The sequence below is a fragment of the Crassostrea angulata genome, chromosome 6 (assembly GCF_025612915.1).
Source record: "Crassostrea angulata isolate pt1a10 chromosome 6, ASM2561291v2, whole genome shotgun sequence".
NCBI classification, from domain to species: domain Eukaryota; kingdom Metazoa; phylum Mollusca; class Bivalvia; order Ostreida; family Ostreidae; genus Magallana; species Magallana angulata.
Window position 1 is genome coordinate 15,472,251 of NC_069116.1, and position 65,425 is coordinate 15,537,675.

The window sequence follows — 65,425 nt, forward strand, 5'->3', positions numbered from 1 at the left end:
ACAAAAATATCTCACATATAGTGTGTTAAAATTTCAATCATCTGCGATAAATAGTTGCTGAGAAATTTTAAGCGAAAATTTGTAAGGAAATTTAGGCTAAAAGTAAACAAGGTCGTCATTTAACATTTTGACGTCTGATTGGTACAAAAATATATTCCACGATATGGCATGCCTAAACAAATAGTGTGTTAAAATTTCAAGCATCTGCGATAAATATTTGCTGAGAAAAATGCGACAGAAACTTTTGTTACGGACGGACAGACAGACGGACAGACAGACACACGAAAGTGTTACAGTATACCCCTTCTCCTTTGGAGCGGGGTTATAATTATAGTATAATGTACATATTTAACAAACATAACCATGATAACAAATATATATTTCCCTCCGTTTATATCAGATGAAGTAATTTGTTATGATAAAAGAATGAAAGCTGCTGAGATAGAATACACACCATGATGCATTTGTTGACAATATACATGCATCTCCCTATCTATCATACTATGATATAATGATAGAGTCCATTCTCAGAGGTCTGTTTTGCCGATATGAATGACGTCACGCCACAAAACAAGTCATACTAGGAATTGTTGCATACAGAAGAATAGTACTTTAATACAAAATATATGCAACCACGGAAGTTAGAAGTAACTATATACATTTCTCTTATATCTTTTGTGTATATTCAGATTACTATGCTGCGCTCGCCCCAAGGGTCGCAACGTAAAACATATTATTACTAAAACTCATTGAACTAAAATAAAAGAACTGGAACTGGTATAAAGATGTCAGCCCAGTTTGTTTTGAATGGGCATTTATTTTTATCGATGAAAATATGTCAATGTGCCTCCACAGACACGCGGGTTCTAAGTATAGCCTGGAATTATCTTCTTATAAAAAAAATCCCATGCCGACTGATAAAAATAGGGTACCCTGTTTTGAGGCAAGGTTTTCTAAATTTACGTGCAAAATTCAACCTTTTTCTCAACAAACGGTTGTAGAGAGGACACCAATGAAACCCCTTCATATTTAATCTTTAAATAAAGTCTGTCGCTGCGCAGTTTGACAGCTGTTTTGGCTGATGAAAAAGTCATTGTCCTGTTCTTGTATGCATAATTTGCATACAAAACATGTAGAATATCATAGTCATTGCTTTAATATCTTTTTGCAACAGTTTTGATCAGTTTCGGGCAGAAACAAACCAGTTCAAATGTTTACATTCTTTTCCTCAAATGTAAAAAAAACGTGTATAAAAATGGCAACAGGGCTTACTCTCCTTGTTGATCACACATTTGAGAGAATTTGTAGCTAGTTCGTTTAATTCTTGAATTGCTCTGGTAGAACACATGAACTTTACGACCACTGAATAATTCAACAAGAGGGCGTAATTTCCACAAATACGCGTAAACTGGTTCATTCGCATATCTTTTCTACTTTCAACATGGCGCTAAATACGAAGTTACAAAGTTTTGTGGTGATGATTTGCCTGATGATAAGTTGTTCAACTCAATTGTTTATAGATTTAATTGAACAAAAACATAAACACAAGCTTGACACTATCTTGATTATAATTTGTACAGTGTACGTATATCAATTTAACTCTGGTGATGGTTTATGCGTATAATTTATTCAATTTAATCAGCTTAAATCTCATATTAACTAATTTAATTATTTTTGAGGCATGATATTGCCAGTGTATAATGATACATATATTTTATTATAGATTTCGGATCCTGACTCTCTAATTAGTAGAATTAATAATAATGAGGTTATTTTGCAAAGTGGTAGATAAATCTGCGCGAGAGAGAATCCTACAGGACGAATGTCTCGTTTCCTATGGACTTTACAGATGACGGAAATTGTCTCTTTTGGTCTGTTAATCTTGCACTCTATGGAAGTCAATATCACTGCCAAGAGCTTAGAAATATTGCAATAAATGAGATTGGAAAAAATTGAGGCTTATTTAGGAAATTTCTTTTTTCATATAAATGTTAATTCAATGTCCGATTCAGATATTCAACAGGAATTAAATACTCATAGACAACTAGGTACATTTGCTGGACAAGAATTAATATTGGCTTTATCTAGACGATAAGGAATAAATGGTTTTGTTACTGTTGGTGGTGATGTTGACAACCAAGACATAGTTACGTTAGAACATGACTTCAGCAACTCAGTTTCTAGGATTCATTTAGTTTGAAAATGAGCAGGGGGACATTATGAAACCGTTACTTAGGCTATTCCTTACCATCATAAAATATTTGTGCCTTCACCTGCAAAAAGTTGTTTTCAATGAATTTAAGACCCCTCAGAAGCAAAAAAATTGATTTAGATTCTTTGGAATAAACAGAGAAGAGACTAATCAAACAACGGAATTGCCAAGACAGACTATCTAGATTGAAGCAAAATTCAACAATATATAAAAGATAGGGAGCAGGAAGCAGAAATTTATTGTTTGCTGTGTGCTGCATTGATGCTCAAACCAAAGTTTTGTAGGAATATTAAATACTTAGATTTTTTAAGTTCAAAAACTATCGAGCACAAATCAAGCTTTTCTTGAATACATTAATGATTATTACTTGAGTAGAAAGAAAAAATTGAAAATTGGTTAAGTGTTTTAGAACTGGTGAATATTCTAACGTAAATACAAACATGTTTTTAGAAAGCTTTCATTATCAGTGGATTACTTAGTACTTTGAAGGGAAATCGTAGAATAGATTTTCATTTTGAAACACTATTACAGATAGAGAACAACATGTATTTCAAGCGTCTGGCCGCTAACAAATTAAGCATCCCTTCAAATGAAAATATTAAGACAGCTGAAAGACACAGGTGTAGTTTGTTTTGAAATTTCAGATTCCTCAGTTTCTCAATATACAGTTACTGTTAATTTTTTAAAAAATATGTTCTGAACAGGCACGTAGCATCGTTTTGGAAAGGGGGGGGGGCCAGACTCATCCAAAAAATCTTGACAAGCAAAAAGAAAAAAAAAAATTCCCAAAATCTTCAAAATCCTAATCCATGAGGGGGGGGGGGGGGGCGTAGTTTATAACTACAATTTCACTCCTCATTTCTTTCTTTTCATATCAATTTTTTACATGCTCCCAAAAAAGGGGGGGGGGCAACTCCATGTTAATTCATTTTTTTATTTGTTAATTTTAAAAAATTTGTTGCTGCGAGAAAAAGTGGGGGGGGGGGGGGGGGGGGGGGGCTGCGTGCCTGCTGAAAAACATTGTTACTCTAAGTGGTAAGAATGTGTGTCTAAAGGTGTAGATTTGTATTTGTGTCGGTATATTCTTGGTTGTACATGCAACTGTTTTGACTACGGTGAAGGAAACATATTTTAACATATTAATAAGGTCTAGTCATTACTCTTTTGGGAATATTCATATATTGATAAGTCAAAAAATTGTATCCATACCAGCAAAAAAGCCACAACTCCATCACAAGAAAGTCTAATACTTGAGAAACTCACAGTATAGGAAAATTAGGTGTAAAAAAATGCTGAATAAAAATAGGTTCAGGTCAATCACAACCCATCTGATAACCTAATAACAGCATTATATCACACCATTTCTGTCAAAAATGGATGTAAAAAACTTCCATACTTTTCAAAGAGTTTAAGAAAACAAAAAAAAAATGTCATCAGCAGCTAAAAAATGTTAAAGCCTCGGTTTAGGTCCACAAATAAAAATCCTGGGAGAAAAATTTAAAAAATTAAACCACTGAGCAAGCCATCTCAACAAGAAGAAGACCAATTAGGCTATAAGAAAATATTAATCGAGAGATTCAGCAAAGAAAGAAACTAGTGACTCACAAGGTCAAAGGCCAGGCACTAATTGAATTAGCGCGCTTGCGCAACAGATTTTGTTTGTAAAATGCATAACCTATCATATGATTTTTTTATCATCGGGTTTCACTATACCAGAATGATAAGTGAACAACGATGGTATATGTAGTTGATGCATTATCCTGATATCAATGAGTTGGGTTTAAATGAGGCACTTGATGTCTTTTTCAATAGATAACTACATGTATTAGAAACATTGAGTGTGTGAGAATATAGAGATGATAAATGAATAAGAGAAGAATGTAAAACCCTTTTGATACTGTGAATTTTGTTTGTTTGGTGGGTATAATACAATTTTTTCCGTTTTTGATATCAAACTTCATGTTTTCATGTAAAGCTAAACACTAGAAATCAGGGGGAGGGAGGGGAGCACAGCCACTAGCTAATGTTTAAAATATTTCTTCGGATAATGAGGTAATTTTTTCTCTACTATAATTATTATTATCATAGAACAGAAAATTATATTATTAAAAATGAATATTTTCAATGTCATGCATCTGTGCCCTGAACCACCATCCACTCGGAAAAATCGTACCCTGGATAAGTACTCATTATCATGTAATAGGGTACGGGTTCAAGGCTAGAGGTTATCCTGTGCGCATATGTATAGTAGTACCTTATGTACTTGTGTTTTGTATTATCATTTAAATTAATTCTTGGTATTAATAAATACGGACAGTATGGTGTTTGTAAAACACTGATACCCTGTATGGCCAAGATTAGTCTTACAAGAGAAGAATAACTACAGGATCAATTTCATATTTAAGATTTAAAATATTGTCAGGTGATGTCCATGCAAAGGAATTAAAAGACAAAGCTCTAAGCGTTCAAATAGACAAAATCAAATCATGAATTAATCAAAGTACTGACGGGAGTTGATTTTATCTATTATTAATTTTTTTCAAGTAAACTATATGTTTTTGTTGTTTTTTTGTTGTTTTTTTTTTGGGGGGGGGGGGGGTTGCATGGTAAGCATTTTTCTATATTATTTGAATCACGCATATTTTTATTATATAAATTCTCCGACAGGAATCTCGTGAAAACCCCATATGAATCTTGTTGTGTAATATTCAATCAATTAATTCCATCAAACTACGAATCAGTAATCGAAATAGTTCCTGATTCGGGCAATAATGAATTCTAGTCTCGTTCAACCAGATCGACGTTCGGCTATATGCGACAAGCGAGAGAGACTCTGTGCTTGTCGGAGATTTACGGAGACAGTCGAGCGTCTGGTTGAACAAGACTATATTGAACTCTGGCGTAGGAATACATACAATGTCCGACTACAATTAATATTTAAATTGTTCGTACCATTTAAAATCTGACAATTTACTAGGTATCCATAGAAGTTTCCTTGAAAACAAGTCTTTACAATACACTACATCGAGTATATCGATTAGAACTATATGTTGTCAGCAATGCTGATTTGTGCTTTGGCCCAAACACTGTTCCACTTTCGGTTTGCCAGAGTAACTGCATAGGAGAGTTGGTTAAAATCAACTCCCAAAAATGAAATAAAAAGAGCATTAGTTTGTGTCTCTAAAGAATAAATCTAAGAAATATGAAAGCTCTATCGCCTACCCATTAATTTCTTAAAGCTTTTGTTTCAATTGAATAAAAACTATTTGACAATGTATTTACTATCGAGCTCGATAGTTCTTCACGTGTGTAAGCGATAATGCTTTAAATAAAGAAAAATCGACATCATTTGAGTGTTTTACTGCGGGAAGATTTACTTGGAATAAAAGAGATGAGATGGGCGCGCCCACGCGCTAAATACAATTAGCCCTTCTGTAGCATTTTATCTACCTTTAAGGCCAGTTCCCACTACTGAACCCACTGTTCTACAACCACAAAGTCAAGGTCCAACTACAGTTCAAGGTCTACCTTCTTGGTTTAGAATTCTTCTTTCAATATACAATAAAAACATAGCAATTAAACAAAGTGATGGCAAAAGACAAGAAATAGTTTTTACAGATGGTCACAACAGTACAAATGTAGAATGAAATCTTTGTTGGCGTTTAGGGGTGACATAAGAATAATGAATGCGACGTATTGGCAATGTTCTCGGATTTGCAAGATCAGAGATAAGAGAAATAGATAAATCACATATCATAACCACAGCAAACTTTGAGAGGATTTGGATTTTCCCGACTTAAAAGCTTTGAACGTCTATAGCTAAGAGAAAGTTGTATGACATTGTTTTTGATATCAAAAAAGCAAGAAAAATAATTACTTACGGTATAATCGTGTGGGATAGTAAAATTCCACCTCGGGACCAAATTTCACGGTCTTGGCCTCGGCTAAGCCTCATCCTAGACCGTGAATCCTGTCCCCGCAGTTTGAATTCCACTATCCCACAATCGTAGATAATGAAGTCAGGGGTTCAGGTTCTATGGCCACTGTAAAAATATCTTAAACTTAGAAAATCTTCATATCTACCCCCATATATGTTTGAGAAAAACTAAGTACATGCCTGTGATTCAACGAAGCCTTCTATGAGAGGGACTTGGACACGATTTTAGATCAAAATTTTATTTTTTTTAATTTTTAGATATAAAATGGTTTACTTGCACATTTTCAATGATTGACCAAAATTTCAACGTTAGAATTTAAGTTATAAGTGAGATACAGTGGTATGTAAACAAAGCTCGAGTCTTATATTTGTTTACAAATAATGTAAAGTATAGAATTACCATTTCTTTGGCAAAATAACTCGTAAGAAACAAGGCAAACTTGTTCAATGTGTTTATAAATTATATTATCAATAGAAAAAAAGCAACATTTGATTGAAACGCATAACAACAAAACACAAAAGTAAACAATAACAAGACTCGAGATTTGTTTACAATACAAAGAATTCTAAACTATGTATCTTGCTTAAAACTCAATATCTGAGTTTCAAATTTTGAGAAGCATAAAAAATACCCATATTAACCATTCTAAACATAAAAAAGGGAAAATAAATTTTAAATTTTGAGCTCAAATCGTGTCCAAGTCTGTAATTCAATGTCCCTTGATCAGGGTTTCCGGCCCCAGGGCATGGCCAATATGGCCAAATAGATAAAATTTATAATTAATCATAGTAAATTGTCTACTTTAATTCCACAGTAAGTGTAGATAACTGTAAACTGATTGCATGATTGCAGTCATCATGATGCCTTCTTCCAAAATAATGAAATTAATGGCTTCTTTGTGAGGGATTTAGCCCATCGAGCAGGGCCTATATCGCCATATTATTAGAACAAATTTAATCACACAATCTTCTCAACAAACACAACAGGGGAAGATAAACTAAATGCATGGTTAATATGATATGAGGCCCTCTATCTTAGTTGTAAAAATAAGACCCACTATCTTAATTATAAAAATATATTATATATATATAGGTCAGGGATGAGGACCTGAGGCGGGGCCAATATAGCCATATAGTGCAAATGTGTTAAATCTAAGAAAATCTTCGTATCTACTCTCATGTATATTTGAGAAAAACTAAATATAATTATATGCCTGTGGTGTCCAAGAAGACTCCTCTTAAAATTGTGTAATTCAAGGCCCCTTGATCAGGGTTTCAGGCCCTAGGGCAGGACCAATATGGCAAATCCGAAGATATTTAGTTCCTACTGGTACATCTTCTAAAGTCATTATTGCTTTCGGTCATTCTTCACCAACTTGGTTTTACATAATATTTAATCGTTATGGTTTGGAGAAATTATTTGAAACTTTCATGCCTACTAAAGAAACTAAAGAAAATGGGTCTTTGTAAAGGGATTTGGCTTGGAAGATAACGAGGACGATTGTTTCGTACGTAGAAAATTGTTCCTTTTACAGATAAAGGGCTTTCAAAAAATGCCATGGATTGTGGAAACACCACTTGGTGAAGTAGATCCACCAAATACTAGTACCATTAAGGAATCTATGGTGGATCATTCAGTAGTAGTGTGACTCGCCCAAAAGAGAAGCGCTCATTAGGCCGACGATTTCCCAGATTTATTTATCGGATTTCTCTAAATTCACTCAACTTATATGCAGTAAGGGATGACGACCATCGTACACTATTTATATAATTGTAGTTACTTCATTTGAACTAATTAAGTTTTTGCTTATTGTGAAGTCTCAATTGAAAATTTATCTTTATGTTTAAAAGAATTAAGCTTTCCTGAGGAACTACAGATTTTAAACGACTCAGTTTTTCTTATCTATAGTCTGTCCCAAGATATGTATGCTGCATATTTGAACGATTTTTAATAAAAATAAACATACCTGTGACTGAAGTGCAATTAAAATCGATGAAAGGGAAAATTCCCAAGATAACTTCATTCACACATTATCATTTTTCCCTCGCAAAAATTCACAGGAACGAAAACAGATTTCCTACGGAGATTTATAATGGGGAATGTTGACATCTTTTCTCCATTCGGAAATACTCGGGACACCTCGCGCAATTTTTCAACGTTATCATCCGGGCGTCTTCATCTCCTTGGCAATGGAAAAACCTCGTAGACTTTTTATTTTTAGCCGTGTACTGATACCCGACAAGCTAGAGGGGCGTTTCAAAGGGGAAATCTTGGGATTTTTTCATACTATTGAATGAACATTGTCTGAACCAAGAGGTATTTATAAATATTGAATAATTTAAGAAAATATGTGGCAAAAATATCTTGGGACAGACTATAGTCGGGGTTGTCGTTTAAATATCTTCGTTTCCGAAATTTTCTCGCAACATATTAACTATGAGGGCGACGATTTAAAACATATTATATTGTTTTTACAATGCATTGAATCCACCTGATATCTGGTGTACTTAAAAACGTCCTTGGATTTTCTTCATTTCTACTCTCGCATACAGAATGAACACAGTTGAATTTTTTAATCCAATACCATTTCTCCCTAGCCGTTACTTTAGCTCGCTGGTAATGCCGCAGAGAGAAAACAATATTGGTATGTAATATGATTTATATTGGCGGTTACCGCCACATAGAATAGTAAACGAATGTTTTACGAATACACAGAGCAATAATGCACGTCTTGTCTCTTCGAAGTCAGGCAAAGGAGAGACGATGTTTACGTCATCGCGTGTGTCAGCAAGTTCATGCGGTAGCCAAGCAATTCGTACCCGCTATAGCCAGGACCACTACAATCCAATGCCATATTGTTAGGCCTGTTTTGATGCTGTATGAATCATCTCTTTCTGTATGCACTTACCATGGACATAATCAGAATGATATTGAATGATTGCACATTAAAACTTTCAGGGCATGAACGAAATCCTCATGACAATTGTATAACACAAACCAGTAAATGGCGTCACCAAGACGTTTTCCAGCTACAGGATCTGGTATTATTAAAATTACTTGACAAAAGTTGTTGTCTGTTGTGAAACACTTTGGTATTTAGTATTATCATTTCTGTGATGTGCTACCGTGTTATCCAGTTTTCATCTTAAAATATTTGGATCGATATGACAGTTCTGCATTAATTATCTACGGGAGTGCGATTTGAGTGACTTCGTCCGAAAGTTGATTATGCCAAGTCTTTCCGAGGTTATTCAGAGCACCCTAGCTACTTTAAACATTCATTTTAAACGGACCTGACAGCATGCAAGGTATCATTCTATAATTGATGGTATCTGATCTCTCAAAAGCAAAGTCGAACTAAGCACGCAAATAACGAAACAAACTTGAATATACATACAGTGATACACAATCCAATTGGTCATGCTGGTGCATTTACGTAAAACCATTTCCCACTTAATCCAGCTGCAAATAGTTTCTGCTCCCTCTCTTTTTAAGTCAATTATATTTGTCTGAAGGTAACAAATAAAAGTCAGCAAGTTCTGTCTGTTTTTCAGTCTTTTCTTTGTTAAAATGGTTATAGGGTAGATGTCAAAATATTTTACCATTATAGCCAATTTTATAAAATTAATATCGTACCTCAAATTTTTAGATTTTCTAACAGGAAATGGTAGACGTTGAAATACCTTAATGTTCCAAGTTTATCAAATTTTTCACCATTTATTTACAGACTGCGTCTCTGCACGTCATTTCAATAGAATTTTATGGGTAACGTCAACAGGCCACAACCACAGATGGGTAGCACGTTGGCAGATCAGCTATCCGAAGGGGGGGGGGGGGGGTGATAATAATATGAAATACATATATATTCACTGAAGAAAATAAGTTTTTAGTAAAAATATTCAAATAATCATTATGAAAAGAAAAAAATGCCAGTGAAAGTTTGAGTCTGCCAGTAAAAAAAATCCACTGGCTAAAATTTGTTAGTGGTCTAAAAAGCTAATTTTGATTTCTGCTATTATTTTATTGAAACTTGTCAAAATATTTCTTGTTCATTACCAATTGAAGGTTTTGTTGAGAGTTTTTATGTATTTAGGGAAGCAATATCGGACAAAATGCTACAAACTTGAAGCCTTAGTTAAAGTCTGTATGTTCATGTCTTAGAAAGCTCGCTCATCCCTTGAAGGTGCAAGCACTGGTTTTGCAATCGCATATCATCTTCTAGAGAGTAGGAATCAGACAAATAAATGGATGCTTAGCGCCTCTACTACCACTTTCAAATTACATGTTAAGAAAAATAGCATAATTGAGGTTATCTTACTAATATATCAAGATGATTTATGAATGAGGAGGACTAGAGGGTATTATAGTGATTATAGTGAGCGAGACAAACTCTTATGGAATTGTAAGGGTTACCAAAACACGGTCCGTTTTTCCCCACAATCATAACTCATTTTTCGAAATAGAATATTTCTTTTACATGTACCTGGAATTTACATCTGATGTGTTTCTTTTTATATACCCAATTAACTTAAACCCAGAAATTATCTGTAACGCGCGAAATAGTTTTGTAAATGTCTTCTTTTCCATCAGAAGGCCTTGCCCTAATTTTATGGTTTTTCATAATAAGGTCTTTCGTCTTCATTATTTACCTTTTTATTAAGGTATTCCGTTACAATGGAAGAACTTTTAGTAATGGTACTGTTTTTTCTTTCTTTCTTTCTTATTTTTCCCCGTTATTTTTCAGCGAAATTTCTCATAGGTGACTTCATGAATTTTCCTGAAAATATTAAGGAATGATATAGAATAAAGAATGAAATTACTTCGAGGCGTTTTTCTCATTTTTTCAAAATTCATTTCAGGTCGTCCGTTTTCTGTCCCGTGACAAAAAAACCTTGTCTCAATTAGATCTCAGAAACGGTAAAGACTTGAACAACCAAAGTTTGTGGAAAGATATACATATCTATGTAGATGTGTTTAAACTGTTCTGATTAATTCGTCGTAACAGAAAGTATTAAAAAGTTTTTTCTTCATTTTTGTTGTTACGTTTTACCTGGAATTTGCACCTTACTGTAAAAGATTATGTAGTTCATGGATACAATGTAAAATGAAAACATGTTTCTGCTAGGACAATACGTTGATTGCATGCTGCCATGGTACAAAATCATTATGTTCTATAATGCTTCAGAGATGACATCCTAGAACTGTTGTATTTCTCTGGAGCAAACTGACTCTGCATTGCCGGGCATAGGAAAGTTTAAATCTTTTAGCTGTTTTTCCATTATTAATTAAGGTGATTGAGATTTCGCGTCAGAGCTACATCTTTTAATATAACTGCTTATTCAAACATCCATTGCTGGGTTCTTGTCTGCATAAAACATGAAGCATGAGTAACTAGCAAATATTGATATCAAAATGTGAACTATTAAAGCTTATACAGCAGGAGAGTAATGTTGTACTTCTCCATTCTGATTGTCTATTCTGAAAGCAACATCTCTTAACTATTATCAACGAATTGACGTATTATTGTAACTATTAACTAAACATTAAATCATCCACGCATTTTGATGCTTTCTTGTACAACTATGAATGAACTTGTAAAAACTTCTATTTATTCGAAATATCAAATAGTTTTATCACTGGACGGACAGACAAACAATATGATGAATTGTGATTTCTGCCGCACCTCATTTCCAATGGTCGACTGCAAAACAATGACAGTTTCTCGGTGATTTTAAAATACTGCGTCACATTCAAATGCCTTATGAACATGTCTGCTGTGTTAAAGATAAAATGAGATAATAGACAATTGTCAGGTCTACAATTGTGCATTTGTCTTGCTGTTTTTATATATAGTAGAAACAGAGATAGTACATCGGTGAAAAGGAGGGAATTTGAGTTATTGCGTTACATCAAAAGTACTTGTTGACAAAGAGATAATCATAAGTTATAAAGGTAGGTGTATTCCTTATGGATCTTTAAATAACAAGAAAATTCAAAGGCTATACTGCGTCGCATAAATGAGCTGTCGGACAGAGAGACGCAAGTAGCCTAGTTTGCGATGTTGTTGCACTAACGGACACTCTTTCACGTTATGTAAGTAAATGTTGGTATTTTTTGGTACAAATGGTCGTCAAGAGAGAATTACTAGCTAGCCCCCCTCTTCTTTGTAAAAATAAAGATAAGTAACATAAGATAAGTATTATATAAATAGTGCTTGTTAGGGAGGGTAACTATTGAAATTGACACCCCGAGACAACCATTGCCAACCGACGCGGAGCGGAGGTTGACAATGGTTTTCGAGAGGTGTCAATTTCAACAGTTACCCTCCCAAACAATTTCAACCAAATACAATTATATTACTTGACAATTTGTCCCCTCTCTGCAGTCAAAACCCCTTGGTCGGGGTTCATGAAATTTATACTTTTGCAAAAGCTATGCAAATATAAGAAAATTAAATGAGAAATTTACCGTTTTGCTAAAAAATTAAAAGTAATTGACAACAGGTCCTTAAAACAGGTCTATAATTTTTCAGATGTGCTTTCCGTTCTGCCAGATTGTGTCTTTTTTTCCCGCTGCATGTATTTAACATCACCAATGCTTCAAGATTCCATAGATCATTTTTTGCAAATGTCCACAATGTTTTCCGTTTTTTGAGTTGATTAAGGAAAGCTCAATTTTCCATATCCCGAATGCTCATAATGGTATATTTAAAGTCTATCCCAACCATGAATTACAGGTAACAGGTTTTTTCAAGTGTCCACTAAATTTTTTAATTGTGTTTTGCTCGAGTGTTTAATAATACCCTCAAAAAACTCTGTTTTCTGATATTTTCATGTAATAAAATTTTAAAGTTGGTAATGTGATCGATTGATAAAAAGATAAATAGTTGTACTACAATTAAAATGTAAATTTAATTTCTTTCAGGGCCGCCTTCACACTTTGTTTTTTGATAATCCAATTAGGTATCCTTGTTTATGTCACCTTGCTATTCTATCCAAACTATGAAAAAGGTAGCAGGATTTGTTTGAAAAAAGGGGATGACGAAGCACAAAGACTAAAATATAGACTTCATGGGATGCAGAAACTGTTAAAATTAGTATACAGGAAAGCAAAAGTTGGGAACAGCCGGGAGGAATCTTGTGATATTGAAACAGCCATATTATTCTTGAAGAAAAATAATGTGTCCAAAACAGTATTCACGAACACATTTGAAGGTATATATGTTCAACTGCAGGCGTATTGTTCCTTAGATAAATCAAAAGAGTTCAAAGGGAATATGTTTTAAAGCAGCTTCGGTAGCCAAGTGTCCGATTCGTTTTTCTCATCTCCCGAAAAGCGAATCGGACACTTGGCTAGCAAAGGTGGTTTTAAAGCAAATTCTCTTAAGGTTGACTCACTAAACCTTGAAAAAGTTTCTCAAATCAGCAAAAAGTTAATTAATCAATATAAAAGATAGATGATATCTAACTATATAAGTCAAATAGGCGAAACAATATGCAAATTCGATTATAACTATATATTGAAAAATTAATTCAGTGAATATAAGCAAAAGCCCAAGGTGGGTTCTAACTCATGATCGGCGGTTTACAAGCACAATATTTGAACCACTGAGCTATGACGACATTCAACCAAATTGATTGATGTAAGCAATTTAACAAAACTGTCAACTTGTGACGTAATGTCTGTATGCCTTGGCTGTGTGAGGTACCTTACATGTTATTATAATTATTATTTATGTAATGAATATTCAACTATGAGTTTCACGTTTGGATTTATTTTAGATTTTGCACCCGTAGGAGGTAGAGACTGGAGCTTTAAAACATACATTCCTTGCTCAAACAAATCATTAGAGGTCAATGGAACCAGTAAAGAACTGATTCGGAGCCAATTTATACCTTCGTGTGTCAATTATGACGTAAAATTGGAAGCGAGAGAAAACTTAAATGAGTCTTTGAAATTTCCTGGTACGTGTCTCAAACAAGTTATCGACAAGTTTTGTACAACACAATTCTTAGTTCCAAATATTTTACACTACATTTGGTTGGGAAAAGGAAAGTTTGATTTCATATTTTTTGTTAGCATCTTTAGTGGTTATAAAAAACAACACCCTTGTTTGATATTTTTGTATTACGATACGTTACCATCGGGTAAATGGTGGAATCTTTTACTCCTGTATGTGTCTAACATCATACCAGTTAGTGTGAACCCTCCATCAAAAATAGGAAACCGGAAGATCGTATTTGTTGAGCACAAGTCGGACATACTCAGGCTGCAGATTCTGAAAGGTATATATTATTGTGTGACTTTTTCCTTTTGAAGTGAGATTGGTTGTTCAGATGACCCTTTTTGCAGACATTATGACATTGGTTATCCCCTGTACGTGTACACTGGAATATCCAAACTCTTAGAAAACAATATTATTAAAATCAGTTTGTTAAGTATCGAAGTAAAACATTCAATTTAAATGAACAAACCTATTTTCCTATGGAAAGCCAGATGGAAGCCACACATACAATTATAAACCTCTCTATACTTTTAAAGTATTTGCTAACATTCTTAGAATGCTTTAAGTATTTCTGGATTGACAAGTACCAGAAAAGCAGTCATTAAGAGCGCAAAAAATACTTTTTAACTTTTATACTTTTTTTCGACATGTGAGAATAAGCAGTAAGGTGGCACGACACATTAGCGCACTATTTGATGGATCAATGTAGAATTCTTTTTAAAACATTATTTTACATTTGATAAATGTTTGTTTCAGAATATGGAGGGATTTATCTTGATACTGACCAACTGCTGCTTACATCCTTAGACAAGTTCCGTGAAAGAGAGTGTACCATGGGAGTGGCGTCGGACGGTTATCTCGGAAGTGCGGTGATTATAGCTAGTAAAAACTCAGCATTTATCAAAAAATGGATGAACAGCTACTCCGCTTACAAACCAAACTCATGGGGGCAAAACTCTGTAATCATGGCAACTAAACTGGCTAAACAGAATCCCAATCTTATTCACTTAGAAAGGCATTACTGTTCATTTTATCCACACCCTACCTATCTATTTAAACAAAATTACAAATGGTCACATAGCTATGGACTCCATATATACAAGCCAGGACGCGAAAAACAGTTGAAACAATTAAACTTTTCCAGCATTAGGAAACTGAACAATACACTGGGGGCAGCTTTCCGGTTCGTTCTCTTTGATAATAAGGAACTATGTTTGTGATTTTCAATTTCACATTTTAATGCTTTTTTTTTTTAATTTTATTTAAATACAACTTTCACAAGAAACAGAAAGAACTGAAACAAGTGATATAAGACATATAAACTTATAATAAAGTTGTTTGATATATTTCTCTAGTATAATATGATTATACAGATGTATATACACAAGTGTACTTTATCAGCAATATAATTTTATTATTGTCATGAAAGTTGTTATTTTTGGGGGGTATATAATCGGGGCGAGGGGATGAGGGAGGGGTAGAAATTGGGTGATTTGTCTATAAGTTTAAAAAGGAAATTCACTGACTTACTATAAATTAATCTTGCTCTTATATTCGTGTACATACTTAAATACATGCATGTATGATATGTACATTGGCATAGACATAAACATAATACACATGCATATTTAACAAAGTGTGTTTCCATAAATCAGGATTTACCAGCATATGATTTTGATTCAATTCACCCATGGGGAGGAGGGAAAGAATAGAAAAAAAATAAAAATAAAGCTGGGGATAGGGGAAAGGTGATTCTAGCTTTTGGAGGATGTTTAACCAATAGTTATTATACTCTTGGTATCTGCAGTTTTTTAGAAGAATATATTTTTCAACATAGAGTCTGTTAATAATGGTATGCTTTTTAATAAATACTATTTTAAAGTCTTGTGACAGCACAATTTCTATGATTGTAAGAATATGGACGTGAGGAATATGAAAATTAAAGCAGTATTAAATACTAAAATACTTTAATTATAAAACCTCTTATTTTTTACTTCATCGGATGACAATCCAAATCGTTTGATAAAGATCATTTTACAATATTGGGTTTTATTCTAAAACATTTTACAGCTAACAAAGAAATTCTAATAATAACTTGTTATTCCCTGCAGAACTTTTCCATTCGTCCATTTTTAAGTTCTTTTTTCAACAGTGTAGAAAATTTTTGACAATTAATACATGCAATAGAAAAATTTATTTCAACAGGGGCTAGTAAATGTGTTCAATCATGTGTATGTTATTAAACTGTACTCTCTTGGCTATCTCGAAGAAGAAAACTGGTCATCCTGCTGTAAGCACCATATTGTAACAATTACTTATTCAATCTTAGAACATAAGAAAAACTAATGATAAGATAATTCTACTGAATGTATACAATTACTACACATATCAGTTTCTAATAAACCATGATTGAACATGTCTGCTATTTAGATCTTGTATTGTTCCTTAATTGACAATGTATTTTATTATATTTACGTGTTTCATTATGAAAAAGTTTAATTTTCCTGTAAAAATAAGATTCTAGTACACCCTGAAAGAGGATATTTAAGAAGCATTGTTTTATCAGGTAAGTTGGGCCATAATTTGACAGTGATATTTAAGAAGCGTTGTTTTATCAGGTAAGTTGGGCCATAATTTGACAGTGGAAGGGGAAAACTGTCCAATGGCATGTAAAATGTAGTTCAAATTTGTGGAAATTTAAATTGCACATCACAGGATCTTAGATTATAAGCGTAAATTGTAAATCATACAAACACTAGTACTGAGGTGAATCACCATTAATGATTTTAACTAGTGAAGGTTACTACTAATTTGTAGAAGGCCTCATCCTATTTTATCGTAAGGATTTGTATACGAGGGGAATAACAACTTAATATGTTTTAAGATTTAACATCCTTTTTTAGCAGTTATCCCAAACAATGTCAGAGTAATCAAGAACAGTTTTGATTAAAGCAAAATATATCTTGACAAGAGTTTTGCGATTACTTTAAAAAACTCTTTTTCCGGTTTTAATGTTAGCAATGCTTCAGTAAGGCATTTTCAACAGGCAACCAAAACTTAAGAGTCATTCGGTGAGTTATAAGCTAATAATATTATAATAATTATAAGCTCTGTCCCAAGATATTTATGCAGCACATTTGGACGATTTTTAAAAAAAAAATACACATACCTGTGAAAGACGTGCACTTGTAATAGCTGAAAGGGATAATTTCCAAGATAATTTCATTGACACATTATCAACTGTCACTCAGAAAAATTCACAGGAACGAAAACAGGTTCCTTACGGAGATTAATAATGGGGAATGTTTACATCTTTACTCCATTCGGAATACATCGCGCAATTTTTCAACGTTATCATCCGGGCTTGCTGCAATACAAAATCTCTGTAGACATCACATTTTTAAGCATTGTATTGAAACCTGATACGCTAACAGGGGCGTTTCGACTGAGAAATCTTGGAAAAATTTTATTCTTTTGAATGAACATCGTTTGAACCCTGATGTATTTATAAATATCAAGCAATTAAGCAAAATGTGAATCCAAGATATCTTGGGACAGACTATAGTTTAGTACAGAGCTTACAATTATTTGCTATGTAAACAAAGCTTTTGTTTACATTTTGAATGTTGTAGTGCAAATTCCAGTTTTAGACCTAACATGAATATGTTAATCGTTAGGGACTGTTTATTTATGCTCAAAAAGAAGAAGATTATAGACAAATCAGCTTGAAAAAGATTTTTTACTGGTATATTGAACCTACACATGTATGTAAACAATAACAGGGCACGAGCCTTGTATTCATTACAAAGAATTCTGAGCCCTGCATCCTGCTTATAACTCTGCGACTGACTCTCAAATTTCAATTTATCATTAGAAATGTATTCCTAAAGAATTATAAATAATAAAAACAGAAAATAAAATTTGACCAAATTCGTGACCATGCCCCTTTAAGCCTTTGAAGAACATTCATGTTTTCGAAGCTTTATCAGGATTAAAAGGGTATGTGACGCCCACATAGCAATGCTTTAATTACAGAGGCCTAGGTGAGTATTATATTTTTTCTGAAGAATACAGGCCAATGTTCTCCGAATTTAACAGGTTTTGTAAGCATTGAATTCAAGTCATTTTAAAATCATTCAACCTATGCTAAGTTACCCTGTCAGATTAGTTATATAGTTGTCTATAATAGTATATCAAGAATTTTATCAGCAAAAAGTCGTGTATTATTAACTAGATCATCACAAAAATTATTGATATAAAATAACAATAGATATGGTTGGGTTTTTTTAAAACATAGCCTTAAGGGCCACAAGCATTTATAATTTCAGAATAAAATGTGAAACCATCTTTTAAAAGTTTTTGTTGTCTATCTGCACTGACGTCGGAAGCAAATTGAAAGTGGGGGGGGGGGGCTAGACTAATCCTCAGAAATATTGAGAAAAAAGTAAATCCCAAAATCATGGAATTCCTAATCCTTGGGGGGGGGGGGGATACCTATAGTTAGCCCCCCCCCCCCCCCCCCCGGTTCCGACGCCTATGATCTGAGTAAATGATCATTATGCAAAACTTTGTCAAAAGCCTTAGAGATATCACCCAAAACATTAGTTGTATGTCTTTTCCTTTGCTAGACTAGAAATCAAAGTGTTATAGAAGTTGATTTATAGTTGAGTCAACAGGCTGATAACCAGATCTGATATTTATATATTACATCATTGTCAATTACTAGTATTAAATTATATAAATATATATAAGTTTTCTTAGTCTTAATGGTGTGTTGAAAAATTAATCTTTATAGAAGTAGATAATACAAGATATCTCTCTCAATATCCTTGGAGACCTACCATCAGGGCCAGGTTGTTTACTACTATGTATACCTACACCTTGGTCATCTACTTCCTCTTCAGTAATGAGGAGCTCATGTAAACTATTGTCTTCCCTTGAATAAAATAAACTCATGTTAACTATTGTCTTCCCTTGAATAAAATAAACTCAAAGAACATTTCCCATTAATGTCTGAAAAAGAAAAATTGGAGAATTGTGTAACCCAAGCGGCATTCTTTTTTTTCTCACTCATAAAACGCCACTCTGTGGGATAAATGCTGCTTTTTCCCTACTTCCTTCATCCAACTCCATCTGCCAAAAACCTGACATTAAATCGAGATTAGTAAAATAAGTTGTAATAGCTTCACCAATTGCATCAAAAACGCTTTCTTTATGGGTCAAGGGAAAAGACATGGGTGTTGCTATCTTGTTCAACGCCCTGTATTGACACGCAAACTTGTAAGTACTATTTTTCTTTTTGGACCAAGACTACTGGTGAGTGCCATTCAGAGTTAAAAGCTTGAATTATGTCAAGCATTTCTTAAGGTTTCTCCACCCTTGATGTTTTTTATGGTTTAATCCGTGTAATTTTTATTTAAATTTGAAGATTAATATGTAAACATTCAAATTGAACTTAAATATTGATATGTTGCAAATATTTTGTTCATGCTGCAGGAGCTAACACAGGTACACTATCAGGGCAGTTATAGCGACGACAGCTCTGCGACGAACATCACATTTTTTTAACTGATTTCTATATAATAAAGCATTTTAACTGGGTTTTCCAACGGAAGAATCCGGTTATTAAAATGGTGAAAATGGCGGGCGGGCTGGCGGGCGGCTGCCAAAAGGGTACTCTAATTCTACGGATAACCTCTCCTACAGTTTTCAAAATTGGAAGTTGTTCTTTTGCAGATTAATTGTACATATATCAAAGGTGTGCATATTTCTAAGATTTTGATTTCTAATAATTTATGAAAAAAATACTAGCTTTTGAACTCAACCATTTTTTGACAAAATATTGCAAATAGGGTATTCTCATTGTACGGATAATTCCTCCAACAGTTTTCAAGATAGGAAGTTGTCCTTTTGCAGAATAATTGTACATGTATCAGAGGTGTGCATATTACAAGGATTTTGATATCTGATTTTTATGAGAAAAAAAAACAGCTTTTGAACTTAGTCATATTTTTGGCAAAAATTACATATAGGGCCTCCATTTCACTGGAAATGGTAGGTAGTGTTTATCAATTCAGGGTTTACGTGGATTAGGGATACTGTTCACATTAAAGAAAAGAAAACTTAAGGTTTTTTGTCACATTGACAGCTTTTCACTTGTTTAAAAGAAATTATTTGCAATCCTTTATTTAATGTTTTTAAACATTTTAAGGCAATTAAAAGTTGCCAGTATAAAAAATATCGCATTTACAGTGCATTTTAATACAATATTTTAACTATTAATAAGTACGGTTTAGCAGCAAAAATAGTCTATAACTTTTGAAATAATGGTTCAAACTAACTGAAAATTTGTACAATTGAAATTCATTATACATACTATCGAAATATGCAATGAAATGTTTACCTTGGCAGGTTAAAGATTATAAATTGTAGCCTCTGTCAAGTTTGCCTATGTACGGTTTAATCAGTTTTTAATTGAATTCAGCAATTTCAACTCAAACTACTCCCTATAAATTGTTAAACATCGGTATCATTTCACTTTACATATCTTAAAAATGTGTTAAACACAAGTATAAACCAAAAAATATTGGCCATGCATCACATAACACTATTATAACCGATAACGGTGAAATATTCCGGAATGCTCACAATGACGTCATGCGACAATCGAAAGACCTTAAGGTTACCTATCAATTTCCCTAGATTCATGGAGAGATATTCTGTAAAAGGGTGATCGAACAGGTCGCAAGCCATGTTTTGTTTCTATGTGAATTTTGTGTAAAGCTGTTCTACTTAACTCTGTCAAATCAAAGTTTTCCATGTAATTAGCCAAAAATTCTGAAATATTTTGTTTTTGATTTAGTTCTAAATCTGCATTGTTAAGATTGAAATGAATTTCCTTTTTTTTTTGAATTTCTGTTGTGATTTCATATACTTGTGGAACTTTGCTTTTGTTCTGAGATGTAGCACCTAATAGGAAAATGTGTTTTTGTTTTATTTCCATAGCATGAGCAACGGTATAATTGTGAGGCAAGGAAATGTCGTGACAATGAGGATTCATGATTTTATTGACACCCATTTGCTTATGAACCTTTAAAAAACATTTTATATCACTTAAATTCTAGACTTTGCTAAAAGTTTAGCATGTAGCCCAAGTAACACTTCTTTATCTTGTTGTTGTTGACGTGAAATTCTGACTTAAACTTGTACAACCATTTCTGACCTAGCTGGTATTTCAACTGGATGAGTATGTCATGCTAATCATGAACTGTGTCAACAACACGAACATTTGGTGAATTGTGCTTTTCTGGAAAGTGCATGATGTTGGTGCTAGCAAAGGTTATAGTGGTGTTAGTAGCACTCAAAAAGTCGATTCCTAAAATAAATGAGTGATGCAAACATCACCAATATGATCACTAAAGGTATACCTAGCATTTTTATTGTGAATTCATTTCTTATTTGTTAGCACTGCCAAAAGTTGTCCATTGGCACCCATCACCTAAAGAAAATCTGGATTTTGAACTCTGAACCAAAATAAGCAGTTTTTATTTCAAGAAAACTTTACTCAAAATTTAAGATGAGGGTGATAAAGTTTACCCTAATTGGACATTTGTCCCTGTGCCCATCTTTAGAAACATTCCTTTAAATAGGCTCGAATCCCTATTCCGAAGATTTGTTGATTGTGTCGTGAGTGCTTGTATGTCTGTCTGTCCAAATTTGCCTTTTTTTAATCGTCTTCTAGTGTTCTCTACAGCATTTTCATAAATGATTCTACCTATTACAATAAATACATCTTTTAATTCTGGCTCTACAATTGTAAAATGAATCACAAGACTCATTACAGCATAAGCACTGTCGAGATGGTCTCGGTTTGGAACCCATGTTTTCTGCTGGTCAGCCTCTCTGGAACCATGGCGCTGCGGACCCCTCTGCGACTGGTTTTTTGGTGTTACCAAAGTACAGTTTTTGCTTTGCTGGATTGTAGGATCGTCTAGTCTCCTGTAGCACATTGGTATTTGATGTCTTTAGTGCACTGATTCGCTGTTCGAGGGACGTTAATGCATTGCACCGGTTGCAGATAGACTGAGCCATCTCCGCTAACATGACATGAGTTTTAAAGTCCTCCATGTTGGTTGAATTTACTTTCACCATATCTGCTTTTATTTTGGTTTTTATGCCTCCCATGGTCTTTGATGGTTTGGTTTGTGTCCATTTTCAAGTCAGTGGCTTTTTCTGTAACTCAATTAAATAAAGTCCTTGACACTATCTGTTGCTCCTTGGTTTGGTTCTAAAAGATCAAAGACGTGGTTTGAAGGAGGATCAAACCGATTGGTGAAAGCTTGATAGATGGAGTTGAGTGTAAGCTTTCTAACCGTGTCTAATTAATTAAACCAAGTCTCCGCTGCTCAGATTAAAAAGAACGGCAAGTATAGAATTGTTGTTTGCTCAGACAATTTTTGAAGGCTGATGAATGTCATGAGCTTCACCCATCATTGTACTGCAGATGTTTTGTCATCAAACTTTTCCAACTTGATGTTTGATACCTGTCTTGGGTAGCTTTCTGCAGGGGCTGGAACTGACCTTTGGGTTTGTTGTGGCATGGAGTGTGGTGGTGGTGGAAGAAATTCTCAGTAGGTGTTGTTCCTATTGAAGTCCTTGTCGTTGCTGACAGACAGACGGACGGACGGACAGACTGACGGACGCAGAGGAAAGCTATAGTCCCCTCCGGTGAAAACCGGTAGGGTTCTAATAAGTAAACACATATTGTCTATCACGGCCCAATAGTTCTGGTGATAGCAGCTGTTAGCCAAGGATCTCAATCCGACACTGATTGTAAAACGCACAGTCAAACACGAAGTCTGTAGTTCAGGTGCATAATAATTCGTTTGGAGGTTCTTCTACCTATCGTCCCGATTTGATTCTTATTGGTAGGATCCCTGCTCTAAGTTGGGTCATGTGTGATCTTTCCGCTTTGCTCAGATTTAGCGTTATATAATTTTCTAAGCCGGGTCCTGTAGGTCCGCAATTTAGGTATTCTTCAAGGAGAATTGTTGTAAGGTATTTGCACTGAACTCCTTTGTCTTTTTAGCGCTCATTTAGACTAAATTACAAGTTAATTTCTGACATCATATAGACAATACATACAAATTAAAACATTGTGCCGTATAATTATACCAGTGCCAATTGCAAGGTGGCATTTTTGCACCCGCTTAAGGAAGGAGTCTTTTCATTATCAAACATACTTCTTATAATAAGAAATGCATGAAATTTTGACACAGTCAAACGGATCATATTACTTAATGATTCTATCAGTTTAATTAAATTTGACCTTTTTGTTTTCGGATAAAGGTCAGGTCAAGGTCACTACCTTTTTCCTCAACGTAAAGAGTGATAAAAATAAGTGTAGCTCTTTATAGTTCTGTAGACATTTGTTTAAGATTTGAAGATTCAAATCTTCAATGAAATCATAGACCATGAGAGTGTCTGTCAGCTTATACTACTAAATTGGAATAAATATTTATACTAAAATTGATATTGCTTAGCCCGCATTTCCTCTAATTATCTTAAATTTTGAAGAAATTTTGATTATTTTTTTATGCTTCCAATAATAAAATATTTCTAATTTTTATGTATTATGAAGACTTTATATAAAGATATAAATTGACAGAAAAGGTAATATATTGACCGTTTCATAAGGGAGAAAAACTGATTTTAGTGATTTTTTCACAAAAATCAATGTATAGAATGGGCGCTTTAAAAAGCTTATAAAAATGTTATTTGATAGGCAAATCATATTTTAAAAATAGTTCACATTATTAAAAAAAAATCCAACATTATTGTTATTGTTTTTAAAATGCTAAAACAGACTCATTATATATATAAAATCTGCAGCAATTCTGAATTGCGCAACATGTGATATTTTCCTACGCCAATATTACGCCAAAAATATAGTCCTTGTTCCATTCTAAACATTGATTACATTTTTCTATGCCAAGTTGTATGATAGTAAAAAAGAAAGAAAAATATACTATTTTAATTTCCTTTCATCTTGATTTAATGAACAATTAATCAAATTTACGTTTGACAAGTCGAAAACCAGAAAAGACTCCTTCCTTAAAGAGGTTCGTTCCTCTCTTGTTGAGTAACTTTTTTATGTCACATCTTGTCTAAATATTCTGCATCATATATTAATTGTACATGTGTAATTATATTTTACAATGCCAAATAAACCATATTGAATAAAATTATTAAAAGAAAATTACCAATTTACAGAGTTGAGTTAGGGACTATATTTTGTGGCGAAAGGTTTTCAAGAGGAAAATGAACTATTTTCATTACCTTAATAGTTTTAGAATACTGTTATTTTAGCTTCCTAATTGTCATCGCAGAGCAAACTTCCAGATAGTTTGTGTATTACGATATATTTATGTTGTTTTGAAAAACATATTTGAACAATATTTTGATATTTCTCTCGATTTATTTTGGAATATTTAGCTTATATATATCATAGATGTCAAGAAAAAAATTAACTCCAGTTTTCGACTAAAATTAGCTTATTTCATGTCATATCTCAATTTTGTTTAGTTGTGATCCATAGTTTTATTACATGTATTTTTACATGGGGCATTAAATGTGTGTCTATTTGTATGCAAAGTTTTGGAAAGATGGCATTTCTAGTATTTTTTATTTGCATTATAATTTGGTTATTTAAAAATTTTGTAACAATCTTTACATCTGCTGTTGTGTTCATTATGTACGGGCATTTGAAGCCATCCGTATAAGGCAATGTTTTTTAAAATCCATGCCAAATTTCAGCAATAATTTCAGGAAAATTATCATTTCTGTTTGATGCCCCATATTTCCAAAAAATGGCATGTGACTCGAGTCACAAATAAAATATATGAACACATTAGGTCCCCATCTTCATATCCAAGTGGTTTTCGGATGATTAACATTACTAGTATTTCAGGTGCCACCTCCTTAGGATGCAGTTTTGGAAAAAACTATATAGATATACCAATTGATAGACATTGTCTAGGGACTTTATAAACACTTTAATTTTTAGTGTGTCTCACTTGAAAAAGGAGATATTTACCTTTAAAAATTGATATATCATAGGAAAATAATTCCCATAGGAGAAATAATTATCCTACAGGAAAAATTGACAATCCTATAGGATTTTCTGAAAATCCTTTATGATTTATATTTCCTATTGGAAAAGGTATTTCCTGTAGGAATTTGATCCAGACGGGTAGTTCTTGTATAGAAAAATAAGATATCCTATCGGATTTCAAAATTCTATGGGAGTTTTGTTCAAATCCAATCGCAATTTAAACTCCTATAGGAAGTACTTTTATTCCGGTAGAAAATTTTCAATATCCTGTAGGAAAATTGTTTTTTCTATAGGAATTTTTTTCCTGTTGGAATTTTTTAAAGGTTTTATCTCACCTGACAGGTGATATATTTTATAATAAAGGTGGTTCTACACTGTTTGAGCAATGGTCTATAATACGGCATGATACATGCAGTTTAAACGGGTGCAAAAATGCCACCTTAGGACTTGCATCAGTATCTCTTTGAGAAGAAAAAAATATGTATTACGTTTGAATTTCGGAAGGATTGGAACAAAATGCCCATAGGATGTTATTCTCTAACAAATCTGTCTGATTCTCCTATAGGAAAATTCCTATACGATTTTTATTTTAAAAAAATTCGGATTTTCTATATTTCCTGTAAGAAAATTATTTTTTCCGGTGAAAATTATAATTTGGTAAATATCTCACCTGTCAGACGAAATAAGATACATTAGAAGTGAAAAATTATCCGGCACGTGTTCCTAATTTTGTAAGATTTATCTTTCTTTGGTGTGTTTTTGTTCGTCTGTAGTCGGGCTCGATATACTGTATTACGCATGCGCAACATATGCCTAATATTTCGGCGGCTTCAGGGAAACAGAAAAAATGGGTATGTGGATAATAAAATATGTTATTAAGTGATGTTCATTAAGTATTTTTGTGTTTTAAGTAAAAATCACTTCTCTCTTAACTGTATATATTTTAAAAATAGATTAAATGATTGAAACTCAATTGCTTTTAAATTGGGAATGCCCATCCTTCACTTCCGTCAACATAGACTAGAGATGCATCATAATTAACTCATTTTTTTCGAGTGATAAAGAAAAGGGTTGATTGTGTATATCAAATTCTTCCATGGAATTGAAATGAAATTTCAATACAAAACACGTAGTTGGGATTTAAGCATGAACACATGATTAGCTCGAATGTCCTCAACCCTGTATTGATTGATTTATGGTTGCATCACAAGTGTTTGATATTAGCCATTTAGGTCAGCTGAGAGATGTTAAGAAATATTGAGTGGCTATTTCATATACACCCTATCTTATTCATCTCTTTGTTTGCAGAGAAGTATGTAATAGTAAAATAGTAAAACAGTAAAATGAAATATCATTTAGGTGGTTAATTATTACATGTATAATGAATCATTGTATTACAAATCTTCTTCATAAATTATATCACTCTTTTATTATTTTCCTTTCATGTCACATTGAATTGAATCAACAGCTACTGTAAGTATACAGTTATTTTAAGATAACAAATATTTACAAAGATAATTTTTAAATTGGTTACTATATGATAGATAATTTGCATGCCCATGTCAAAAGTATATTTACAGTGTACCAGTTGCTACTTTTTTCAAACTTCTACCTGTGTTATATAGTAAGACTTTTTATCATAATGAAACCTTCCCTGCAAGAATGATTCTAAATTGAGCCTTGAATTTCATGGGGAAAGTGGTTTTTTGCCCCCCAAATTAAGCTTAGGAATGGAACATGAAAACAAAAAAATTTTAGAATTAATTAATTTATTCACATAATTAAGTTAAAGTTGTCAATTGATTTCCTGTGAATTTCAGTTCTACAATGTTTAAAGGTAGTAAGTATATATAGTGTAAATAATTCTTTGTAGCATCATGTGCTTTAAAAACAAGTTATGATTGATTCAAGCAGTCTTTTTAATGGTATTAAATTAATATGTACAATATCTCTTCTAATTGTATTCTCATTGCAAAATTGTTTTGGGTGCAAATGATCAAATTACAGTCAAACTTCGTTATCTCGGACTGGATGGGACTATTTAAAAACTTCAGATATCTGACTATCTGAGATATCTGAGCTATCAAGGGTAAAATATGTTTTTAAAAAAGTGGTTGGGACTTGCAAACCCCTTTGACATATCCACTGTATTAGAAATATCAGTGTTCAAGATATAAGTTCAACTGTATATATATGTGTAACATTTATTGGAAATTTGAAGAAATTCCAAACTAATCACACATAAAAATGTTTCATTGAGTCATTAAAAATGCTCATCTTGGTAAACTCACATTGAGGGAAGATTACCTAACAACTCTGGTATATACTAAGTACTGTATATATTTGATATAGAATTGTTGATTTATTATCAATACCAAAGCTCAGAAAATTGATTACCTAAAAGTCAATAAACGAACTGCATATATTTAACTGTTTCAGAATAAATATATTATGAATTTTTTTTTCCTATACACAGATTTAAAGAATTTTTTGTAAATATTGGTAATTGGTAATTCAGGTCAAGATCTAGTAAATAATTCCAGAGTGTCCTTTTAATGCTAGAACCATAATGAAGTCATAATTGATTTGATCAATTCTTTTTCCCGTACTTTACACTTTAAAGGAATTATGTAGGAAATTAAACAATTTCCAGACATTGTATTTTAATTAAATCATTGGAATTAAAAGTAACCGCTACCTACAGTGTATATTCAATTTATCATTATTTTAAAGAGGAGGCCAAGGGCTTGTTTAATTCTGTTTTTTTGAGAGACTGTAGGCATGTTAGATATATTTCATTCATCAAAAATATACAAAATTCGAAAATTTGTTACTTATTACCTTCATATTTTATTGAGAATGACAGTTTAAAACATGATTTTTCATTGTGTTAACAAAAATTTATGCCCCAGTATACCCTATCCAACAGTGCTATTGATATGAAACATCATTGAAAGAATTTTTTTCTTTTAATTTCATAAACCTGTAGGCACCTTTCATTTACTAGATCTTGACTTGAATGCATTGTATTGTTTTTGAATAATCAAGTATTGGTAAATGGATTTAAACTGGTTATTCCAGGAAAGAGAGCAGGTGTTGAGTTGGTTAAATTGCTTTCTTCATTGGTGTGCAGTGCAGTGTGAATGTATTTCATTTCAAGCATTAAATGCATGCTGTGTGGATTGAATATTATTTCAGACAAGAAAGTTAACCAAGTTGGTATACTGTAATTTGAAAATAATCCACATGGCTTTTTATAAATAGCACAGACAGGGCTTTAATTTTTTGCACTATGAATAGAAAAATTATCATTAATTTAAGTCTTGATCTCAGAATGTGTTATTTAGATAGTGCAGGGATTCATTGTAAACACTCAGGAGAATGAAATGTTGAAGCTTCTGAAGATGCCTATTAATTTCACTTTTCGGCTACATCTGGTTGTAATCACATTATCTTTTTCAACATACAGAGGCTTTTGTGTGTCAGGTACCTCATTATTTTTGGGTTCAAAATAGGTTTTTGAAAATTCATTTAAACTGTCAGACTTCAACAATAATTTCCTGTTTTTGCTTATCTGAAGGAAGACATTATTAAATGTTAGAGAGATGATTCATTCTTTTAAATGCTAAGAAGAGACAGTGATTATAATTGACCCCTGACCTCTATCTTGTTGAGTAAAGTAGCTCCATGATTGCCACTGATGTCAGAGCTAGGTCGTTTGTTTGAGCTATGGGTTGTGGTCAGTTTGTGGATAGGATACATTGTTGTGCCTGGTTATATTTTGTTTGCAGATTCTGCTGTCATAGATTAAAACATCAAAAATTCCTTTTGCTAATTAATCCCAAGTTGGGTAAAGGAAGATGAGACATTCATGTAACAAAGATTCATTTTAGCACCAGGTAATAGTTACCTGTAGTACAATATTACTATATTATTTATGAGAATGTTTTGCTCATTTATTGGCATATTTGTCTAAAAATTCTTTGTATATCGAAGGTTATGTTGATTTATTGAAAGTTAACTACCATTTCATTAGCAAATATCTTGTATTTTAAAAAGAACTGAAACTAGTTTTTTTTGTGTAATATATATTGGCCACTTATATCACATCAGCGTCTCACACATATTCAATGACAATTAACCAACTCACTGAGTTTTTATCATTTTCTTGAATATTTATGTCCTATTCTAGTTGGCTCCTTTACACATTTTGAAGGAAATCTCACCAATCACAATAAATCTAAGAACAACTGTATATTTTCATATCATGTTCTTCCTTTTCAAACCTCTAAAAACTTTAAAAAATTCACTCTTTATTGGTGAATTGAAAATGATATTCGTAAAATACCCTAACTTGTAAGTATTTACTCTAGTATCTTAACCTCGCATAAAAGATTCTCAATTAAAGTGAATTTAATATAAATGATGAGTTGGACAAATGAATTTCTGTGAACAAGCATTTAACAAGATCATAAATCATATTCGTGAAACAACGCACCCCCCCCCCCCCCCAAAAAAAAAAATTATAACTGTAACGGTGCTCTTTGTAAAAAATAGTTTTAGGACATGTACCTTTAACAATAAATGTAATATCTTCTATGACAAACCCACCCTTAACAATAACTTTAATGTAAATGATGGTCTAAATATATACATGTACTTCATAGACCTCTCACTAAGGTGCAAATTTTATGGCTGTCCTAAATTACTGGGAATGACATTGTATTTACATTTATCACACACAAATGTAAGATATTTCTCAGGTAGACAGAAGAAAAATTATGCCATGTTCTTTATTGGCATTTCATTGTATGTTGGACATATAATGCAGAAATTTACTCTTACAAGGCAAAAACATACAGTTTATATTGCACACTAGAAATACAATGAATGGAAGTAGATATTTTTATAATAACGAAAGAATTTTCAGGATGAGTGATTTTCAATGGCTAGCATATGGTCTTTATGGTGTGGTATTTAAGTTATGTTTTGACGGATTGGTGTCGAGTTCTTGTTTTTTATGCCTATACCTTATCCCTGGCCTTAGGAGTCGTAAAATCCGAGTCAGCTAAGACACTGGGCTCTCCAGTCTATTAGAGGAGAGAGGAAACTACTGGGGTGTCAGCCACTTCTCCCTGTAATTAAGTCCCAGCTTCTGTGTGACGAAACTTAATAATTATTTAACAACTGATATAAAGTGAAGAAAAGACTATAAAATAATACACAACTGTCTTACTTTCTATTCGCCTTGATGAGTTTTGGGCGGTGTTTTTGAAATAGAAACTGGATATTCTTTCAGAATAGTTTATGGTGAAACATTGCGGAATTAAGGGGAACCATCGCTGTGTAATTATTTACGTTTTAATAAACAAGGACCCCGATTGGCAGTGTAATAATTCTAAACACTTCCCCTGTTATTGCCCGCACGTGAAACCTGAGTTTCACGAAGTCTCTGCAATTTTTCCAATGAAAAGATTTTTTGTGGCAGATATTTTTTTCGAAAAGGAATTTTGAGAGGATCTTTATCATTTGGGAGGTTTCCTGTAAAATTCAAGACTTTGTACATATGTACAGAATTATATCTTATCATTCAGGAGTCTCTGCAATATAGTGCGTGATAAAGTGTTTTTTTTTCTCTCCTGTGAAGAAAGAAAGGAGAGCTTAGAACAATGTCTCAGAGTTACATAGTTGTACAGAATCAGGGTAGTGAGATTGGAGATGAGGTAAGTGCTTAAAATTCATCTGCTAAAATCACTGATTAGCTTGGGTCATGTTCTTTATAAATGAGTTTTAAAAGCAGGCCACTTGTGCATCCGATAAAGAATCAACTGATCCATTCTAAGAGGATTCTAACTCTTTTTCCTATGTATAAGATGTCTTAACCACAAAGGAGTGTTGATTATGTAAAGTATTACAAGGCTTAGCTTGTTGGTGTCATATCCCTGCTATTAATGTATTTGCTGCTGTATTAGAGATTTAAATTGTTTGAGGGAGTGTACACATAAGTAAGAGCTACTTTTGCCTGCTAACTAACACAGCTTGTATGTATAGGGGCTGTAATTATAATTATCTAATGAATGTACATAAAGATATGAGAGGTCCAAATTGATGCAATGAATTATGCAAACATTTGGAGTATGCGTTGGAGTTGAATTTTTATCTCGATGGAGAGAAATTTGCTGGTTTTACAAGCTTTCAGTAGTTGCAGCACAGTCATGCATGCTTGCAAGTATGAGGTTTCATAATCATAAACTGATAGTCAACAGTGTTTAATAATGTGTTCATAAATCAAGTTACTGCTCTGAGCTGGTCATACTTGACCATACATTACATCATGGACCCTTCCAAACTGATTGATTTGTTAGGGAGTAACTGGGTTTTGTTCTATTATGTCTTATTACATTGTGCTTCACTTGTTGGAATTTTATTTTATTTTGAAAATGGACACTATCTACTATACAGTTGTTGGAAGAACTAAGTTTCTATATATATTTAGCTAGCTTTAATTCTACTTGCTAAAATGCGTTGAGTTCTCTGCATTGGGTCCCAATTAGTGTTTGAATTTTGTATTTGAATTGATCAATGAATTCCATATACCAGTAAATGCTTTGAGCTCACTGCTTAGTGTTTGAATTTTGTATTTGAATTGATCAATGAGTTCCATATACCAGTAAGTGGTTACTGTGTACTATAAAAAAAATCAAATTTTCTGAAGAGTAGGCACTTCATGATAAGTAAAGTGGAGAGCACATACATGTAAATTGATAGAAGTATATACATGTACTATGTTTTAGGGAACCTTCTCATATTAATTATTTCCTTTTAGTTTTATTTGTATTTTCCTCTTCAATTTGTAAAACTGTAGAGGTGATCAATAACTAATAACAAATCATTTTCAAAGTCCCAGTGAAATGGAGAACCTAGTTTCACTATTAATTGTAATTGGATGTGTAACATCTACATATATACGATAAAGATAATTATGTAAAAACCTTTTTGGATGACCATGGAGGGTTAAATCACGTAGACTTTGATGCAATGAACAGTGTCAGTTATTGGCATTACATGCATGCACTCAGATGTTTTAACACAGTATAGGGACATGGAATCAGCTGTTTTATACCATCAATGTTTTCTTTACATACTATTAGATAATACATACTCCAGGATCAAGAACTTTTCCAATCCAATGAGTATTAGTTTCATTTGTTAGCCTTTTATTGAAGCTGGCATCAAGAAATGAAATGCCTTAATTTCCCAGCATATATAAGATCACATTTTTATAATTTTATCCATCTAATATGACCAAGGAGTCACACCCTGAAGATTTGAGATACAGCAAAGATGTATCATCATGCAGCACCTGGAGGTGTTTAGATAATGTTTGTTTAAATGATTTTTCGATCCCCCTCTCTGAGCTAGTTTACAAATAACAGCCAGACTGAGAAAGTTTGGCAATGGGCACAACAAATGATAATGAACACTCTTTTATCACTGTTTATAAGTGAGTCACTGGCCAAGATCATGTCGTAGGCTGTAAACAACAAAGAAACATCGTTTTGCCATCAAGAGCTCCCGACAACAAGTGCATCTTGTGTCACACTTGTGAGACAGACGACACTTCTTTATCAATTTGTTTTCTGGGTTTTTACCCCTTTTTTTAAGCAACATGCACGTTGTCGCACAATGAGCCATCTGCCTGATTGAATGTGTCTCCTGCAATAGTATTGATCCTCTGAGTTCTTGTAGTGATTTGGATGTAATCTGTTTCCACCTTGATGCATTGGATGTCAGGGGTCATTGCTCATAGACAAGCCAAAAAGCTTTTATCAGGACTGTGTAATCTTGGAGCCTTTAAGGAGGTCATACAGGGCCCTGTTAATTACTGGTTGACTCTTCTATGCAGGGTTGATGTTGGCAAAGTTTGAAAATTATTTCCTGATAATTGCAACTTGTTGGACATTATTGACAGGCCTTTGATGATTTTAGTGAGACTTGTGAGATTCATTGGATGCTGTAAGCAGTATTATTATTTCCTAGGAGAGGGGTTATTCACATGTAGTATCATTTCTACATTCCATGTAATATAGCCTCATTAGCTGGGTAATCAAGGCTTGCATGTTCCCTTCTCCTTTGAAGAGGTGAATGTCGAAAGTTTTGAGAGGCTTCCTCGAGGATTTTTATATTCTGACTCTTGTATAAACTGACACATCTGGATTTCATGAGAGTGAAGGATAACCATACCAAATCATCAAATTATTTCTGCATCAAGGTAGTCTGTATTAGAAGGGCAAAGAGGCCCTGTTCTAATGTATACAAAGGCTTATACATCCTGTGTGCAAGTCAGAAGGTTCACTTGTTTCCTGTTTAAATAAGTGAATAATTAAACATGAACTGAAGGAGGGTTGCTGCTGCAGAGAGTAAGTTTTTGGAATAAACAAAAAAGTCATTTCAGAAGGATTCCAAAAGAAACAAGTTTTTGGGGAAGCTGTGTTTCTGTGAGGGGAAAGTGTGCTGTGGATTGAATTTCACCCAGGAATTTCATAGCAGTTGTGCTTGCCACTTCTTTTTATGTGTTCCCAAATATCATTTGGCTGTGAGGGATTTTTGCTCAAGGGATATCTGCTTGTATACAGCAAATACTGAGTTGTCCCTGTTGAAGTTATCAGTTACATTTTTTTATTTTCTGAAGGAGGAATTTTCACTAGCTACCAAGATTATTGTAGGGTGATGTGTTAAAACAAATCTGTGTGTTGGATAAAAACAACTATGTCATCAAGTGCTAACAGTACCCAAGGAAGCGGTAGAGGTCCTGCCCCACCCTTGCCAGAGAAACCACCATCAGTAGCGGAAAGGACTCGATTGCTGAAGTCGAGCTTTAGGAAGGATGAAGTGGAGAAGCCTAAGATTATAGAAAAGCACAGCAGTCCCATTGTTGAGAGGGCAGCAACGATGCCGCCAACCAATGTTATCAATTCCAGCCCCAATGGGGAGAAGTCCGAAACCCCATCCCCGGCAAGTAGTGTGAACTCAATGTCCAGTGTGGGCAGGTACAACAATGATAAAATGATGGACAGCAACAAGGAGACCTCACAGAGTCAGAGTGCCCCTGGTGTAAGTATACACATGTGAACATGAGTTTGACAGCTGTCTGTACATGATGATGGGTGTTGCTGTCTTGGATCTTCATCTGTTCATGTGTTCATTACACTGAATGTGAATTAGGGAAAGTTCTATTAAAACAAGTTAAGAAGTAAACAAGGTTGAAATATTGTTAATTAATGCATGGTTACATAGGAACTCGGCTTAGTCAATCTTAAAGTGAAAGGGGAAATTTTTAACTGGGATATTTATCCATGAGAGTATGACATGTTCAAATTTTTAAAGTACGAGTAGTTTTGATATAGCTCTCAAGAATTGAAGTGTCTGGATGATTTCACTTGTGACGCCATTATCTAAACATTGTCTTTCCTTGTGGCACAAGAAGGAAATTGATAGTAAAAGTTCTAGTGAATTTTTAGAGTCTTGGTGATGTCACATAGGAAGGGAATTTATCAGTTGGAAGGGGTATGTACAGTCAAGCTGATTAGGGGTTGAATAAATGAAGTATTTGTTGAAACTCTGGTGCAGGTCTAGCTGTTTTAGGTTGATTAGATTATGTGGAAAGCAGAGATATATTGGAAACTTTTGAAGATTTGCCAGCTGAGATGCACATTATGCTAGCAGTGTAATTGCTAGCGATAAAGAGTGGGGTTAAAGATGTGTAAGAGATGTTTAATAAGATAATTTGAAAAACAAACTTTTGAGTTTTGTGCATTGTAAGAACCTTGATGGGTTCTAGCCCCCATGCTGGCATCCTATCAGATACATGTCTTTTGAGAGTGCCATTCAACTTGAACGGTAGAAGCAGGAGATGAAATGGTGTATCTTATGGAGTTTGGGAATCAATAGAGCATGTCTGTAGCGGACAGCTGTGTTGCATGACATGCATGAGACTGCACCTCCTTGATTCATCTGACTGGTATTTGCTAGTCACACACAGCGATGCACACCACAAGCACACACTCATGTACCGTATGTTTTATTGCTTAGTGTAGGAGTAATATTAAATCAATCTGTTGTCATCATTACCAGCAGATATTTATAGGTCATGGTTCATTAACAATAGCCCCAGGGTGATGATTTAATGAGAAAATTGATCAGTCATTTAGATGATTTGTCCATTTTATTGGTGTAACAATGATTTAATCTGACATACACACAGTGAGGTATGCAGAACAATAACAGACTGTCCATTCTCTGCCGAATGAACGGAACAGTCCTGTATGTGGGATGCCTCTACATCCCTGTGATCAATAAAGTTCCCATACTCCAGGCAGGATCTATTTTTGAACCAGAATGTGTGTAACATACACAATATAGGTCCTGCTGTCTGACCAAAGTATTCATGTACATGTTCATATTCACATTGTTTCCTGTTTAACAGACAAATCCCAAGTGTTATGCTCTTATCTAATTGTATATGAATGCATTAATAGTGTTTTCCCTCTCTAAAGAATCGTGTGAGAAGCTGTGTGATATGTTCTATTAATAATATGCTTTCGCTGCATGGCGTCTTGAATATTACATTGGGGTTGTTTCAATGTTTGTTATTACCCTGCATGGTGGTAAAATCTCTGCCCCCAGGGATGTTTGGATACATTTCAACATAATCAAAAAATAAAGCTCTAAAGAAATACTTCACAGGAAATGATTCATCGCTAAGTTCAAGGTCACTGGTTCTTTACAGTAACAACAGTTGTTGAGATAGTAGTGCCGGCACATAATCATTTGTTCTTAGTTCCTTGTGGACCAAGGGTTTTTTTGTTTGAAGGGGAAGTTTAAATTGTGCAAAAACTCTACGTGCCTGCTCGTGTGCGTTCTAATCAATACTTCATATTCCGGTAAAAGGAATGCTTATTGGTAATTTCTGTAAAAGGATCCTGTAATTAGAAGAACATAATGGATAAAGCCAGCATAGTAAGAATGTGTGCAGTTCTTGTGTATATGTGATAGAGAGGAATTCACCTGGGTTGATGTGCAGTAGTTGTGTATTTAGCTCAAGAATATAGTATTGGAAGTCATGCGTGCATTGATATTAATGGGAACAGGTGCCCTATATTTTAGTCATTAGGGTCTTCCGTTACGAACGGAAGACCCTCTTGTTTTTCTTCGGTTTCTTTTTATTATTATTTTATTTTTTATTTTTTTTCTGACTCCTTCTCGGCTTTATATCTCAAAAAGTTTTCATCCGATTTCAATGAAATTTTCAGAGCTTTTGTAAAATTACCATGCCTAAAAGATATTAAAGTTTCAGCATTTACCTCACTTCCGTTCAAATTTGGCGGCCATTTTTAAATTTAAAAAAAGTGATTTTGTCCGGAAGAAATCTCCGTTAACTTCAAAGATATCGCTTTAAAATTTTTACTAATGATAGATGTATCAATTCTATAATGTACTGGGGGGTTTAAAATTTTGTTCATCAATTTTGCTCAAAACCGGAAGCAGTTCCAATTTTTGGAAATTTTCATTTTTTTGAACAAAATAAGACAATACTACAGTCTTATAGAACTTGCCATGGTGAATTCAAATCTGAAGTCCGTTTGAAAATCAAACAATGCATTACAGAGATATCGGGGTTTAAAAATTGATTTTTCCGGAAATTTTGATTCCGCGTCCTTGGTTTAAAAAATAGCGTAATGTTCAAAGTAAAATTAATTCGTACCAAAAATAATTGCTAAGTCGTACCGGAACACATTCGGATTTTTTTTTGTTCAGTCGTTCTTAAAATCTGAAAGGTTTGTGTTAAGTCGTACTTAAAATCATTCGTATATTGTTAAGTCGTACCAGGAATATTCGATTTTTTTCATCTTTTTATTTTAGTTACTCTTGTTATTGGTTTAAGAGCTCTGCTTCCTACAGGAACTTCCAGCTTTACTTCCATCATTAACGGAAGACCCACTCGTTGCTTTGCAACGAGCTTTGCTCTAGTTGTTCATTGTATTCTAAAACTAGGTTGGAAAGAGAACCAATGTTAGTAATTGTTCAGAGAGGTCCATTGTGTTCATGAAATGGGTCAAGAAGACAGAATTATGTACATGTACATCTGTTCAGAGAAGTTCATTATGATTATGAACAGAACTAGGTCAAGAAGACAGAATTATGTACATGTACATTCAGTCATTGCTAAGTAAATTAATCCTTTCATAGCATGTAAAAGGGTGCCAGTGGTGTGTGATGTGTTATAGATTTAAACAGCTAGATCATTTACTTAGGCAAAAGAAACACCTTTGTAACAGATGTGTATGGAAATTATGTTGATTGACGTAGTTCATGTCAGATGAGTTTTGTCTTTTTAGTTCAGGAACTCAATAAGTACATCAATTATAACCCCACATTAAAACTATTATAGCTTTGGTTGAGTTTCTAGCCATATGCTCTGTAGTTAATGAAATTAAACACAGGAAAAGACTACTTTGGTGTTTTTTGTTGTAAGCCTATAACCTACAGAATTTTTGCACATCATTACTGAAGAGGTCATTAAGATGTTGAATGTGGAAGAGCCTTTGGCCTCAGTACCAGGTCTATTTATTTAAGAGGATAGTTTTGGTCCTTCACAAGCTATTTGCTCTCTGATTAGTGCCCTGTAGAGTTGTTTGCCCACAATGATTAAGCTTGGATTTTGACCCGAGTCTTTTGAATACAACCCACTCAATCAGTCTGGGTGTTTAAAAGTTTAAAATTGATTTAACCTTTTGTGACAGGACAATACCTTTCACAATAATAATTAAGGAACATGTATTCTGTGTTGTGACCACAGTCATTTCATACAAGGCAAAATATATCGGAAACAAGCTGTTAGTTCCAAATATTTCCTTTAAAACTTATGTATATAATGCAAACTATTTCTGTGTTTAAATACAATATAATCTGAAATATCAACATTATTTTTTTGAAACGGACATTGAATTGAACTAGTTGATTTTACTTTTGTTAAGAATTGAAACTTTGTAAAATATGGCAAGTGAAAACAAGGGTTTTAATTAACATTTGATATCCAATCAGTGGTAGTGTGTTATTGTTAGCATATAATATCTTAATATTTTTTTCACTTTATAACAGTTGAATGCAGCCAAAAGGGAGGCATTCTTCAAGGGTGGTGAAAATGCGGGACCAAAGTTTGACCCCTCACAGCGTTTCGTGTCGGACAGAGAGAGGATTCCCAGGGAGCCACATGGTGGTCACACATTGAAGGACGCCGATGAAAGAGAGAAGGATTACAGCAGAGAGAAGAAATATGGGGAGAGTACCAAAGAACTTGATGGATATGTGGGATTTGCCAACCTTCCAAACCAAGTGTACCGAAAATCTGTCAAACGTGGATTTGAATTCACATTAATGGTTGTTGGTAGGTTAACACTATGACTTATTAAGGTTTCATGTTGTTTGAATTGCACACATAAAATTCCTTTGGAATGATTAGCTCCTTTGACAATAAAAGTATGTTGTTATGAGGATCAGAAATAGTGGATAGATTAATTTCCATAGATAAAGCCATTCAGGTGTTAATTTTAACAAATTGCTCTGAGGAATCTCTTATCCACTATCTGTGAAATTAGCCAAAGAGTTCTAAGTTCTGTTGAAATTATTATAACATTTTGGGTTATGAACTAATGCATTCTACTAAGGCAATGTGAAACATCCACTCTTTCTCAGTAGACATGGGATCTTATACAAAAAGTATCCAGGATTTAGGACTGCATGATTAAATTCCTCTGTTGAGAAGGCAGAACCAATTCTGATAGAGCATCTGGAAATTTTTACTTCCAGTCCAGAGATTCATGGGTTTCTCCTCAGCATCTGTTCTGAGCAAATGTATTTGTATAGTGATGAAGTTGAAGCATTCTTTCATGCATTGGTTTACAGAATGTTTTATTGAAATTTTTACATGAGATTGCTGTTAAATTGCATTATCTGAATATCCAGTTTTAAAAAGCATATTTATTGCCATTTTTTTTATTTTTGTCCAATTTTTTTCTCCATGTCTCATATGCAGCAAATTGCATAATATCGGTAACATGAAGAAATGCTGAGCTTGAGAAAGGATGATTCTGCATGCATTTTTCAATGGTGTGCTGTCAGATGATTTAAACTTTATAAAATAAATGTTGGAGCAATATGTTTCTTATGTAAACTGATAATGGAGGTATAAGGGAAGTCTGACTCGGCATTTTTTGACATTTCGGAGCTGATCTGATCCATTTGATACAAACATTGCAGAAAGCTAAACCAATCTTGTAAATTATCCCCTAAAGGTCATCACCCACCAGAAAATATACAAATGAGATGCAAAGTTTTGTCATAAAGTTTTGAGGGGCTTCATTATTTAAAGGACTAAAAAGTGCTTTTTGCAGTCCTTTGAGCATGAAATAGAATCTATCTGTACAATTATGTCAATTAGAGGCTGTAATGTGTTGAAAAATATTAAGTTAAATTGTTATTTACAATCTTTTTAAAAAATAAGAAAGTATTGTGTTTGTAAGATTGATGAGTTACGTAAAATGTCTCTTGCACTCAAGAACTGGAGAAAGCTTTTAAAGTTTCTTAATCGAACCTGACCAACCAATAGTGATAAATTCACCCCTTGAACAATATCAGGTGGCCCTAGTTTCTCTCCTATTGTCAGTATAAAGATTGAAAAAGTTGTGGACACAGATTTTCACAATGGGTTGATAAGTTCTGTGGACTTACTTATCATGCATTAATAGGCAGACTGGGTTATTAGTTAGTCCACCCCTGTGCCAGACCCCGGTAATCCAGTGAAATGTCATGCCCAGGTAGATTCCAGTCCCCCAGATCTTTGGTCTCTCAGTCATGTAATTATAGGGCCTCCCCACTGATCCATTATAAGAAACCTGGTAACTAGTAAGTAAATGTTATGTCATGCTGTTGTTAATGGAGAACCTTGATTGATTTCATTTAACAGAGGTTGCAAAATTAAACTTCTATTTGAAACTCCATCTATATGGGTTGCAGTTTGTATACATTTGGAAATAATGTGTGTGCAGATCACTGGAAGGAAAAGTCGATCAATTTTAGGATCTTCAAGCTTTTTAACAGTCATCACTCTCTCCCTCAACGACCAGAAAACCTCCCTTATGAGACTTAAAATAGCTTGTTTGCTCCAAGCTGTACCTAGTAGTTGTCAAAAATCGAGGATGTAGTCCAATTGAATTAGAAAGATTACTCTGGAGATCTCAGACAAGATAATGTCCTTGATTTACACTGGGGTGTTCCAGTGTAAGGTCACCCCAAGGGCATTCTGGTCATCTGTATTGTTCAGATAACAATAAGCTATTTATATCCCTTCCTGATGGGAAGATGGAGTTCACTGAAAGAGAAAGCTCCATGAATGACTGTGGGAAGATGGAGTTCATTGAAAGAGAAAGCTCCATTAATGACAGTTCCTTCTGTAGAAAACAGATTGTCTGGCCACCAAGACCCAGACATGGATCAGCCTTTATTGATTTTGCTTTTTTTTCCACTGTCCCTTAGCTCTTAATCATTATCCCAGTTTTTTAAGCTCCAAGGCATGGTCAATGGTTTGTCTGCCATTGATTCTATTTGGGAAGATTGACTCATATTTAACTCAATAATAAATCTCTTAAAGTGGCATGTGCACAGCAACATGCAATATCAATATTTTTGCTTCAGATCCCTCATAACATGCTGGGCCTGATAAGCATCTCCAAGCAGTTTTCTATTTTGAAATATTGATGAGGTACCATATTCATCAACACTAAGAATACATGTACATACACTGATGTTGATTTTCAATTTCAAATCAAATACATAGAAATTTCTGCAAAAGACCCAATAGTATTTCTTATTTGAAAAGGGAAGAGAACCCGGATTGTACTTGTTCCATTACAGCTGTGTAAACAGTTTGGTAGCTGATGATTAATTATTCAGTTATCATTATTGATAAAATTATTGTTGGCTTAATATTGAATAATTATTCTATCATTAACAAAAGTGATCAACCTAGGGCAGTTGTAGCAGCTACTACCTGGCTCTGCGAGACAAAATTAGATAAAACAATGACAACTTGTAGCTCAGGGGTACGTTAAAGCGGACATCTTCATTCGTCACTTGGGTTGAATGATACACTCTCAAGTTTCTTGAGGACAATGGCATTCTGCTGTCATCTTGGTAGAAATTTTCACTTTAAAAGTTTATACACCCCATGGTTAAAGTTTCAGATTAATGGCTATCATAAGGATAATGATATGCTAGGGTTACATAGATGAAAAAATAGCTTTTGTTGAAGGGGAAAGAAGTTCAAGAAAAATACAAGTAAACATATTTTATGTAGCAGTATCTACTACAGTTGAATGATGATTACAACCTTCTCTCTCTCTCTCTCTCTCTCTCTCTCTCTCTCTCTCTCTCTCTCTCTCTCTCTCTCTCTCTCTCTCATATTTCTCATTGCTTTGGTACCTTTAAAATAAAAAGTGCATAGTTGTATCACATTCTCAGTGTATACAATTTAAAATTTAATTTTCTTGACACCTGTCAAGGAGTATTTCTGTAGACCCAATTTGATCCACACTATAGTGTCACTGGCCGGTACATGTATTCTACCTCTATCTTAATTAATCCAATTATGTCTATGCCAAAAATATTCATTTTAATAATAATATGTGTTTAAACTTTCTCTACGTTCTTGAATTCAAAGAGGCTGATTGGTTCCTAACAACATCCATTAATTTTACATTTATTAAACTGACATATATAGGAAACCATTGTGAAATTCCTGGCATATTTCTTGGCTTGGTTTGTCTTTCATTAGGAAGCCAAGGTCATAGACTATAATAAATATGGCTGAAATATGTTGCAGTAGCCTATAATAAAATGCTAACAATATGCACACAAAGGCCCTGTTTCATTAGAGGAGGGTGTTGCCGCCATTCCATGTGATTCAGACTGGCATACTTGCTGCCAGTTGTTTTATCTTGTGAGTTCTTCTGTGGCATCTGTGATGAGTTGTGTACAACAAATGTTAGATGCCATGGTAACTCCTGTTGCATACTCTGATGAGGTTTTCAGATAATTCACCCTCCTCATCATAAAAGCACTGGCAATAGTTGTTAATTTTAGGTGACCCTTTTCATCTTTCATGCTTGAATGGGAAAATGGGGTTCTTTTAGTATGAGAAAATCATACAAGTATCGATATAAGATATTCATATTACAGTAATTTAAAGGTCAATTTATTTGTTTTAAATACGCTGTAGACATGAAAATCTGTGCTTTTTTTTTCATTCATATAAAACCTACTATGACATCCATGTGTTGTACTTTATCCATATGAACACTTCTATCTCAACATTACACTTGAATATTACATGTATCATCTGAATGGACTGCATGTTTTGGATTTTAGGTGAATCTGGGCTCGGAAAGTCGACCCTCATCAACTCTCTCTTCCTGACTGACCTATACAGTGCTGATTACCAGGGCCCCTCCCACAGGATACAGAAAACCGTCAAGGTAGGAGTCCCTCCACTGTCCAAACAAGTATAATACCACTGTCCTGGCCATCAGTATACCACTGTCTATGATACTGGTATACCACTGTCCAAGCTACATGTATACTACTGAGTAAACTACTGTACAAGTATTGTAGTATTATACTGTCCAAGCTACCAATACACCACTGTCCAAACTACTAGTATATCACTTGGACTACACGTATACCACTGTCTAAGCTACCAGTATAGGGTAACAAGACAAAAAAATCACCTACTCAAGAAAGGGACAGCTACAATATTTGCTATATACTGACTTTCAGTTACCAACAGCACTCACCCCAGTCTGAGAGGGTGTGAATATTACTGGTACTTAGATGTTCTTGTAGGTCTGAAAACATTAATGGTCTGTGTGTTTTTATTTAAAAATTCTGATATCATTGTATTGTTGTTCAATTAATTAATGATTACAGTACATGTGTTAGCTGAAGAACTGTAGCTACATGGATATACTGGAAAATTAGAATCAATAGACTCATTAGACTGTAGAGCTATAGTGCCTTGCATGCAGAGGCTTTGCAGTTTACACCATACTAAAACATGCACTATTAACTGTTCAACCTAAATACCAAAGACATACAGTGTCAACACATGTATTTGATAATAATATAACCTTTAGAACTTTTACCACTGGTTTTATCTCTTAACTTGCCCTGACTTTCCCTGAAACACCATTACCAACCTCAGAAAGTTAAGTACCGGTATGTTAAATGAGAGTGGCCATTTTTTTCTTTACTTTACTTTTATGGTGCTGATAAGGATGTTTAAAAGAATTTCAAAAGCAAGTAAAGTAACAACATCAAGAGTATTTTTAAAAAAAATCTGGCAACATGGTTAGTAAGTCCAAAACTACCAATAGCACTCATTTTTGTGCATCAAAATTTGCAAGCTCATTGCAAATACCGGTAGATTTGTAGCTCTACAGTCAGACAACCCAAATTTTCCTTTAGAACTACAGTTCTTCAGCTAGATCTAAATGATTGAACAGCTTTGGAATTTGGGTTAATTTATAAATGGTCTCTTTAAAAACAGGCTGTCTTTCTGAGAAATGATTTTCAGTCTGACAGTGAGAATAGTTTTCATCTTCTACAGTGTAAATTATCATGATCTTGATTTTCCTTCAGGTTGAAACCACACAATGTCTTCTCAAAGAAAATGGAGTACAGTTAAATCTGACCACTGTAGATACCCCAGGCTTTGGAGATGCTGTGGACAATAGTAACTGGTAGGTGAATGAGAGGCCAATTTTTGACAAGTTTCTGAAATGAAAGCAATGTTTACCAAGCAACATTAAAACCAAAGGATCTGTTCATTTTGATTTACATGTACATTTGTTTTCTTTTTTCGTTATTTTCTACATTTCCAAAAATAACCACCCTGCAAGATGAGAAAAACATGTATTGCTCATGCACTCTAGCATATTACAAACTAACACTCCACTTTACTTTCAACAAGGAAGATTTGTTAAGTATGCATTCTCTCTGTGCAAAATATATATGCTGCAGGATATAAAGGCAGGTGATTGTGATAGATTAGTCATGCCTCAAAATAAAAAATGCCAATGTTCAGCTAATCATGTGGAGGTAATTGAATGTAGCTCCACATCTATCAACATTGACCCACATTGTCAAGTTTCCATTTCCCTTGCAAAATGATCCCTCGTATTAATCTCAGTCTGCATGGTGTGAACTGTTAGGGAAGTTTTTATTTCTTTCTCCCTTTCTCGCAAGAAATTTAAAATAAACAAGGAAATGCTAGTTTGCTAAATCAATACATTTCAGCAAATTAAAGTGATTGTTTCCTCAATTTCCGTGAACCTTTTAATTTGCCAATGCAAGGATTTTGTTATTTGATCATATTCTCACTTATTGCTGAGATGCTAGTCCTGTCTGTGCATAAACTTTGAAAGATATGAAGATTTATATTTTCAAATTCTTATGTATTGTAATAAATGACTTGAAGTGACAAAAAATAGCTAATAGGAAACAAGTGACTTGTTAGATTCCAGCATAAAAAATGCAGAAGCTGTAGAAATCAAATTGTCTGTCTGTTCCTCAACTCTTTTAAAGCAATGAATTAAGTTATTTTCAACACATCTTTTTCAAATTTTGGATAGAAGCAGTTAACTATAATAGAAAGACACCTATAACTTTTTGGGTAATGTTTTCATTTATTTTTTTCACAGCTGGCAGCCAGTGATAGATTTCATAGACAGTAAATATGATGAATATTTAAATGCTGAGTCCAGAGTGGTGCGGTCCCCCACCCCAGACACCAGAGTCCATGCATGCCTTTATTTCATCGCACCAACTGGTCACGGGTAAGTAGTGTTCACTGTAAAACTAAAGCAATACACCCTCTTAACAATATTTTACAAACTGCTATACTTTTTACACAATTCAATATTTTCAATGAAATAAAGTGGGAACAAATCAAATTTGAAAAGGTATAAGTGGATAAAGAAGTCTTGACCAATGACTGGTTCATTCTTGGTTACTGTAGATTGACAAATAATGACGATGGTTTTAATTTCACTATGTTTGTGATTTATCATTTTTTCGCTTAATTAAACCCAACATAAATACTAACATGTTTTTAAAACGTGTTAATGCTTTTACTTTGATCAACTGTTTTTCTTGAAACATGAAATTAAAACCACCACGATTTGTACTGAAATTTTAACACCGTGGAGTTAAAACAACTTACAGTATTAATTGAAGCAACTTCTGTAGATAAATCCTTGTTTACATTAGTTACCAATTTTATTTTGATAGAGCTCTAAGTGAAAAGATTTATCTTTTGCCATATTGTCACACAAGTTCTTTGTTATCTTGACATTTTTAGATATGGTACATGTATTAAAACTACATGTATTTTAGATACAAAGAGGCATCTATTTTATCATACAGAATTTTATGTATTATCTTTTAATGGTGAGTGTAAGCCATCTAAAAATTGGAGAAAAACACATTAAAATTCAAGAAGAAAAAATGGTATGAAGCAAGGAAGTATGACTGTGATATGTAATTATTTGTTGTTTATATTTTCAGTCTGAAACCTTTAGATGTAGAGTTTATGAAGAGGCTACATGACAAAGTGAACATTATACCTCTCATCTCTAAAGCAGATTCCCTTACCCCAGATGAGTGCAGGGAATTCAAGAAAACTGTAAGCTTGTTAAACAACAGCAACTATAAATAGCTAATTATAGACGAAGAAAGAAATAAAGGAATGGGAGAAAACATTGTCCATGAAGCAAATGAGATTATGTGTAATTATAGATTAAAAACAAATCCATAAGATTAAGTTATCTCATCTAGGTTAATCTCGTTGTAGAGTTTGATATCTAATTATGATTCTTGTGATTAAAAAGTCAAGAGAATTGGACCTGTTATCAAATCAATAACTACTGTGTGTAAATAATAGATAGTGAAAGGAAAGGTCTAGCTGTTTAATCTTGTTTAAGATGTTAAAGAATACATGTAGGCATTTATAACCATATTTCTTCCTCTGTAGATTCTCAATGAAATTGCCCAACATAAGATTAAAATCTACGAGTTTCCAGAGTGTGATGATGAGGAAGAAAATAAAATTCAGAAGAAACTAAGGGTGAGTATGCAAGAAACTTCATCTTTTTCTTGAAAAACTACTCATACTTAAGGATTTAAACTCATCATTCTAGAAATCTTGACAGAAATAGGATAGAAAAAGACATGTTCACTTAAGAATTAAACAGCAATTTAAAAATTTCACCAGGATATAAAGTTGGTTGGTCATGTGATCAAAGCCTGTGAAGCCCGAAGGGCTTCTCAGTAGATTTGATCACGTACCGACCAACAATTTCATATCCCAGTGAACTTTTCAACATTGCTGTTTATAACTTATATTTACGTTTGAAAAAAACAAATCGTTCAGAACTGTTAAAATTACCAAGATTTTATGTTTACAATAATCCAAGTGATAAGTGCGTGCTATGATCATTGTGACATCACGAAAAAGTTCAGAATTGAACGTTTTCGCTATTCTATAGGTTCATATAAGGAAACATATTTGCAAATGTAAATTTACTGAGTTATTAATTTACATGTTAAAAATTCTCAAAAGTTGTGTTAGTTAAAAATAGGAAGTTAAGTGCACAGTAATTGACTACGAGTTTTCGACATGAGTCGTAAAGATTTCAGGAAATTTTTCTGTCCTAATGTTTTTAATTCTATATTTTGGCTTGTATTTGAGTAAAGTGTTCAATGTTTTTGTTTCAAATATAGCTTATCAAGAAATTAGTGTAGTCTTTTGAACATGACACATTTTTTATAAATTCAACAAAGAATTTTTACCCTTTGCATACCAGGGCTGTGTTGGTTTTTTTTTGGGGGGGGGGGGGTATTTATTATTATTTTATGAATATCACCAACCTGACTTTAGGAATATATGAGATTTTGAGTTTGATTAGACTGAAAGTTTTTATAATGGTTACAAGTTGATATATTCTTCAAATCCCTGCTTTTCATTTATAGATAGGAAACTGTTCAGACCTGGATTAGTTTTCAGTTTTCTGAGCCAGAAAGGGGTGTACAAGGGTTGTTCAGAAATTATTGAGACATTTTCTCTTATTCTTTTAGTAAAAAAGATAAACTCTTGAAATTTTACCAAAACGTAAATCAGGATAGAGTTTATCAATGTGAAAAGTTTCTTGTTCATGGCATGAATAGATCATTCCTAGCAAGCTGACCAACGTGCCTTCGTCCTGTAACCCGGCGCAACCGCAAACTTTTCGCAACGTCATTTTAACGCTTCTTATTGCTCCCGTGTTTTAAACTCAATACAAACGAACTGAAATAAGAATTATTCTTTATTTCTCATCTTTTGTTTTAATTTCAAGATGTCATCATTGACTTTTTCTCTCATTCTTGTTTTTTTTTAGAGAAAAAATCGAGTTATTTTTACCCGAAAGTCTAATTACTGTGAATGTCTCCTGCAGTCGTTTTTTTTTTATTTTATTTTTTTTTTACATATTTTAGAACTGTTGACAACAGTTAGTGTGTCAAAAGTTGTTTATTAATCTCTTTGGCCTAATTCTAGTTAAACAATCAGTGAAAAAAATATGATGAACTGAAGTTCTATACCCTGTCTTGTCATTGTATAGTTTTTTACGCAATTGCGTGGCTTTAAAAGGTCTTTTTCTGAGATTTCCACCAGTTTAATGGTTTTCGTTGCGCCGCCTTGACGTCAAAATTCAATGTAAAGTCGTTGTCAGATTTTTATTGTTTGGTAAATATATGTGTACCATATCCGTATTTCAACTCGAACATCAGTGAAACTTCATCAACAGTTAGTCGCAAAGAATAGCAAAATGAACATATTTAATTTGATTTCTTTTATCATTAACTGTAATTCTACGGACACTTATAAAGTAGATGTATAAGTGTATTTAATCTCCGAGTTCAAGGCTGCGCCGGGTACCCCGACCACCGACTTGTTTATCTAATGTCGTAAACAAAATATTAAATATTCTTTTAATATTACTTTGTTTTATTATTTGTTGGTGTTTCTTCAGTGTCTATGCCAATTTTCACCAAAATTCGTCACTTAGAAAAGAAAATAATCAATTTGTCTCAATGATTTCCGAACAACCCTCGTATTTATATTTTTTCAAATCAAGACATGCAAGTAATGATATTGGTTATCCTATAAAATGGTGTTTGATTGTAGGATCGAGTTCCCTTTGCAGTCGTAGGCAGCAATCGTGTTATTGAAGCTGGTGGCAAGAAAGTCAGGGGGAGACAATATCCATGGGGTTTAGTTGAAGGTAGGTCTTGAAGCCTAAAAGTGAGGGAATACTGTGATTTCATCAATATTTATTGAACACAAATTTTCATGGATTTTGTTGATGAGTTGATCAAAAAATGTTAAATGCTCATTGGAGTGCAATATCTTATAACATATTGTATTCATAAGATTATTGACCATATATTACATATCCTTAAAACTCAGATTTTCATTAGATGCACAAATATTTTTGCCAACGAGTATTGATGAAACCACAGTACAATGTATCCACTACATTATTTACATATGTACCAATCCATTTGTTTGCATTGATAAGGTTAGTAATTTGAAAGAAAAACAAACTGTTCGTGTTGATACATAAAATTGTACATTGTTTAATAACATCATAAATGATTATTTGTCTGTTTTTTAGTTGAAAATTTGGAACACAATGACTTCATTGCCTTAAGGAACATGATAATCAGGTAAGCTTCCTCAACAACCCTATAGGGGGAAAGTGGAAATTAAAAATAATTAAATACATTTAATTCAATACTATGAACTGAAGTTGCTCTGAACTATACTCCAAAACACATGACATAATAGAGACAGTTCCAATTATTTATTGATCAGAACAAATTTGACTGGAACAAAATGACAGGAAAAGGAGCCATAGTTTTGAAAAAATATTTTTAAGCATTGAATTTATAAATTTTACAGGACGCATATGCAGGACTTGAAAGATGTCACCAACAATGTTCATTACGAAAACTTCCGGTATAACAAATTAGCACCTTCTTCAACAGATGGCAACAAAATCAAACCTGGATCACTATCAAAGTAAGTTTTTCATATTGATGTTGGAGCGATTGTTGAAGGATGTGTATTCTTTGTTTATCATAGATGCCACTAAACTTTAATTAACATGTTGAGGAGAGAATATTTTGTTCACTTTTTGAGGTAATTTATAAATATAAATGTCTAACTAGTGGTGTGAAAATTTGGTGATGAGTTGTAGAGAGCAGATTTATAACAGATGTAATGTATCTTTCTGCAGGGACCCTCTAACACAAATGGCAGAGGAGAAAAAAGAACATGACAACAAGATGAAGAAGATGGAGGCTGAAATGGAACAGGTGTTTGAGATGAAAGTCCAAGAGAAGCAGGCCAAGCTCAAGGAATCGGAGGCAGATGTAAGACTACCAGTAGATATCCTTCAGGGGATAGGGGGTCAGAGACTACCAGTAGATATCCTACAGGGGATAGGGGGTCAGAGACTACCAGTAGATATCCTACAGGGGATAGGGGGTCAGAGACTACCAGTAGATATCCTACAGGGGATAGCTATGTGTAATATATGGAGGATATTTAGCAACATTTTATTTATCTATAAAAAATGAAAACTTTTAATATTTTCATTTTGTTAATGCTGGCAATATTGATTTGAAGTACTATTTGTTTTGGGGGTTATGTTACACTTACAGTGTACTTTCATTATTGTGAATTTGAGTCAGATGGTCTTCATCATTAAAAAAATGCTACTTTTTTAATTGAATTGATGTATTTTTTAGAATAGGTGGTTACCAAAGAAAAACTAAGAATTTAGTCAGACAAAAAATGTGTAAATATTTATAAAACTTTTCACATTATATAGTTTCAAGATGTAATTAGTTTTTATGAAGCAGATTGAGGAATTGTAAACATCACTGTAGTGGTTGGCTGAGGAATGTCCAGTAAATGGAAAGCACATGCTGGGTTTTATTTATTAAATATATGTGTTGTTTCAAAGTCAAGAAATGAAATCTGATAAGAACAAAGTTAAAGTACATGTAGATACTGTCTGAATATTCACAGAGGTTTTTATTGTTCACAGCTTCAGAGGCGAGCAGAACACATGAAGAAAAGCTTAGAGCAGCAACAAAAAGAACTGGAAGAGAAGTGGAAAATGTTTGAAAAAGAGAAACAGCAGTGGGAGGAGTCAGTGGGGGGCAGCAAGGGGTCACAAGAAAACATCAAAGAGTGAGTTGTGGGCCAGTGTTTCTAACCTAATATAAAGAAGTCTAATGGTGTTTATTGTGTGTTAATGTAAATTTAATTATCCAGAGGTACTGTTGATTCCTTATTAAACGCAAGGAATGACTAATAATGTCCACGTAAAATTGTATGAAATACCCCTCGCGGATTTTAAAATTTTTATTTTTAAGAGTTGAGAACTATGAGAGATAAGGATAGGGATAAAAGTTCTGCATTCACGATTTGATACAAAACACCAGGATCACAAAACTAAGTACTCACATAAGATAAGGAATCTACAGTAACTCAGTGAAAACACTTTAATTGTGAAGATACTGTATGATTTTCATTGTAAAAGCTAACTGTAATATATTGTGATTTATCATGAATATAGAAGGCTTTGGGTGAATGTTATACCAGTTGTTTATGCCCCTTTGTGAAGATAATCATTGAAAAGATATAGTGGTACATGTTCTCAAAAAAATGATTTTCTTTCTTTTTCAGTACAAATAAAAAGAACAAAAAACACCTATTTTAGCGGAATATTCACAGGATCAGACATTTCTCTGTAAATTGACAGAACCGTATTAGGTCTGTGCCATAATCCAGGAGAGGAAAAAATAAGCTTGCCAGAAAATAAACAACTGAACACTATTAAGAAATACCAACAGCCTTGAAAAATAGTGAGGTCATCCAAACAGCAGGCCAGTCAAGAAATTCTCCCAAAGCACTGACCAAAGAATCATTCATTGAACGTTCAGGCTTACTGCCAAAACATCCCTGTGTTTGTAATTGATGTCAAATACAATTTTAAAATATTTTCACTTTTGTAATGAAGCCACACATACAATAATATGTACAAAAAAATTCCAGTTTTCTTTCTCTTTATCATGTTGATTTGCCACAATTCAGAACTATAAATGGTGAACACTTGTTTTTTTAATGAATTTTTTTTTTATTTCTCTGTGAGAGTTCATAGTTTCATGTGTACATGTTTAAATCATGTGTGTTATTAATAAATGCATGTTGTTGGTAGAAATGCTGAAGTTTTGGTGCAATTTGAATACATGAGATCTGTATCGTGTTGTAAAGTCAATGTTTTTTTTCTGCTCTGTAACATTTGACTGCTTCTCAATGTTAGAATTGTTTAGTACACATAGCTGTTGGTCATTTGAACGTTTTATTTAATATTTTTTTTCGTTAATTAATTAAAGCAAATAGAAGTTCACAAGTTTCTACAGCTTTGGTGAAAGTCTTTTTCTTGTTCATTAAGATGTGTGAAGTTAGTAGATTTCTTAGATGGGGAGGGACCATTGATTTATAAAATCCAACATTTTCGGTATATCTAGTCATAATGGCCTTAGGATTCTGTTTCCCTAGGTATTACAATATCATATCATCTGTGGTCACACATATACATGTAGAAGTCCAACCTCCCTTACATTTTGAATGCAATTCAGAATTATTGATATGGATTTTTTTTTGTTTTTAAATTTTTGAGGTTTTTTTGTAACAACATAGCATCAAGTTTCCTAGATAATGTTTGTCTTTTTCTTTTGAGCTTACACAGCAATATAGGTGTTTTGAAGCACCGCTCACATGAAAATAAACAACACTTCTATGCATGCATTGCTACAGTACACTAACTTATACAGGATTATATCTAATTGTTTATTTCTCTTGCTCATTCTGTATGGATGTATCGGCATGTATTTGTGTACGATTATTTTATACCATAGTAATTTATTATCGCCATGGTACGTGTAAAGTCCAAGTGACACATCTATATTCCATTTAGTACAGTTTTTGTTATATTTTAGAAAATTGACAAAATATCAAACCAACCAATATGTATGAATATTATAAGTTATAAATGTACAGTATATTCAAAGTTCAAAGAATACAACGGAATAAGCTGAATTCTGTTTCTTCTTGATGGGTCCTCTAACCAGATACCATTTTTTTCTTTTCTTTAGAAAATCTTAAAGTTTGTATTAAGGATGAATTGAAGTTTTTAAAATTATGTTTTGCTTAAAGAAATGTTATGTTTACAAGTGGGAGTATTAAGTAATCTCTTGTAATTTGATACAGCTTCATTTTTCATACACGTTAAGTTTGTCATGCATATTTATTATTTTTTTTTATATATACAAATATTTCATCAATACATGATCTTAGAATTTACAAAATGGAAACAATAAATGTTTTATACATGTAAATTCGTTTTTTCTTTACCTTTACGCCGAGACTGTGTAAAATCAGTATTTGGACTTCCCGGTACTCTTTGGTGTCTGTTTGTAATAAAACTCGCCACATTTGTCATAAACAAGATGGGTCTTAAACACCAGAACCATAATGTGGATACTTGCAATTCTGTTCTTTTGATAGTATTTTAAGGTGGAATAACACATCTTCACAAAATGGCTGACCGCTGATCGAAACGACATTTCGTTTTATAAGAAGGATTTTATTGACTACAACATGTAACTTACTCCATAGCCGAGTGGATAAAGTGTTGGACTTGTGATCTGTACATCCCGAGTTCGAATCCCACAAGGGTTTTGTTGTTACTATTTTAGATATTCATTTATATCCCCAAACTGCAAATTTTTCGCTTATTTGACATATGTACAGTTTATCATTATATCTTTCAATATCAAATAATTTCCTGTTAATTTGAGTGATTTTTAGCTCACCTGAGCCAAAGGCTCAAGTGAGCTTTTCTGATCACAATTTGTCCGTTGTCTGTCGTTGTCGTCGTCGTCGTTGTTGTCGTCGTCGTTGTTGTAACCTTTTCACATTTTCATCTTCTTCTCAAGAACCACTGGGCAGATTTCAACCAAATTTGGCACAAAGCACCAGTAGATGAAGGGGATTCAAGTTTGTTCAAATGAAGTGTCACGCCCTCTTTAAAGGGGAGATAATTGAGAATTAATGAAAATTTGTTGGTATTTTTCAAAAATCTTCTTCTCAAAAACTATTCGACCTGAAAAGCTTAAACTTGTGTTGAGGCATCCTCCGGTAGTGTAGATTCAAGTTTGGTCAAATCATGGTCCCCGGGGGTAGGGAGGGACCACAATTGGGGGATCAAGTTTTACATAGGAATATATAGAGAAAATCTTTAAAAATCTTTTTCTCAAAAATGTCGGGCCAGAAAAGCTCAAATTAAAATGGGAGCATCCTCAGGTAGTGTAGATTCAAGTTTGGTCAAATCATGGTCCCCGGGGGTAGGGTGGGGCCACAATTGGGGGATCAAGTTTAACATACGAATATATAGAGAAAATCTTTAAAAATCTTCTTCTCAAAAACTGTTAGGCCAGGAAAGTTCAAATTTGAGTGGAAGCATCCTCAGGAAGTGTAGATTCAAGTTTGTTCTAATCATGGTCCCCATGGGTAGGGTGGGGCCACAATTAGGGGATCAATTTTTACATAGGAATATAAAGAGAAAATCCTTAAAAATCTTCTTCTCAAAAACTGTTAGGCCAGGAAAGCTCAAATTTGAGTGGAAGCATCCTCAGATAGTGTAGATTCAAGTTTGTTCTAATCATGGTCCCCAGGGGTAGGGTGATCCACAATTAGGGGATCAAGTTTTACATAGGAATATATAAAGAAAATCTTTAAAAATCTTCTTCTCAAAAACTATTAGGCCAGGAAAGCTCAACTTTGAGTGAAAGCATCCTCAGATAGTGTAGATTCAAGTTTGTTCAAATCATGGTCCCCGGGGGTAGGGTGGGGCCACAATTGTGGGATAAATTTTTATATAGAAATATATAGAGAGAATCTTTTAAAAAATTTCTTTTAAAAACTATTTGACCAGGAAAGCTCAAATTGGCGTGTAACCATCCTCAGATAATGTAGATTCAAGTTTGTTCAAATCATGGTCCCTGGGGGTAGGGCGGGGCCACAATGGGGGATAAATTTTTATATATGGAGAAAATCTATAAAAGTCTTCTTCTCAAAACTATTAGGCCAGGAAAGCCCAAATTTGAGTGGAAGCATCCCCAGATCATATAGATTCAAGTTTGTTTAAATAATAGTCCAGGGGTAGGGTGAGGCCACAACGGGGGATGAATTTTTACTTAGGAATATATAGAGAAAATCTTTAAAAATCTTCTTTTTAAAGACTATTTGGCCAGAAAAGCTTAAACTTGTGTAGAGGCATCCTCGGGTAATGTAAATTCAAGTTTGCAAAATCACAGTCCCTAGTGGTAGGGCGGGACCCTGATGGCGGTTTGAATTTTTACATAGGAATATATAGAGAAAATCTTTAAAAATATTCTGGGAAAGTTTTTGGTCCAAAACTCAGTACTTAATGTGAAAGCACAGGTTATGCAGATTAAAGTTTGATAAAACCATGATTCCCTAGAGAAAAGAGGGGCCACGAAAGGGGGGGGGGGTATATAGGAATAGAGAAAAATCTTCTTACAGGTACAACAACAAAAGGGGCTTGGTATTTACCAAAAAATAAGAGGTGGATAAAAATTGGCAGATTTTCAATTTTTTTTAGCAAGATCTACTGTACTCAGTTGTCAAGATATTTTGATACTGTAATATTAATTTGATCAGAATTAATGCAATTGTTGCTCAGGTGAGCGATGTGGCCCCTGGGCCTCTTGTTTTCAGGTGTGTTATCCCACCTTAATTCTGCATGTGAAATGAACATGTACACATTTGAATTTCATTAAGAACACTAACTAATGTAACTACATGTATTTCGACCAAAAAGGGAAGGCAATGTTATCGCAGACGTTAGACACCTCCTCCTCTCTTGGTGCAATAAATACGAACGGTTTTCAAATACAGTAAAGATTTTACTTCGTTGGCTTAGATATGGCCTACATTCTTTTTGGTTTTTAAGGCGTCGAGCTAATGCTCGGCAGCCTTCTAGCGATCGTCTGGATTGGCAATCGTCCAAAAATTCATGCACTGCACCGCCTTTTTAATGCGCATAAAAAAAAAATAAGTTCCTTGAAGTATTAAACGTATTACAAGATTTGTATTCCTTTTATTCAACTAAATTGTGTACAAAAAACCAACTTTGCCTCCCTGGTTATAGACAACTCATTGCATTAGTATAAATTTGCTTAAACAAGAAATGGCGGATGAGTACAATAAGGTGCAATGTAAACATTCACTAAAATATTATTTAAGTTTATCGCTTACATTTTGATTGGAGACTGTGCCCGATAGAAATAAAATTTGATATGTAAATGTATTTGTTATCGGGCATGGTCTCCAAAATAATTGTAAGCGATAAACTTATCAAGAGATTTTGTTGCATTTAATAAACACGATAATGCAGTTGGTTTGGTCGAGCATTTTAGATAGCACGTGTTGTGGATTTGTTTGTAAACAACCATAGCATAGGTAATCTTGTTTCAAACGGGAATTGAAATAAATAAAAGTATGTTTTATTATTATAATTAGGGACACACTGTTAATGTATTCAAATTATGAGCCTGTGAAATGTGCAAAGACTTTTTAAAGCAGAAAGAAAATAATAATCTTTTTTAAACTTTGAAATTTCTTCGATTTTTGTAACCATGATGAGTTATTGTATTATAAACTCATCACTACCTATTTTATAACGAAATATACTGATTATTGTTTTTGAAACAGCACAAAACGTAATTTATTTCCTTTTTTATTCTAATATTATTTGATAAACGACTTTATATATTAGTACAGAAATCCAAATTATTGATATCATTCTATATAAAAGAAAATGTCAGCTCGACGCCTTTGTGGCCGTTCCGGCCTTTGATTTTGTTTTAAGTTTCAGGATGCAAATCAATAATGTGCCTCAATTTTGTGAAGAACACGGATGTACATGTAAGATTCTTAAGTTAGAAATACGGCGTTTTATGCACGAAACTTTATATACTGTTCTGAATTGCACACTTCAAGTTATAAATGTGTCTACAAGACTCAATCATAAATGCTTTCCGTAAAAGTCTAGACCCATTATGGACCAAAACTAATGTTTTTCACAAAACACCTCCTTTTATGGATGTTTGTTAAATCATACAAGTCATTCATTGCTTTGGACACGTGTTTAAGTAGCCCGGCTTGAAAAGCGAGGCGTTGTCGAAGTGTGCAGAAAAATGTTTTCTTGTTCGTCTTTTTATTACAATGCAATCTCGTGAAAACGACTTAGAAATCAATATCAACATCATTATCATCTTTTACTGCATCCTACTGGTCCAGAAAATATGTATGGATATTGTTGAAACATATTTAATTTAGTGATAACAAATACACGTATTCAATAGGTACAATGGTACAATTTTTTTCCCCGAATCAATATGAGTTATCTTTCTTAGAGTAATAACTAGGTGAAAATCTGTGCTTTTGTAACTGATTTTAAAGAATGATTTGGATTTCAAACATATCAAAATGATATTTAAAAAAAATATCAATTACTAATATCAGAAAATCAGGCATATATTTATATTTAAACTGATACATGTAAGCTTCCATTACCATAAAGTTGCAATACTCATATATGTTATTGTAGCATTTTACGGCTGTGAAATCCACCGTGTAAGATTTCAACAGGTGGTAAAATTTCTCTTCTGGATGAAAAGTTTTACGCCTGTCATTGAACAATAGCATTGCAAAAGGTAACGCCCACCGATCCCGAAGAAAGCAAAAACGATTGACTGTGTTCACCCACTGGAACGTATAAGGAACTGATGACGTCTTCTAGTCCACTCAGTGTATAAAAAAATTGAAAGTTTCGGTGAAAACGGTAAATAAAATCTGACGACGTTTTGTTGAGCACGGAACATGCACCGAAAAAATGCGAAACAAAAGCGGACCACGTTAACTTACGGAACCAGACATAGATTTATTGAATGTTTAAAGCGAGAAACTCCGTCCATGTCATGCAAAGAAATTCAAGAAAAACTAAGAAGATATCCCCCCGTGTCTGGAGAGGTATCTCTACCAACTATAAACCGTTGTATATTGAAAAACCTAAAATTCACATACAAAAGGCTAAAGTACTCTCGCAGTGAAAGGTTTACAAATGATAACATGATTTATAGTCAAGCTTACATTGACTTTTGCCAAACAAAAAACACACAACAAATTAAATTTATGGACGAAAGTGGTTTCAAACTTACAAACGCAAATCGCACATACGGTCACTCTCGGAGGGGGGGGGTGTTGAAATAGGCAGGTTTGTAAAAGACAGAAACTTAACGCTAAATTTATTAATAGGGAAAGACTGCGTGCTTTATTACAATTTTGTCGGTGGCTCTTCAAATATGTATACATATTCAAATTTTTGGGAAGAAGCGGCTCAGAATCAAGACGAGTATGGCAGAGCAGTTCTCATTCCAGGAGATTTTGTTGTCGTCGATAATTGTCCGATACACAGAAACAATTCAGAAAGAGTTCTTCGTCTTTATTTCGGTATGCAGGGTGTGCAGTACGGATTCTACCTGTATATTCGCCTGATCTTAACCCAGTTAAAAATTGTTTTCTTAAACTTAAAAAAATATTGTCGCAAGAAAAATATTTACCATATTTACACTTAAGTCTAAAATTTGCCATAACACAAGCCTTGAAGGAATTTTCATCGAATGATATCAGGCAGTTTTACCGACAAACAGGATATCTCAATGTATGACAATGCAATTTGAATGTGTAATTCGTGTACATGTACAGTCAGGTATATCGGTATATCAATATTTTTCATAAAAGTGCACTGAAAAAAAAATGAAACCTAAGAATTGTTTATTTGTACTTGTTATTAATAATTTATTCATTAACTTCGAAAACTTGCACTTGTTCAAGTTTTTGAGAATTGTCTTGAACACGCACACATGAACACACACGCGTGCGTGTGTGTGTGTGTGTGTGTGTGTGTGTGTGTGTGTGTGAAAATGTATTACAGGAGTTTGTGTATTGAACACGTTCAAGTGGGTGTATACAGTCAATCGTTTTTGCTTTCTTCGGGATCGGTGGGCGTTACCTTTTGCAATGCTATTGTTCAATGACAGGCGTAAACCTTTTCATCCAGAAGAGAAATTTTACCACCAGTTTGAAATCGATTGTATTCGCAGAAAAATAAATTCCGGTTTCTCCATATGTCTGGGATTGTTGCCTTTCTGAACTTTTGCACATTTATTGAATAAAATACCGGCAGTATTAAAAATTTTGTCATTGCAACCCCTCTTAAGACACCAGCACAGAATTTCTTAAACTCTAGATCTGAACGTAATAAGGACAAAATTTGGCTGTGATACTACTACAAGTCGATTCAGTGATAAATATTCCGATACATTTCATCAATTACTATTTTAATATTTAATTGTAGGATTGCTGAATATATTATAAATATAAAAAATAAGGAATCCCTCTTTGAATATTTCATGTTTGATATGTTCAAATACAGTCGGGCATGATCAAATCTATCAGAAAGCCCGTCGGGCTTTATTGGATTTGATCACCCCCGATCCTATTTGATCACATCATAATACTCAAAGAATCACCCCTTATTCCTGAAGAAATTCTGATCTCATTATTTTTCGGAGTTTTTTCCCCCAAGTTGAATCACCAAGCTGACCGTGATTGGATTTCAACTGTAAACAGTTTGTTTATGCAACTCCCCTGCAGCCACTTTGTTGTTAATTAGGACAACGTATAGGATATCCCAATTACTTTATCTTTTCGAGTAGTGGAAGATTTGACTGAATTTTGTCCCTTTATCCTATTATCCTTTACAAAAGTTTAGATTATCGAGAATCAAAATTTGTACATGACAATTAAAGTCGTCATATTGCAGATTTTATTTAAAGAAATAAAATATGTCAGAAAGGACACTATTATTTTGTGTATTTAATCAATACAAATTCTGCCATTCTAAATGTGTTGAATTGTCAACTACTGTAAGAGCGAGGATTATGTGAGGCTGCTCACTTGCTCTCTCATTTTACTCATGTACCGTTTAATCGAATCTTGTACGACAATTTCCTTCTTTTACCAGTGTCGGATGTAATTCTATCCTAAAGAAACTAGATTCGAATTGTATCAAGATCATTTAATTACTTTCCGGACTGCAAAATTATTCCTCAGAACATCCCCACAGCCAATTTTTATTATATTAAGGTATGGGATGCTTCCATGTTGTGACGTATTATTTATCGACGTAAACAAATAGTTTCTTTCCCAAGTTCGTCATCTAACAGAGTAGCCCAGTGGGCGGGAGAGTTTACTACGGATCTGTGTTATGACTCAGAATCTCGCAGGAGATTTTACAATTCTTACCATTCCAAAAATGTTTAAAACGTATTTTTTGGTTAAATAATGTGAAAGTATTTATTTATACAATATCCTTTTAACAAACCATTCATTTACATTTTTTATTGATATCCAAAATGAAATTTTTAATACATGTACAAGAAATTAATTTTCATACGCCTTATGAATCTTTTCAATATCGAAAGGAATATCTTAAATTCGTTTGCGATACATATCGCAAATGAATTTAAGATGTTCTAAAATGGTTTACAACAACAAAAAATACACATCTTATTCTAATGTATTTATTAGGAGTTGAAATGAAATTATATAGTTGGAATAACTCTTGACCTGTTTATTTTACCAGGAAGCTTGAAATATATACGTCATATGCTGCACTGCTTACGGCATTCTACTTTTTAAAAATATTTCATATGCCTGCTGCCTCCGTCGGAAAGAAAGGTCGTTTCTCGAATTTACCAATTCAAGAACCAAGCTATTTATTTTAAATCTTATTTCAAAATGACAAAGAAAAAAGAAGTACATAGCACGATTATCTGGCATTTTGAAATCGATTTCTTTTTTCGATCTCTTTTTAGGGGCACGTTTACTTAACCGAAGAAGTACATGATTTCGTTAATATGTATCTTTTTCTGTTTCCGCGACGTAGTTTTTCCAATTTATTGCCATTTATTGCTCGGAGGAATCCCGCCGTGTTAAGATATTACTAGATAAACCGCTAACGAGGAAATCTCTTCGCATGCCACGGCAAACACAGTAGACCTCAAGAGACCTCGACAGAGAGAGAGAGAGAGAGAGAGAGAGAGAGAAAGAATTACGTAGTCGTATGTTTGTTTATAATGTAAGAGAAAACTCTGCTTCCAGTTACTCTTAAAGATCACTGATCTTCTTATGAGTATCACACAGTGCAACAATTCAATATTCAAGATAAAACCCATTGATATAATTCAAACAAAACATTGTTCTTTTATTAACGATCCCTTGATTTGTAATGAACTGTAACACTTCTTACATTACTATTAAGTTATGATAACAAGCTTCAATTCATCTTAAAAACAGAAAATACAACATTTTTTGTTACACGCATGTGTTACTGGTTTAGTATCAGGTTCTACAATAGTACTCTTATGCCTAAAATGGTATCCAAATTCGATCTATAACCCTTAAGCATGGATCTATCGTACATAACAATATCATTACTATATTTTATACATATACATGTAGCTTTTTTATAGAGTTTATGGAACATTTATAACCAGTAAACTTCTAATAAAACAGAAAAATATAGTCAGCGTGTACGAACAGTTCTAGATCTCCAAGGTACAAGATACACGTGGTTCTCATGGAGTCTCAAAGCCTGGTACAGCTTCTTAAAGAAAACTAGTACTATTAATATTTTTCCAGAGTACGAGTCTTCTACATTTTTTGATTGTGTCCTGCAGTCTAAATTTAAATTATCAAATATCTCATGTTTATTCCTATGCTGTCCAGTAAAGCTCAGTTTGGCAGTTATTCTTAAACAAGAGGCCCAGGGGCCACATCGCTCACCTGAGCAAAAATTGCCTTAATTCTGGTCAAATTAGCATTACAGTATCAAATATCTTGACAACTGAGTACAGTAGATCTTGCTAAAAAAAATTGAAAATCTGCTAATTTTTATCCACCTCTTATTTTTTAGTAAAGCCCCTTTTGCTGTTGTACCTGTAAGAAGATTTTTCTCTATTCCTATAACCCCCCCCCCTCCCCATTTCGTGGCCCCACTATTCTCTAGGGAATCATGGTTTCATCAAACTTAAATCTACCTTTAATCTCATAACCTGTGCTTTCACACTAAGTACTGAGTTTTGGACCGAAAACTTTCCCAGAATATTTTTAAGGATTGTAAAACTTGATCCCCCAATTGTGGCCTCACCCTACCCCCGGGGACCATGATTTGAACAAACTTGAATCAACACTTCCTGAGGATGCTTCCATTTTAATTTGAATCTTTCTGGCCTGAAAGTTTTTGAGAAGAAAATTTTTAAAGATTTTCTCTATATATTCCTATGTAAAACTTGATCCCCCTATTGTGGCCCGACCCTACCCCCGGGGACCATGATTTGAACAAACTTGAATCTACCTTACCTGATGATGCCTCCACTCAAAGTTGAGCTTTCCTGGCTTAATAGTTTTTGAGAAGAAATTTTTTAAAAGATTTTCTCTATATATTCCTATGTAAAGCTTGATCCCCCAATTGTGGCCCCACCCTACCCCTGGGGACCATGATTTGAACAAACTTGAATCAACACTTCCTGAGGATGCTTCCATTTTAATTTGAGCTTTTCTGGCCTAATAGTTTTTAAAAGAAATTTTTTAAAAGTTTTTTTCTATATATTCCTATGTAAAACTGGATCCCCCAATTGTGGCCCCACCCTACCCCCGGGGACCATGATTTGAACAAACTTGTATCTACACTACATTAGGATGCTTCCACTCAAATTTGAGCTTTTCTGGCCTAATAGTTTTTGAGAAGAAAATTTTTAAAGATTTTTCTCTATATATTCCTATGTAAAACTTGATGCCCCAATTGTGGCCCCACCCTACCCCCGGGGACCATGATTTGAACAAACTTGTATCTACACTACATTAGGATGCTTCCACTCAAATTTGAGCTTTTCTGGCCTAATAGTTTTTGAGAAGAACTTTTTTAAAAGATTTTCTCTATATATTCCTATGTAAAACTTGATGCCCCAATTGTGGCCCCATCCTACCCCCGGGGACCATGATTCGAACAAACTTGAATCTACACTACATGAGGATGCTTCCATTTTAATTTGAGCTTTTCTGGCCTAATAGTTTTTATGAAGAAGATTTTTAATGATTTTCTCTATATATTCCTATGTAAAACTTGATGCCCCTATTGTGGCCCCACCTTACCTCCGGGGACCATGATTTGAACAAACTTGAATCTACACTACATGAGGATGCTCCCATTTTAATTTGAATCTTTCTGGCCTGAAAGTTTTTGAGAAGAAAATTTTTAAAGATTTTTCTCTATATATTCCTATGTTAAACTTGATCCCCCAATTGTGGCCCCACCCTACCCCCGGGGACCATGATTTGAACAAATTTGAATCTACACTACCTGATGATGCCGCCACACAAGTTTAAGCTTTACCGGCCTAATAGTTTTTGAGAAGAAGATTTTTGAAAAATACCAACAACTTTTCAATAATTCTCAATTATCTCCCCTTTAAAAAGGGTGTGGCCCTTCATTTGAACAAACTTGAATCCCCTTAACCTAGTGATGCTTTGTGCCAAATTTGGTTGAAATCTGCCCAGTGGTTCTTGAGAAAAAGATGAAAATGTGAAAAGTTTACGACGACGACGACGACAACGACAACGACAGACTACGGACAAATTGTGATCAGAAAAGCTCACTTGAGCCTTTGGCTCAGGTGAGCTAAAAATGATAAAAACACAAAGATGTCATGTATAATGACCAAACAACTCCATTGTCGAAACCCATGACCAATCTCACATATGCTTTGAATTTAAATATTTGGTAGTACTGACCGCCGTACAACCTTAAAGTGGTATGGGAAACCTGTCAATATTAATGAGGATAAAGGTGCATTATAATAATCAAAATACTTTCACTGTTTTAGAATTTTCAAATGTTACGATATTCGACCCAAAAATATGTTTTAAATTTTGTTTGGGAAGCCAAGGTAATAAAAGCACCCTCGGGATTTGAACGCAAGGCTTACAGTTTCGTAGCTAATCCTCAAACCCATTGCGCTCTGTTAGGTAACAATTTGGGGGAAGAAAATTACTAGATGATAACCTGCGCAAGCGCGGGAATGAACACTTCACACATTATTGCGTGGACCCTGGGGTCCAAGCAGAAATTACATAAGCGAGGTTAAACTGGATGCTATGGGGAAAATTCAGCCTGTGAAATGAGTTCAAATACAGCATACCTATAGAATGACACTAGTCCAACAACATATCCAAACTACAGGAAAATCAATTGAGAGGGGACTGAGATATGGCACCTAAAATAACCCCTACCATGAAAAATTCACTTGCACTTTGGAATTTGTGTAAACATTGGCCTCTTTACACCCTTTCTATTGCGCCTGTAAAGATAATTTTTCTAATTTTTTCCTGCCTGTATTTTTTTTCAAACCTTCTTCTTTCCATCCATGCCATAAAAGGAACCAAATTCGATCATTTAGTACCCCTAGGAATTTTTGAAATAAAACATACATTTTTAGAATGGAACTACTCAATGAGCACGGGGTAAAAATAGTGGTATGTGACCAACTTTTTAAGTTCAAAGGCGCTGTAATTGTAATGTTGTCGGTAAACAATACAGAAACAAAGTATTCCTTTTTGAAGAAATGATTGGCATGTGATATGAACTATCAGTATTATGAAATAAGTTAATGTTATGCCGAAACTACAACATGCATCAAATAGCATAATTTGCAATGTTTCGTTGTTTTCCGAATACACATGTAACTTAACTTTACTTTTATAGTAGGCGAGGCAAGAATACTTCCCGATTAAATTTTTTTAAGCATTTAGGTATGATTGAATAATTATGTCACTGTCTAAAAGTTTAAATCTCAAGAAAAATGCATCAAAATATGAAATTTTTAATTTACACAAAGCTGCCACTGCTTAGTTAACAAAGTAGTGCGAATCATAATGTGTGCGCTAATAGTAGAATGCCTGATACTATACATGCAAACTTCATTCATAGATAGATCATAATTATTTTAGAAGTATGAACCCTTTAAATTCTGAGATAAAAAGTCAGGGCTATACATACATGACTGTATACGTAATACAACGTACATTTAGTGGTTAAAAGTAGAGGGCTAGAGTCGGTGGAATCTGATAATCTTAAGGCTTTCACGTTTTCGCAGGAAACACATGCAAATGGTCCACGTATTGTAGTACTTTTTTAAAGGACAGCAACTTGTGTTCAACTATATTTTTTTGTTCATTTTTGTATATACTTTGCCCGATATTTTTTTTTCTAAATTGAAATAAAAAACAAACTGATTTTTTTTTTATCGATTTATTTCAAACCAGTTAATGGGTTTTTACTGTATCTCTCTCTAAATTTGGTTCTTTGGGTCAATTTTCAATATAATTTCTATTACTGTCTCAAATAAAATTTTTAGATTAAAACAATCTGGAGGCGGTGGGGGTGGGGTGGGCATCCCCATTAAACTTCTCCGTTTTATGCATACAACATTTATCCATATAGACGTAGAATATAATAATCTGTTCATTAATGTTTACAAATTACTGTCTAAGATTTACAACCAATCTGTCGTGGTATAAAAAATTATGAAATTTAAACACGATAGGTAGTGCATTATTCTGCATGCATATTTTAAACCTGCCCGATGGTTAACTCGCGCCATGATGTCAATTAGGCAACCCGTTTCTGGACACCCCGCTCTAGAAAGTTCTTTCCATT

General features: G+C 33.8%; 2 protein-coding genes across 6 annotated transcripts; both read left to right on the forward strand.

Annotated features, from left to right (window-relative positions):
- Positions 1-12,010: 12,010 nt before the first annotated feature.
- Positions 12,011-15,441, forward strand: LOC128190129 (uncharacterized). Of its 2 annotated transcripts, none has more exons than XM_052862043.1 (5): positions 12,011-12,102; positions 12,683-12,886; positions 13,075-13,364; positions 13,932-14,435; positions 14,912-15,441. In XM_052862043.1, exons 2-5 carry the CDS (start codon positions 12,840-12,842, stop codon positions 15,373-15,375), a joined length of 1,305 nt encoding a protein of 434 aa, XP_052718003.1. In that variant the 5' UTR covers positions 12,011-12,102; positions 12,683-12,839; the 3' UTR covers positions 15,376-15,441. The 2 variants fall into 2 exon arrangements, with proteins under 2 accessions (XP_052718003.1, XP_052718002.1); XM_052862042.1 differs by lacking the exon at positions 12,011-12,102 and adding an exon at positions 12,156-12,243.
- A 14,784-nt stretch (positions 15,442-30,225) lies between these two features.
- Positions 30,226-52,895, forward strand: LOC128187173 (septin-7-like). 4 transcript variants are annotated; one of them, XM_052857423.1, is made up of 13 exons: positions 30,226-30,991; positions 38,430-38,715; positions 42,753-42,859; positions 44,022-44,122; positions 45,083-45,217; positions 45,948-46,065; positions 46,414-46,506; positions 48,607-48,703; positions 49,097-49,148; positions 49,384-49,503; positions 49,721-49,856; positions 50,537-50,682; positions 51,181-52,895. In XM_052857423.1, exons 1-13 carry the CDS (start codon positions 30,938-30,940, stop codon positions 51,212-51,214), a joined length of 1,479 nt encoding a protein of 492 aa, XP_052713383.1. In that variant the 5' UTR covers positions 30,226-30,937; the 3' UTR covers positions 51,215-52,895. The 4 variants fall into 4 exon arrangements, with proteins under 4 accessions (XP_052713383.1, XP_052713381.1, XP_052713384.1 ...); XM_052857421.1 differs by lacking the exon at positions 30,226-30,991 and adding an exon at positions 33,841-34,382; XM_052857424.1 differs by lacking the exon at positions 30,226-30,991 and adding an exon at positions 34,499-34,835.
- Positions 52,896-65,425: the final 12,530 nt, after the last annotated feature.

Excerpts from the sequence above, each read along its gene's own strand:
- LOC128190129 (XM_052862043.1), top strand. The coding sequence starts at position 12,840 with ATGCTCATAATGGTATATTTAAAGTCTATCCCAACCATGAATTACAG. Across the intron at positions 13,365-13,931 it reads ATTCACGAACACATTTGAAG|ATTTTGCACCCGTAGGAGGT; the intron begins GTATATATGTTC and ends GATTTATTTTAG. Across the intron at positions 14,436-14,911 it reads CAGGCTGCAGATTCTGAAAG|AATATGGAGGGATTTATCTT; the intron begins GTATATATTATT and ends TGTTTGTTTCAG.
- LOC128187173 (XM_052857421.1), top strand. The coding sequence starts at position 34,038 with ATGTCATCAAGTGCTAACAGTACCCAAGGAAGCGGTAGAGGTCCTGCC. Across the intron at positions 49,149-49,383 it reads TTAAGGAACATGATAATCAG|GACGCATATGCAGGACTTGA; the intron begins GTAAGCTTCCTC and ends TAAATTTTACAG. Across the intron at positions 49,504-49,720 it reads AAACCTGGATCACTATCAAA|GGACCCTCTAACACAAATGG; the intron begins GTAAGTTTTTCA and ends ATCTTTCTGCAG.